The following is a 68,879-nucleotide window of genomic DNA, read 5'->3' as shown; positions in this document are numbered from 1 at the left end:
CCTGTGTTATAAGTAGTAACCTGTTCTTAACATGGGTGTGTATTATCTTTTATTCAAGTCTAAAGTTAACATAACTTTCAGAGTTTGTTTCCCCAAGATGCTTTTCTTTCCTGTTGCTTTGGCCTCTGCCTATAATCTTCCTCAAATGTTTGGTGATCCTTGTCTCATATTTAGGAGTGCAGCATTTTTAAAGCAGCTTGGATGTTGTGAATTTGTGGGGCTGAGGGATGGGTATTTGTCAACCATGGGGTTCACTACTGGGTGATCGGGCTGTGTCATTTTATTGAGGAACCTCTTGATACATTCTTTTTTTCCTTCCTTGAGCTGATCAGGTTCATCAGGGAAGTCTTTTTCTACTCTGCTGCCTGGAGGGTAAAATACCTGGCTGCCAGTGTTCTGAGATCCCAGTGAGGGGAGAAACCTGAGGGATCTGAACAAGTAAACTACTTGAACTCCTTTATTTTCATCATTGTATGCCTATTGAGTCCGAAGACCACCCTCTTAACCTGCTTCAGACAAGTTTCTGCCAGGATGGAAGAGTTCAGCTGTCCAGCAGTACAGAGGGCATCTGGAGGTTTAACTGCTTGTCAAACAGACTTTCAACCAATCCTCTTTAGTCCCTTTTACCTCTGTTTTACAGAGATACCTGGGCTGCCGTTTGCTAATAAGCCTTTGGGGGTTCTGTGGTACAATCTGAAATATCCTCACTGCTGACAGAATATTAAGTTTTCTTGTCTCCTTAGTCAATTGCCATTTATTAAGGTTTGCAGCTTCCAAAATTTTGTAGTTTCTTCTCCCGTTTTCTTTTTTTTTGGCTGCATGGCTTGTGGGATCTTAGTTCCCAGTCCAGGGATTGAACCTGCGCCCATGGCAATGAAAGCGCAGAGTCTAAAACCACTGGACCGCCAGGGAATTCCCTCTCCCATTTTCTTTGACCTTATATATTTTTTATGTTGCCCCCCCCCTTTTTTTAAGTAATGGGTTTTAGTAGGATTTCAGAAGACCAGAAGTGGTATTATTTACTTTTAGCACCCTTTTTGTGTGTGGTAATGACAGATTTGGGGAGACAAAATGTTAGTTGTTCAGTACCCTTCTAAAATTGGGCCAGCAAAGTAGTAGTTTACAAGTAGTTTGCTAGTTTATTATAGAACAAATCTCATTTACCTGTTGGACAGTGTGAGGAAGCTTTGATTTCACTTCTCATCAGTTTTGTAGACCCTGTTAGAGCTACCAACCCCCGTTTCTAGGTCTGTTGGCCTAAGTCAAATTTTGTTACCTTTTGGTTTACTAGATGTTTGCTACCAGGTAGAGTTAGTTAATCTCTCTTCCTGGGGTTCTGGGTTTCCTCTTACTCCTTTTTTAACCTTCAAATATGTATTGTAAGGTTGCAGGTCTTATTACCACATTACTCTTTCCACATTGGGGTGGCAATTACTTCACTATTCTTTGTTGTATACAAGTTAGAATATAGTGTGTGGACACCTGTCCAGGTGCCATTCATGCTGAGATAGTTTTGAAAGGTAGTCTCAATAACATTAGGATCTGATTATTAGGTCTTTGTATTCTATACTTTTATGTGCTTTGTTTTACTGCTTGGGAAAGTTCTTTGAAGTTGTCTTGTGCTTCAAAAGTACTTTATGGCCTTGAGGTATTGGGAATTTTAAAACAAGGACTGATCCCACTGTCCATCACAGTATTTGTGTTGGTCCTGAAATGTATAATGAGTTTATTTGGTTTGGAGTCAGCTTAACCTGAAATGTAAAAATCTAGATCCATGCATAATGGATGCACATCTCAATAAAGTAAATTTCTTTGGATGCAGTTCACTTAATAGTGCAATTTATCAGTGTACTAATACTTAAGGATGACCCCAGACTTCATGAAGACTGTTACTACCTACTTTTGAAAAGTTGAGAAGAATGCATACTTTTTCCTTTCTTCACTACTGGCTATAATTAGGAGTCTAGTCTGAAATTTTGCATGTGTAACATGGTTCTAGCAAGATCCAGTTGTGTAAATTGGTGGGTTGGGCTGTATATTGCTGTCAATTGCCTATAATCTGGAAAGTTGGGGGAGTGTTGATTATAATCTCGTTGGTATTTCAAAGAGACCTGCAGGCTATTTATATCAGAATCAGTATTGTTTGGAGGTGTTCCCTGGGATTCTGTATTTCACACACACCAAGTGATCTTCCTGCACTGAAGTTGTAAGGACTGTTGTTTTAAGGTGGTTAGAGTTAAGCTTGCTGTGTTTCATAAGGATTTTTTGTCTTTCTGTTTTTACTTTTATCTCGTGTAAAGACAAATAAAGGTGCATGTTTCATAAAACTTTTACCACTCAAGCATTTTAATCACGGACCCTAAGTCTAGCTTGAAAAAAACCATAGAGACTTAGCATTCTAATGAGTGTACGAGAGGACAGGGAGCCGTAGTGTGCCATGCTGGGGAGAGGAGGTGGTGAGGGTAGGTGGTTGGGATTAAACTCTTTAGAGGCAGTACATTCCCCTGTCGCCTGCATATTGCCCCCTTTGGTTTGTCACTGACTTCATTCATTCCATTATTATTAATTGGTAATCAGCAACTCTGTTTGAAACTGACTTTTTCTGTTGTCTTGAGTTGGGCTAGTTATATATTGCCCTGTTGTCCATAAGCATCTTTTAGATTCTCATGCAGGAGATAATTCCAACAGCTTCCCTTTATAAGTGACTATAGTATAGTAGCTTTGGGTAAGACTGCAGGATCCAAGGGAATATGTAATTTAGGAAGACAGAGCAGAATGCTCTGCTAAATGTTTATTTTCTCCAGTAAGCTCTGTAGAGGTGGATGATTTGGGGGGACAGAAGGGTGCTTAAAGGGCATGGAAAAAGGACTTGACAAAATTATTTTACTACTTAAAAAGGGTGAGATACTTTGTAGGAATGAAATCCTAAGTAAGAGCAAGGTGTTCCTTGTTTCAGCAGTCCAAATCAGTTATTTTAGTTGTCATGGGAGGAATTCTTTAAAGTCTTCAGAGAAAGTACAGATAGGTCCTCATTTATTAAACATTGATATTAGGGTTATCGGATTCTATTTTGAGAAACTTACCTAAGTTGCTCGGTGTTGGGAGAGAGTTTATTTCAAGGTTAGTTGATACACATTTTATTTGTGTAGGCTATATTCTGTTTGTATTTTAGAATTTGAAAGCAAGGTTACTTTCCTGCCTTTTTGAAATTTTTCTTGAAAATATTGGAAGACACTTAACAGTTGTATTATGCCAGTACCTAAATGTGACATTTAACATGTCATGGAAAGCTATGCTTTGAATAAATACTTGAGAAGAGGAATTATATAATTGCCCCTTTGTTGTATGGATGGCCTTGGGTTACACAGGGCTTTATCACATTTTTAGAGAACATTTGCCAATCTCAGACTGATGAAGTGGAACCCTTTTAAAAGAAATTGGAAGATGGCTATATAATTATTGCAGTGTAGTTAAAGAGATTGGCTAAGGCAATAAAGAAAATTTCGAAATACTCAGAAATTTGTTGTAAATTGCTTCTACAATAATTGATAAAGCATGCTACAACTAATTATATGTATTAAGACTTATCAGCATGTCTTTTTTTAGAACCTGGTTGACTTGATTCTAAACCAACATAATGTTCTCTGTACCATTTGACATTTTCAAGACATATTCTCCCTAAGCAGATTTTGTTGGAACCAAGTGTTTCCAGTTCTAGAAGCCTACTTCTAGAATCTTCATGTGAAGTTTATAGTGGGCTTTAATGGGGTTTTGATTTGCACTAAACTTTCTTTTCTGAAAGATTATGTTTAAATTATAATGTAGTGCTTTTGTCTTAAAATTAAACTCTTTTAACAGCAGTCATGCATTTTTTGCACTGTCTTTTTTTTTTTTTTTTTTTTAAGGTTTCCCCTCTTGGAAGAATTTCCTGAAATAATGTAGGTCTTGTTTTCTTATTTGGGAAGGTAAGGCAACTACTGTCATGTTTAAAATGACAATGTTAAATGACGGCATTCTTTTTAAAGTTAGTGATGCATAATTGGTTAAACAGTATTACAGGTTGAGATTTTGATGGAAGAAAAAAGCAATTTCCAGTTTTCTCCAGAATATTCATGAGAAAGGATACCAAGAGTAGGAATATTTTATATGGGGATGTTCAGTCTTTATCCTCTACTGGGCTTGCTGTCAAATTGTGAAACCACTAAAAGGGCTGGGAATGCATTTACTCTCTATGCAGACAAATTTTTCAAAAAATGGCAAATCGAATTAGATGTGTACAATAGCAATAATGTTAACCAAGGTACCCATATTCAACGTAAATACAGAAAAAACCTAACAGTATCATTTCATTATTACATTTCCTGCGTTCCTTTGAGAACTCTTTAAGGAATGTGGGTCACTCAGTGCTGGCCTGCCAAGAGAGAGGGTTCCATCATGGTGGGTCATGGTGTGGTGCTGAGCAGGGGCTTCCCCTCAAATCACCTGTTTTCCTGTAACCAGCTTGTGATTTGTCTAAAAATCAGGCCGGAATTAAATAATGAATTTTGTTCTAGCTTCTGCGAAGACTGTAATGAGATAACGAATTTTCAAAACAAGTTAAAATAATTCTTGCAGATTTATTAGAATGTGTGGGACATTCTATTTTGTAGATATTTTAAAAATTCTTGTTTAGTATGTTGAATGGAATAGATACTTCAAGTGAATGGTTCAGAGGTCCCACTCTGTCATTTGCCCTGTGATGTTGGGCAAATAAAATTGAACTCCAACAAGCGTCAGTTTTTCCAACTGTAAAATTAGATGTTCTTTAGGGATGGACATTAAATGATAGGTATGTGAAAAGTGCTTTGATGTTAGTCGTTCTCAGCTTCATACACTGAATGGGGTTTAAACCCATACACTTTGAGGCGCCATCCCAACCTTAAGCAGAACCTTCAGGTTTGGAGCCCAGACAGCCTACACTGGCCTATTAGGATCCGCAGGTGATTCTGATGCTGAGCGTTGAAAACCAAAGCTTCGTATTTATTGCTGTGATCATGTTTAAGAGCTATGGAAATCATGCATATGAAAAAGTATCAAATGTTAATGTCTCTCTGTATGTGCTAGGCAGTCCAAATACAAAAAAGGCTTGAGGGGAGTAGACACATAGTTGTCTACCATGATGGGGATGAGTGCCCTTTTTGAAGCTTGCCTGGGCACCTGCAGGGACTCCCTACTTTTGTTTCTGTCACTCTTCTGGGCTTCCCTGCTGTGAGTCTTCAGATTTCATGTGGAAGCTCTGTGATTTTGGTGAGTAATTTGGGAAAAGGAGATAAGCAGAAGAGAGGAGTCACAGTAGACTAAGGTCTAGATCACAGACCTAGATCACATAGCTGTGATCCCCTTTATAGACACAGGAGATAAGGTCCAGTAAGCAGTTTTGTGGGGAAAGGAAGAAGAATATATACGAGTTTTAGGATTTAATATTTGAGGTGTTTGCACGTTATCCAAGTGGATGTCTCCAGTAGAGAAAATGGTTTGGAATTCAGAAGGAAGGTTATTGCTGGAGAAGGCAATGCCATGGGAGTGAATAAAAGCACCCTGGAGAGTGCGGAAAATGAAGAGAACCGAAGGCTGAGCCCTGCTGCAGTCCATCTGAGTGAATGAATGAATGCACGACTGAACTCCCAAGGTCTAGTCCACTTTCTCCACCCACACAGCAAGCAGTGTCTTCATTTGTTCATCTTTTTTCCTCTTACTATGTTAGCCCAGTGGACTCTGGCAAGTGACCTAACTTGTGCTTCAGTTTTCTTATCTGTAAAATGGAAATAATAATAGTACCCATCTCAGGGTTGTTGTGAGAATTAAATAAAAATAAAGTACTTCAACAGCTACTGGCATATCAGTGCTCAGTAACAACATTAACTGGATTGCCTTTACCAATTGAGATAAATTTGATTTCTAATAAGGTCCAATTCCCATCCCACTTATAAGTGCAAATCTTCCTCAGTGACTGGAGCCAGTGTTGATCATTATCTTTCTTGTATTTTTTCCCTGCCACACAATGCATCACTTAGTAGATGTTATTTTAACGTGTTTATGATCTTTGTTGGTCTTACCTCCTCAACTGGAATGTAAGCTTCCCGTAGGATCGGAACCATTTCTTATACTTCTACATACAGCCATTAATTTCTCAAATGTCTGTTATCTCTATCAATGTGGTAACTTAGAATAAATCCTAATGATTTAGGACTGTTTTGGTGCAGAGGAGCAACTCAACAATATTTGAATGCATAAATGAAAAATCTAAGATTGTCTTAATATCTGTTTCTTTCTACTCAGGTACATTCTGCTAGGTGTTGCACAAATAGCAGGGAAACACTTTACTAAATGAGTGCTTTGCTTACTTCTTCCTAGCAGCTTTCAACAGTTCATAAAAATAGAAGTCATCTGGAAAACTCTTACACTCTGTTTAAGACTGCCTAGGAAAACAGGTATTACATGGGACTTGCTGCCTGGAACCAGGGTGATAGCCTGTGCTTTAAACGCGCTGCAAGTGGAGGGAGGTTGCAAAGGCATTTTTTTTATTTTTTAGGCTTCTGGGTCTTGGCATCCTAAAATGTAAAATTGGGGGTGGTGTGGTGGCTAGATTAGGTGTTAAATTTGATGTCTTCTAGCAATAAATATGCTAGTATTCACTGGCAATCAGGATACAAATACATTGTTTTGTACATAATTATAAATTACAGAAATTTTATAGGGCTACAAAAGTAATGGCAGCAAAATGCATGACAATATCCTCACAGTATTCCTTCAGATTCCTATTTCTACCCCCCCCCCCCCCCACCAAAACAACCTACTAACATGGTCCAAAGCAAAATAGTACTGATGTGTGTTGTCTGGCCCACAATTAATTTAAGGGGTCAGTTAATATACTCTGAGTTAAACGTGGGTTTCGTGGCTATATACCTCAGTCAGTACTTGAATCAGTAAAATCTCAGCTTTCTAGCTGTGTGATCTTGAACATGCCATTTAACTTTGCTCTTTTCTCATATGCAAAATAAAGATAATAATGTGAACTAACATTAACATAGCACTTATGTGCCAGCCAGTTTTATGTGCTTTACATTATACTAACAATAGTTTTTACCTCTTCATGTCATTGTAAAATTTAATGAGACACCTCTCCCCCAAAGCACTTAGTACATATGTCAGACTATATTTCTTTTCCTGGGTATAAATTACAGAAACTCCAAAAGTTTTTAACTTTTAAAATGCTTTAAAAAATATTTTGTGAATAGAAAGGTGATATTGTGCTGGAGGAATTGGGACCTACTTAAAATGCTGATATTTGATCATTATCAGAATTAAAATGAGTTCTCTAGTAGTCAGGAACCCCTGTTCTAATCTTTTTATTCTTCCCCATGGATCACTATGATTTTTATGATTTTTAAAACGTACTTTAGACCTCAACATCCCAGTTAGGAAATAGAATTCATAAAACCTTGTAACCAACTGCGAAGTGAAGTTGAATGTTTTGGGTTTTAGAAATCTTAGTGATTCAAGGTTATTGGATGAAGTGTATCAGTTAAAAAGAGAATAAAGCTGTTAGGGTGGTAAAATAGAAGACATGACCTGTGATTTATTAGAGAAACGATAGTTTCCTAATTTTTTAATCTTTACCCAAAGAAATGCCTAGTATAAAACACAATGGTTTGAATTTTCATTTCACATGAAAGAATATGTAGAAGAGGTGAATGTGTATCTGGACTGTACTCATGTAAGAATTCTTCTAAGGGAATTTTAAGGTCATTTCTGAGTAAGGAGTAAGATAATGGGGATTTAATGCCATAAATGCAGTCATCTTTCCTATTAAGTAATAGTTAACACTTAAATAGCATTTTCTATGTGGTAGACAACAACTCTGCGATATTATTATTATTAGCTCCATTTTAAAGATGAGGAGACAGGGTCAAAGGTTAACCAACTTGTCCAAAGTCATCTATATGGTATGTGGCAGAGTGGAGAGTTGAAGCTTGGCAGTCTGATTTCAGGGTATGTGCTTGTAATATTAACAAGAAAAGAGTAGTGGAGCAGTGGTAAAAAAAAAAAACAAATGGGATTACAGAAATGGGAGAGGTACAAAGACGAGTCAAGGAACACTAAAGGGACAAGGAAATACTTCCAACCCCCTTTTCCTCCATTCCTCCTACCACTAGAGAAGGCTTTTGTAGTTGTAGAACTCTAATTACATATAACAATTTATTGGTACCTGCTGGGGATGGGGAGAAGGGTCAAGTTGGTATTACATTTGTACTTAAAAGAATGATGATGATTGAAAGGAGAATGGCCATGGTGATGACTATAATCTTTTTGAAGTGTTTCCACCATATCCTCCCAAGAATCTTTCTTGTTTTTTGGGATTCTTTGGCCTGAAATGAAAATAAACACAAATTTAATGTTTTCTTTCCATTTCTGGATTAATGTGCACACTACAATACTTATTAGAACGATTTAGAAGAACAGATTTAATTTGGGTTTGACCAATCACAAAAAGTCTCAATAAGTCTGAGCAGCTGTTATAAAATGATGCACCAAGATTCTTTATTGTGTTCAGCTATACTTCTATTGGCTTTATTAATTTTGTGACCTTGAATAAGTTACTAACTCTCTGAACTTGTTTCCTCATCTTAACATCATGATTTTACTTAAATTCCACTATCCCCTACAACCCTATTTAAAATTGCTACCCCATCTCCATTCCAGAAGCCCTCTTCTTCTTCAATACATTATTTTTCTCCAAAGTACTTATCTCTTATCTAACAATATGTACATTTTACTTCTTGTTTGTTGAGAACGTAAGTTCTATGAAGGCAGGGACTTTTTGTCTGTTTCATTCACTGCTATATTCCCAACAGCGAACAACATAGAGCAGGTGTTCAATTATAATAGTATTTGTTGAAAAAATGAATGACTAAATCTATTAAATGAGGATAGTAGTATCTGCCACATAGTAGCCCAGATTGTGAGGATTAACTGAGGTAGTGAATATAGTATATCAAGACTGGATATAAGAATAAATTATGCCATTATTATAATTAATATTTTGATGAATAATGAGATGGACTTCGTTAAGTACGATATAAAAAGTTTCATATCTTAATTAACCTAAACAAAATAGCTCACTTTTATTAAATTTTATTAAGATTATTGAAAGAATCCAAGGAGCAGTGGAGAGAAATGAAACACGGTCACACAATCCTTCCCCCCCATCCCCTGAAGTAAGCTTTATTGTTTTCATTTGGTCTACTCCTTTTTATTTTTAAAATATATGTAACTGCTTTTCCTATAGCGTGATACAAATAAATTGCTTGATGCTTACATGGATTTCTGCTATCTGCCACCTGGATGAGTAAAATTCTAACATATTTCAGTTATCTTTCTTCGTGCAACAGATCTGCTTTTTTACTCTCAGTATATATGGTGATTTTCCAAGAACAAAATTAAGGTATGTACATGATTACAGTGCATGCTATAAATGGCATGAGTCCTGGTATGCCACTCAGATGGTCTCATGACTAGTGTATGACAAGTTATGGGAGCCCCAGGTTTATATATCCAAGATGCTGGTGGTTATTCTCAAGGATCTGGCGTATGGAAGCTACTGACTATATATACTTTCCAAGATGTTATAATTTATTGAATGCTTAAAGTGCAGGTACTATAGGACATGCATTATATGTATTTTTGCATGATAGTATGCAATACTTATAATAACCCTAGGTGAATATTCCTGTTTTATAGTGTTGAAGAAAATGAGGCTCAGAATGGTTTAAGTTGCTTGCCTCAGAGTAAGTGGTGGAGCTGGAATTCAAATCTAGAATTGCATGACTATACTGCCTCGTGTAGAAACAGTGAGTTAAGGTATAAATGGACTTTATATCTTTCTCTTAGACTATTTATTCTCTTTTATTAATGTAGCGTGTATATATAGTTTGAAAAGTCAGAATTCTATAAGGCTTATGAGTAAAAACTGCATTTTCCTGCCCTGCTCGTCTTCAACCTGATCCTATTTTTCAGAGGTAATCACTTTCAGCTCTTTTTCGTGTGTTTTGTTAATTGCTGTATCTCTATTTCCTGGAACAGTGGTTCTCTCCTGGGGATAATTTTGCCCTCCAGAGGACGTTTGGCGATATCAGGAGACATTTTTGACTGTCATGACTGTAGGGGTGCTACTGGGCATCTAATGGATAGAAGCCAGGAATGCTGTTGAATATCCTACAATGCATAGGATAGTCCAGAGTGTGCCACGGCTGAGAAACCCTGACCTAAAACAGTGTCTGACATGTAGTGGGTGCTCAGTAAATACTTGTTGAATGCACCTCATTTAGCTGTTTATTTTTTCCTGCTGTTTGTTTTCCTCTGTATTGCTAGAAACCATATATTTTTTTTTTTAATTTTTTTTTTTTTTTTTTTCCTTGCGGCACGCAGGCCTCTCACTGTTGTGGCCTCTCCCGTCGCGGAGCACAGGCTCCGGACGCGCAGGCCCAGCGGCCATGGCCCACGGACCCAGCCGCTCCGCGGCATTTGGGATCTTCCCGGACCGGGGCACGAACCCGCGTCCCCTGCATCGGCAGGCGGACTCCCAACCACTGCGCCACCAGGGAAGCCCCATATATATATATTTTTTTTTCTTGATTTTTCCTGTTTCCAACTATAGAAAAGGGGATATAACTCCTACCATACCTCCAAACCTCCCTTCCCCAAACACATACCTTTCCTATTCTTTTTGTTTAATTAAAGCTTTGTAACTATTCCCTGAGACGTGGAGCATATTTGACTACATTGACTTTAGTGTATAGCTTTTTGGTTTCTCTAGAGCTAATAATAGGTAGATAGTTAAAATGTTTTCATTTATTAGTTTTTAATCTACCAACCAGTAATTCATTCCCAAACTCTCCAAAGGAGCTGGAAAGTATCCTTCCTTTGATGGCTCCTCTGTTGGATCCTTCTGCTTTATCTTGAAGTTCCTCACAGAGCCTTTTGATCTACTCCAGTGTGGTTTGGTTGGGGTCTAGGTTTGCTATACCTATAGCTTTAATCTTCAGATCTTTCTGCACCAGTATCCTGGGAATGCCCTTCTCTTGTGCTGGGCCTTTTGTTTTTTCAGTCTCATTTCGTTCCCTTTCTTGATTTATTTCCTTCTGTTGGTGAAAAATTTCTGCTGAAAACTTCTTAGGAAGGGTGAGTGGGAGATATGTTTCTGAGAATTTACATGCCTAGAAATGTCTTGATTCTACCCTTGGTAATTTGGGTATAGAAGTCTAATGTGGAAATCATTTTCCTTCAGAATTTTAAAAGCATTCCTTCATTTTTGTTTAGCACCCATATATTGCTTTTGCAAAATCTGTTATTCTAATTGCCAAGTCCTTGTTTCTTCTCTCTCTCTAAAAACCTTCAGAATCTTCTCTTCCTTTTTAAGGTTCTATACTTTCGAGATTACATGCCCTGCTATGATCCTCTTTTGTTGTTCATTGAATCTGTAAATTCATGTTATTTAGTTCTAGGATTTTTTCTTGTATTAATCTGATTTTCTCCCCTCTGATTCCTTCATTTTCTTTTTCTGAAAATCCTGTTATTCATATGTTGGATCTCTTACACTGATTCTCTGTCTTTTCTCTCTCTTTTTGCTCTGCTCTCTGAGAGAATATCTCAACTTTATATTACAATCATTCTATTTAATTAAAAAATTTTACTGTTGTTTTAACTTCCAAAAGATCTTTTTGTTCTATGAATAAGCTTTTACATAGCTTTCCATTCTTGTTTTAGGGTTGTACAATATTGTCTTCTATTATTTCTCCAAAGACATTAGAGAGGTTTTTTTTTTTTTTAATAAATTTATTTATTTATTTTTGGCTGCATTGGGTCTTTGTTGCCGTCTGCGGGCTTTCTCTAGTTGTGGTGGGTGGGAGCTACTCTTTGTTGCGGTGGCTTCTCTTGTTGCGGAGCATGGGCTCTAGGTACACGGGCTCAGTAGTTGTGGCTTGCAGGCTCTAGAGCTCAGGCTCAGTAGTTGTGGCGCATGGGCTTAGTTGCTCCGCGGCATGTGGGATCTTCCCGGACCAGCAGCTTTTACTGCTCTAATGAGGCTCGAACTTGTGTCCCCTGCATTGGCAGGCAGATTCTTAACCACTGCGTCACCAGGGAAGCCCTGTTTGCTTTTTTTAAGTGAAGTATAATTTACAATATTGTGTTAGTTTCAGGTGTACAGCACAGTGATTCAGATATACATACATATGTATATGTGTGTATATATATATGTATATGTGTGTGTGTGTGTGTGTATATATATATATATATATATATACACACACACACACACACATATATATTCCTTTTCATATTCGTTTCCCTTATAGGTTATTACAAAATATTGAGTATAGTTCCCTGTGCTATACAGTAGGTCCTTATTGGTTATCTATTTTATACACAGTAGTGTGTTCATGTTAATCCCAAACTTCTAATTTATCCTTCCCCCCGGAGAGACTTTTTTTTTAAATGAAGCTTTCTTTTGCTTCTGCGTTATCTGTTTTGTCTGAGTTCCTTTTTTCTGTTTACTTTGATTTTTTTTTTATTATAGAGATTTTTCTCAAATATCTTATGATCTAAAATGATGATTGGAAACTCCATATGAGTGAGTGAGGGCTATCATTTGGTAGGCTTCACTATAGGATAATCTGGTATGAACCTGACTATTTCATTGGGGGAATGCCTCAATATCTGTAGGTCAGTATCTGTAGGTCTTTTTTCCTTGGCCTCGTGAGTTTTCTTAGGGAGGACTTCTCTAATCTCCTGCCTGGGTGAAGCTGACTGGGAGAGAGGTTGGGGAATGGTCACCCTATTCAGGATGCAGATTTTTACTTAGTCCACCTAATTTTAATATGATGGTCACTCAGGCCTTAACTGCACCTGGTAAATGAGTTTAGAATCTCTTAGGTCTTTTGTCTTTAGATAATACAATTTATTATCCTTTGTCAGGGGTAAGGAGAGGAAACTGTGGCTGTAAAAAGTCGGGAAGGGGCTCTACAGGTAAAATGTTCCTTTTAAACACATTATACCCAATCTCTTCTTTCTAGACCCATACTGCTTTTAGAAGTACCGTGTGTCTCCTTTTAGAAGTATGATGTGTGTCCAATTTCTGATCCTTTCCAAGGTTCTATGGCCTGGATCATTTGGCATCTTAATATCTTCTGCTATAAGCTTGTTTTTCGAACTTTTACTGCTCTAATGAGGCTATTAAGTACTCAGACCCCATTTTCCTAGCTTCCAAAATTTTGAAATTTCTTTTCTCTTGTTCTTTTTCTAAAATATCCTAGTGGTTTATACATTAAAATCTCTAATTGTTGTTTTTACCTATCATTTTATTGGAGTTTTGAGAGGATACCAAAATAAATGTATATGTTTAATCTGCAAGTTAAAATCCATGACCCATATTTATCTGTAGGCAGACTGACAGAAAGCTTATTGGCCTACTTTTTGTTAAAAAGCCAAATCTGCTGTTTAAGAATAGTTGGGTCTTTTACAAAAAGATCAAGAGGGAGAAAATTAATTTAGTTAGGCAAAAATAGAGGGTTTAGTGAGAATGATTATGTGATATCTGTGTGAAAATAATCTGAGAACAATTGTAAAATATTTCAGTTAAATTTCATCTTTATTTTTTTTTCCTTTATTTTATTTTATTTTTTTGGCTGCACTGCGCATGGCATGTGGGATCTTAGTTTCTGGACCAGGAATCAAACTGGCAGCCCCTGCAGTGGAAGTGGGGAGTCTTAACCACTGAACCACCAGGGAAGTCCCAAATTTAATCTTTTATTGAGCTGCTTCTACTCAACTGGCTTCAAAGAAGAAGTCATTTTTTCCCATGTAATCATGAAAATACAATATATACATAAAAGTGGGATTTGTTTGGAAGGAAAGGCAGTAAAGTGAAAAAAAATCTCAATTTTTTTGCTATAACTTTCTGGGATTTAGATGTTGCCTCTTTTCTGATAAGAAAAAAACATGATATAATCTAATAAAGTAATAGATCCAGTGATATAGTGGATTATGTAACCCTATAACCCTGCCACTATTACTACTCAGAAATGCTAGATAAAATATAAGAAGCAAACTTTTAAATGCATAACTGATATTGGAAGAAAGTAAGAGTAAGGCCAAGTGCAGGAACCTAGGAAAGCAGTGAGAAGTTGCACTGATGGTGCAGCTCCTCTGGATTTGGGAAGGTGATGATGTTGGCCTCTGCCATGCAGGCAGGGCTTAGGATTTAGTGCTCACAGCGGGCTAACCCTTGGGCTCACGTGAGGAAAGCAATGAAACTACTCAATTTCCATCCTTCCTGTTAACTAGGCTCAGAGCTTTGGAGTCTTCCTTGACTCTCTCTCACCTCATGGCCAATCTGTCAGCAACTCAAATTCGCTCCACCTTCAAAATATATCCAGAATCCAACCACTTCTCATCACCTATATTGCAGTCAATATTCATTTAGTGTTACCCACCTTTACCACTATCTATATAGTTCCTTTAGAATTTCCTTTAGTGATAAACTTCCAGATGTGATAAAGACAGCCAGCTATCCACTGAAGACTTTGAGTTCCCCTTCCATAATGTAGAGTTGTTGCTGGCAAGAGACTGTCCAATCACAGATCACATTTCTCAGGTCCTTCACCCCACCCCTTGCTGTGTCCTCTCTCTACCCCATGTACCTATGCAAAGCTAAAAGACTAATTCCTACCAATAGATTGTGAGTAGAAATGATGGGTGTCACTTTTGGGCTGAACTGGCTCAAAGCAAATGTGCTTCTTCCACTCCCTGTTTAACCAGCTGCCACCTGAAATTGAAAGATTCTGAGGGGCCATAGGCAATGACAGAGTCACAAAATGGATAAAACTTGGGTTTCTGGACTACCCTTTGGAAGTCTGCTCACTGAAAGCCTGCCTTATACTGTTATACAACCGAGAAATTAACCTCTGTTGAGTTAAAACACTGAAAACTTGAGGTATGTTGGTATAGCTAATGTTTCTCTAATAGTGAAATTGTAGTAGGATGAGATGTTGTTATTATCAATACAGAACTCTAAAACATGTAGCACTGGCTTAGCCATCAGGTGGTAGGCACAGAAGAAACTGTTATTAGAGTCTGGAAAGATAAAGACCAATGCTCTTCAGGGTAAAATATTTGCTAAAACTATTGCCTGTGATAATTTGGAAGGCAGGCAAAATACTACTGAGTCTGTCCTTTTAGAAGAAAAGGTTGGAAAATAGAAAGGTAGGGTGAGTTCTTGTTACTGGCTACATTTAGCAAGGCAGCAACTGGCTGGTTTGCAAGAAGAAATGAAAAGGAATAGAGAGACTGCAGAAATGTGGAACATTGGAAGATTGGATAAGCTGATGGTTTTGGGGCCCAAATAATAAGACATTAGATTAAAAAGGCCTTTTAATGACAGATGCCCATTAAGATTCTACCCTTCCTCAATTACAACCCCCCCCAAACCTATTAAAAATGGACAAATGACTTGAAATGCAAGTCAAAGTAAGATACCACTTCACACCGGTAGGATGGCTATAATAAAAAAAAAAAAAAAGGAAAAATAACAAGTATTGAAGAGGATGTGGAGAAATTGGAACCCTCTTACATTACTGGTGGGAAGGTAAAATGGTTCAACCACTGTGGAAAATAGTTTGGAAATTCCTCAAAAAGTTAAAATAGAATTACCATATAATCCAGCAATTCCATTCCTATGTACATACATAAAAGAATTGAAAACAACTATTCAAACAAAAACTTGTACACAAATGTTCATAGCAGCATTATTCACAGTAGCCAAAAGGCAGAAACAACACAGATGTCCATCATTTGATGAATGGATAAACAAGTTGTAAATCTATACAATGGAATATTATTCAGCCAAAAAGGAATTAAGTACTGATACATGCTACAACATGGATGACCCTCGAAAACATCATGCTAAGTGAAAGAAGCCAGACACAAAAGATAACAGATTGTATAATTCCATTTATATGAAATACTCAGAATTGGTAAATCCACAGAGACGGAAAGTAGGTTATCGGTTGTTAGGGGCTGGGGAGTAATTGCTTAATGGACATGAAGTTTATTTTTGGGGTGATAAAATGTTTTGGAACTAGATGGAGGTGGTGGGTACACAACATCGTGAATGTACCAATTGCCACTGAATTGTATACTTTAAAATGTTAATTTTTTTGTTATGTGAATTTTACTTCAATTACAAAAAGATTGTGCCCTGCATTAGAGATCAGATTAAGGGTATAAGCTTCCTATCCAACCAAGCCTAATGGCCTCAAGGTAGTTGCCTTTAACTTGAGAGGGAGGCATGAACAAGGAAGCAAAGAAAATACATATTGGAAAGGATAAAAAAAATCCAGTCATTTTTCATATATGATGGCATTTCTATGTAGAAAATGCAAATAAGTCCACAAACAAACAATATTACCATAACAGAGTTCAGCAAGACTTGGGATACAAAATCAGTATGCAAAAATTGACTGCGTTCCTATTAACCAAAAATTTTTTGAAAATGTAGTTTAAAAAATATCATATACAATAGCAACAAAAACAGTAAGATATCAAGAAATAAATCTCAGAAAAGTTGTACAAGACCCTTAGGGGAAAAATTATAAAACTCTACCGAAAGATTTTGAAAGAGACTTAGAAAAATGAAGAGACATAGCATGTTCAGAGAAGGGAAAACAGTATTTTAAAGGTGTCAGTTCTCCCCATATTAATGTAATTCCAACTAATATCCCAACAATTTGTGTGTGTGTGTGTGTGTGTGTAACTTGAGATGTAGAATCTAAAATTCCCCAAAAGAGAAAGAAGCAAGCCTTGCCAACGTAATTTCCAAAAAAGAGAAAGTAGACGAGAAACTTGCCCTATAAGATATTAAGACTTCTCATAAAACCACAGTAACTAAAATGGTGTAGTACTGGCCCAAGGAAATAGAAATAGATCAGAAGAATATAATACATACGAATCAAAAGAACGAAAATTGTTTACATATGAAAACATTATATGTGGCAAGGTTGGCATTACAAACCAAATGGGAAAGTCTGAGCTATTTAATAAATGGTCGTTTGGGCAACTGGTTATTTATACAGAAAGTAATAGAATTTGATTCCTACCTCATATTTTATGCAAAAATAAAACTCCAGATGTTTTAAAGATTCATGTTTAAGAAGCAGAAATAAAAACTTTTAGGAGACAATATAAGAGTATCTTTATAACCTGGTGAAAGGAAGGCGTTCTTAAGACACAGAAAGCATAAAGGACAGGACTGATACATTTGCCTACATGAAAGTTAAAGACATTTGTCCTGATAAATGGATAAAGAAGAAGTGGTACATATATACAATGGAATACTACTCAGCCATAAAAAAATGAAATAATGCCATCTGCAGCAACATGGATGCAGCTAGAGATTATCATACTAAGTAAGTCAGAAAGAGGAAGACAAATACCATATGATATCATTATATATGGAATCTAAAATATGACACAAATGAACCTGTCTATGAAACAGACTCACGGGCATAGAGAAAAGACCGGTGGTTGCCAAGGGGGAGGGGGTGGGGAAGGGATGGATTGGAGGATGGGGTTAGCAGATGTAAGCTTTTATATATAGAATGGATAAACAACAAGGTCCTACTGTACAGCACAGAGAACTATATTCAATATCCTATGATAAACCATAATGGAAAAGAATATAAAAAAAGAATGTATATATAGTTATATATGTATAACTGAATCACTTTGCTGTATAGCAGAAATTAACACAACAGTGTAAATCAACTACAATTAAGAAAAACAGTAAAGAGAAAAGACTTCTGTCCTAAAAAAGACACTATACACAAAGTTAAAATCAATCCACATACTGGGAGAACATATTTACACTTTCTACAACTAAGTATTAGGATGAAGAATTATATACTCATTCATTATTCTAATAGTTATAAAATTAGTATTTTATATATATACTAAATTATTAAAAATATAAGCACCCCATTAGCAAAATGGGCAAAGGATATCAACAGGCCACTCACAGAAGAAACGCTAATGGTTAATAAACAAAAATTGCTCTCTGTCATCCCAAATTAGGGAAATGCAAATCAAGACAATAGTTACTTTCTTTCCCCTACCAGATTGTTAAAAGTTATAATCTAATAATCTCAGGTTTTGGAAAGACAGTGTGGAGCGACGGGGCCTCTCATACAGCGCCAATGGGAGTATAAACTGGCACGACACTTTGGAAAGCAATTTTGAAACATTTGGCTAATTCAAAGGTGCACATATTTTAAGATCCAGCAATTCCATTTCTACGTATATATTATAGAACAGTGGGTCAAAAATGGGATCTAGCATCCCAGGGGGTTGTAAAAGATGACCCACTGGAGAGCAGGAAAATAATATTAGAACCATATCTATTTGTTCATTTTAATCTAAAAAACAAGAAGGAAATGAAAATATTTAAAATTTAACAAATGGATAGGCACTGACATTTTCCCTAGGTATGATGTAAAATGGTAAATCATGAAAGTTAAGATGTTTTGAGGGTAGAGGGGAAATTCCACAGTGATGCAGAGTTGGCCATTGCGGACCCCTTTGTCCACTCTCTTGTAGTGTATTGCAATACCTACAATTTATATGGGTAAGTGAATTATGGGTAATACATGGGTAATATTATTTAGTTTTAACTAAGCTAAAGTAGACATGTGGCTTAATTATACTAACAAGGCAAAGATAAACAACAAGAAAATGACAAAGAGGATATATCGCTGCTTCTAGTTTGAACACTACCTGCCATATTTAGAGACTTAAAAAATAGTCACTTGTAATCAAATCTGACTTTTAATCACACTATCATTAAAATACATTATTAAAATTTTTCTTAGACAGTTTTAATTTTCTTAAGAAAAATTATTTAATATTTTATTTCATCTTTGTCTCATTCTTTTAATTTCTATTAGTATGTTTTAATATATAACATTATCGAAGAATATATATAATTTATATATATTTAAATGCATTCTCAAGAATATTTTATGAATAAGTATGCATGATCAAAAAACTCTATAGACCATTGTCTTAGAAACATTTTGTAAATGTGTACTAAAAGACATGTACAAGGGTGTTCAGTGCAGTGTTGTTCATAATAAAGAAGTTGGAATCTATGTTAATATTTATTAAAAGGGGAAAGGATAAGTATTTCTGTATTTCTTAAAATAGTAATGATACGCTGTCAGAAGCTAAATTGATAAATTAGAGCTAAGTGTATCAAAATGAATACATTTCAAAAACATAATGTTGAACTAAAAACTCAGGTTGCAGAAGGATAGGTTCATTATAATGTCATAAATACAAAGTTTAAAAATGCAAACCAATACTACAGATACATATATAGCTACACATATATAGCAGAGGAATCAAAACATGCATACAAATGATTCAAATCAAATTCACGATAGCGGTTCTTCTGGTGAAGGAGTGGAATGGGCTTGGGAAAGGTACACAGGGGACTTTAATTATATGTATAATTTTATTTCTTTAAGAAACAAAGGCCCAAACCAAATGTGGCAAAATATTAAGTCCAGATAAAGCTGGCTGATGATTACAAGGGTATTAGATATATTATTCTCAAAACTTTTTCATAGGGACTTCCCTGGTGGTCCAGTGGTTAAGAATCCGTCTTGCAATGCCCAGGACGCTGGTTCAATCCCTGGTCTGGGAACTAAGATCCCACATGCCCCAGGGCAACTAAGCCCGCACCACAGTTACTGAGCCTGCTTGCTCTGGAGCCCGTGCGCCTGTGCACCGCAGCAAAGAGCCTGCATGCCGCAACAAAAGATCCCGTGTGCACAACTAAGACCCAAGGCAGCTAATAAATAAATAAATATTAAAAAAAAACCTTTTTCATATACTTGAAATAAATGTTGAATGAGGTAAGGAATTTTCTGACTAATTTCAAAATGCGTTGTAAAAATGTAGATACTATCAGTTATCCACTGTTTGGCTGTTATGCTTTATCCGTCTATTATGACACTTAACACATACTTTATATTGCAGTTAGGTTTATACAAATATGTCTCCTGCAGTAGATTAAACTGTGGCAAGTATCTTATTCCATTCTTTTATCCCTGAAGATGACAAGCATAATATCCTGTATATAACAGGCCCCCAAAGAATGTTTATTAATGAACAATGAATGAATCTAAATGGCTTGGACAGTTTTATCTGAACTCTTGTGTTATAACTCTCATAAAGACAACAACTGCAATGCTAGACAATGATTTACTTTATTAATTCTTCTCTGTAGATTATACAAACTGATGTGACATCTTTTTCCTGCTATAAAAACAATGTAGAGGATTGCTTTGTTTAAGTAAGTAGTGTTTGTTTTAACTAACATTGAGTGCTTGTTTGCTGGGGTTGTGGCTATCATATTCATCCTTATTATTCTTAGTGCCTATTATAGAGCCTGGTAGACAGTAGATCTTCAAAAGGTATTTGTTTAATTGATCAATAAATACAAGGTGCAGGGATGGCATAGATGAGAGAGGCATAAACTCAGTCTGGGCAATGGATGAGGAGATGATTCTTGAGTTGGGTTTTGATGGACGAGTAGAAGTTTTCCAGGGGAAGGAAAAAGAGGGAACAGTATGCATAAAGGTGTGAAATAATGCAACAGGTATTTTGGAGAACTACAAATAGTCTGATATTTTTTGAGATTTATAAACTACAAGACATGACCTCTGGGTGATATGACTGGCAATATAATCAGAAGAAAGCTCATTAAGTTAGGGACGTTGGACTCTACCCTGCTTGGACAAAGGGGCACCACTAGAGGGTTTCAAAAAGGCTATAGATAACGCTCATACTTGCATTTTAAAAGAATACTCTAGTGTCGGTATGGAGGATGACTGGAGCAGAGTAGAACCAAAAATAGGGAGAACAATTAAATCTGGGAATTACCATAGTCAGACAAGAGATAATTGATCTTGGAGTGAGACAGTGAGTGGCATTGGGATGGGCAGAAGGTGTGTTTAAAAGAGATTTAGCTATCTGTGGAATACTATTTAGCAATGATAAGGAATAACATATTAACACACAACAACATGAATATAAAAAACATTATATTAAGTAAAAGAAGTCAAACACAAAAGACTGTATTGTATGATTCTATTCATATGACATTGTAGAAAAGACAACACTATAGTGACAGAAAGCAGATTAGTGGTTGGTTGGGGTCAGGGTTGGGGAAGAGTAAACTACAAAGGAGGGCAGATTTTAGGATGGAAGAGCTAGTCCACAACTTGATTGTGGTCACACAATTGTACACGATTACCACAATTTGTCAAACTCCACACTTAAACCGGATGAATAATACCTTGGTAAATTGTTTTGAAAGGTGAAAAAAATGAGGCTTAGAACAAAAAAGATTTAGGAGGTTGAATCAATAGAACTTGATGAGTAAAAAGTAGTGTGTATACTTTGCTTTATATGGTGGCTGTGTTTGTAGAAAAGATCTGTAAAAATAAAATTTAAAATGCTCAAAGCGGGGTAATTCCCTGGCAGTCCAGTGGTTAGGACTCCGAGCTTCCACTTCAGGAGGCACAGGTTTGATCCCTGGTTGGGGGACTAAGATCCCACAAGTCGCGAGATGTGGCCAAAAAAAATGCTCAAAAGGAACTTGTGAACACTTGGTGATTGTTTTAAAACTATTTTCTAATAGAGAATTTCAGACACATACAAAAGTTGACAGGATGGTATAATGAACCCCTGTATACTTAGCAACCAGATTTAACCATTGTCAAGTTATGGCCAATTTTGTTTAATTTATACACCATTCTACTCCCCCACTCAAACTATTTTGAAGCAAATCTCAGATGTTACAAAATTTCATCCGTAAATATTTTAGTATGTATCGCTAATAAGTAATGACTCTTTTAAAAACATAACCACAATGCCATTATCACACCTAAAAATTAGTTATATTCCTTAACCTCATCTAATATCCAGCTAGAGTTCAAATATCTATTTGTCTCATGAAGTTGTAAATTTTCACTTTTATAGTTTGTTTGAATGAAAATCCAAATAAGGATCACACATTGCAATTGATATACCTTCTAAGTCCTTTTATTGGTAAGTTTCCCTCTCCTTTTTTTCCCTTGCAATTTATTTGTTGACTAACCTGTGTGTTTCTTAATGTAAGAAACCCTTCTGTTACACAAATAACCACTTTCTACTTTAATGGGCTTTAAAATTTGGATTGTTTTATAATTATTCTTTTAATATTTTAGTTGCACTTCAATAATTTTTGATAAAGCCATCATTTGGTGACATAGGATTATCTCACCAAGTGTCCCAGTATGTTTTTGCTTTTGGCAGTTTGTCTCAAGGGCAATGATCCTATGACTTAGAGCACTGTTTGGGTATTAAGACAGCCATGTAACACTCACAGTTGTTTGCAGATCATCTGTTCTATCAGTGAAGATATTCAATCTTTCTTCTCTTTCCAAAATTTTATCGATATTTTGGGTCATAACATATTTTACATCAGTTACTTGACTCTTCAGTGTGGATATCGAACTGTCCTCTTGATTTTTATTGTATTTCATCTATATAGAAGTGAAATATAATATACAATTTATTTTCTATAAATGAAATCTATTGTAATATATTGTACAAATTAGAACAAAGGTGTCAAAGGCTCATCTCACTTGTATTTCAGCATAAGGAATCAACTAAGCCTTAAACTGTCCTACCTGAATCATGCAGAAAAAATGGGGGGTGGCAGGAGAGGGTATATATCAATGTATTCAATCAGCAGTGGATTTTTAAAGAATTTGAATAGACTTTTTAAAAGAGCAGTTTTAGGTTCATGGTAAAATTGAGTGGAAATTACAGAGTTCCTGCATGCTCCTTACCCCCCATACACGCACGGCCGCCCTCACTATCAACATCCTGTGCTTGAGTGGTCCGTTTGTCACAATGGATGACCCTATGTTGATGCATCATTATCATCCAAAGTCCATAGTTTCCATTAGGGTTCACTGCTAATATTGTACATTCAGTGGATTTTGACAAACGTCTAATGACATGTTTTTGTCATTACAGTATCATACAGAACAGTTTCACTGCCCTTAAAATCCTCTGTGCTCCACCTATTCATACTTCCTTTTTCCCTTAGCCCTCGCAAAAACTGGTCTTTTTACTGTCTCCGTAGTTTTGTCTTTTCCAGAATACCATATAGTTAGAGTCATACAGTATGCAGTGTTTTCAGATTGGCTCCTTTCACTTAGCAATATGCATTTAAGTTTCCTCCATGTCTGTTCATGGTTTAATAGCTCATTTCTTTTTAGTGCTCAATAATAGTCCATTGTTTGGATGTACTGTAGTTTATTTATCCATTCACCTATGGAAAGACATCTTGATTGCTGCCATGTCCTTGCAATTATGGATAAAGCTTTTATAATATCCACATACAGGTTTTTGTGTGGATATAATTTTCAACTCCTTTGGGTAAATACCGAGGAGCACTATTGCTGGATCATATGGTAAGAGTATGTTAGTTTTGTAAGTAACTGCCAAATTGTCTTCCAAAGTGACTATACCATTTTGCATTCCCATCAGCAGTGAATCAGAGTTGCCATTGCTCCACATCCTTGTCAGCATTTGGTGTTGTCAGTGTTTTTGAATTTTGGCCATTCTAATAGGTGTGTTAGGGGTATTTCATTGTTGCTATAATTTGCAATTCCCTAATGACATACGATGTTGAGCCTTTTCATATGCTTATTTGCCATCTGTATATCTTCTTTGGTGAGGTATCTATTCAAATATTTGGCCCATTTAAAAAATTGGGTTGTTTGTTTTCTTATCGTTGAGTTTTAAGAGTACTTTGTATATTTTGGGTTATAGTCCTTATCAGATTTGCCTTTTGCAAGTATTTTCTCCCAGTCTGCGGCTTGTCTTCTCATTCTCATGACAGCTTCTTGATCCAGTTTGACAATCTCTTTTAATTGGTGTATTTAGACCATTAACTTTTTAATTTTATTATAATTAATTAATTAATTAATTAATTTATTTTTGGCTGAGTTGGGTCTTCGTTGCTGCGTGCGGGCTTCCTCTAGTTGCGGTGAGCAGGGGCTACTCTTCCTTGTGGTGCGCGGGCTTCTCATTGTGGTGGCTTCTCTTTATTGCAGAGCACAGGCTCTAGGTGTGCGGACTTCAGTAGCTGCAACGCGTGGGCTCAGTAGTTGTGGCTCGTGGGCTCTAGAGCACAGGCTCAGTAGTTGTGGCACATGGCCTTAGTTGCTCCACGGCATGTGGGATCCTCCTGGACCAGGGCTTGAACCCATGCCCCCTGCATTGGCAGGCAGATTCTTAGCCAGTGCACCACCAGGGAAGTCCTAGGCCATTAACTTTTAAAGTGATTATTGATATAGCTAGATTAATATCTACCATATTTGTTACCATTTTCTATTCATTGCTCTTGTTCTTTGTTGCTATTTTTGTCTTCAACTCTATCCATATTAAAAATGACCTCTACATCTGGAGAAAACTGTAATTTGAAAAGATACATGCACCCCAATGTTTACTGCAGCACTATTTACAACAGCCAAGACACAGGAGCAACCTAAATGTCCATCGACAGAGGAATGGATAAAGAAGGTGTGGTATATATATATACAATGGAATATTACTCAGCCATAAAAAAGAATGAAATAATGCCATTTACAGCAATATGGATAGATCTAGAGATTATCATACTAAGTGAAGTAAGCCAGACAAAGACAAATATCATATGATATTTCTTATATGTGCAATCTAAAAAAAAAAAAGACACAAATGAACTCATTTGCAAAACAGAAAGAGACTCACAGACATAGAAAACAAACTTATGGTTACCAAGGGGGACAGTGTGGGGAGGGATAAATTAAGAGTTTGGGATTAACATGTATACACTACTACTTGTAAAATAGATAATCAACAAAGACCTACTGTATAGCACAGGGAACTACAGTCAACTATATTTAATGATACTCAGAGTACTCAATACTTTGTAATAACCTGTAAGGGAAAAGAATCTGAAAGAGAATATATATATATAACTGAATCACTGTGCTGTACACCTGAAACTAACATGGCATTGTAAATCAACTATACTTCAATAAAAAATGATCTCTAAGATATAGTGTTATATTTAAAAAGTAAGCTGCAGCTGCAGAAGAGTATTAAATAATAACTTATCAAGCACTTAGTATGTGGCAGGCACTGTTTTAAGCACTTCACACGTATAGTTCATTTAATTCCCAAACCATTATATAAAGTACTACTCTTTTCATCTTTTATTTTCTAAATAAGAAAACTCAGACTGAGAAAGTTAATATATTGCCCAATGTTACACAGCTAGAGGCAAAACAAGGATTCAGACTAAGAAGCTCTAGAGATTAAGCCTTTACCCATTGTACTAATGATCCCAGTTGTGTGAATATAAATAAATAAATAAATAAATAAATATATAAAAATAAATAAATAAATAAATAAATATATATATATATAAATTCTGGAAGCTTACACACCAAACTGTTAAGAGTGTTCACCTCAGGGGGGTTTGATTGAGATTGTAGGAGATATTTATATTTCACTTTTTATACTTTTGTATTATCCCACTTTATTAATGAGCATTATTTTTAAATATAAAAATGATATTAAAATCCCCTGCTCTTTGGCAAGTGATCAAATCCACCTTAAACAGAACTCTGATCTAGGTCACTGGACCATGCAACTTACAATTAATGTTCTGTGAGGAGCTCACTGGTTGGAATGTAGAAAAGAGGGAATTCCTAGTTGAAATGTGTCTCCCCAAAAAGATTCTTTTAAGTCCTAATTCTGGATACTTGTGAATGTGACCTTATTTGGAAATAAGGTTTTGGTGTCTTGTGTTAAGAAATGTTTAGTGGATGCTTCTATGGCTCATGGGTTAAAATTTTTTATTAAGACATAATCAAGTTAAGATATAGCACAGGGAACTCTACTCAGTGCTCCGTGGTGACCTAAATGGGAAGGAAATCCAAATAAGTGGATATATATATATATGTATATGTATAACTGATTCACTTTGCTGTACAGCAGAAACTAACACAACACTGTAAAGCAACTACACTCCAATAAAAATTAATTTAAAAAAGACATAATTAAGTTAAGATAAATGGTGAATCTTTGATTTTTCTTTTTATTCCTTTTCTCTTTTTCTCTCCTTTTAAAAAATGCTTAATCTTTTAAGATTAAGAGACTCATCTAAGTTTTGTTAAGATAATGTATTCATAGTCCATTCAATGGCATTTGGTACATTTATATGTATAAATATATTTAAAACTCTCTCAAAACTACTTTTTTTTTTTGCTGTGTGCATTTTTCTAATCATAGTATAAAAAAGTCAACACCTTTTATAAAATTTTCTACAGATTTGAAGCTCACCAGGTTAGTTTATACATGTTAAACAAATTTCTTTGATGTCAGATGTGTTAACTGCTTAAAATGTGCATATTTTCGCAGGGTTTTCAGGGAGCTATGTTAATTATATATTTTAGCTGTGTTGAATATTGCAGAATTCTCCATAAGAGAATATACAAATTTAATATATCTATCCTTAGTTACTTCTTCAGGCATTGTGGTGGACTCACCCTGTGGGGACCCCCACTGAGTCACATCTTTATAAAATTCCCTCCCCTTCAGTGTGATCTGCCCCTAACCAATGGAAGCAAAGGTGATGGAGGTCACTCCTGTGATTACATCATATTATATAATATTTAGCAGACTGGAGTGAGAGATTCCTCTGCTGGCCTTGAAAAAGCAAGCAGCTGTGCTGAGGATGCCCTCGTGGCAAAGAACTGCTATCAGTCTTTAGGACCGAGGGTGTCCTCCAGCCAACAGCCAGCAAAAAGCTGCATCCCTCGCACAGCTCTTAGGAAATAAATTCTGCAACAATCTGAATGAGGCTGGAAGCAGATTCTTCCCCAGAGCTTCCAGATGAGAACATAGTCTGGCTGACACACTCACTGAAGCCTTGTGAGACCCTGAGCAGAAAACCCAGTTAAACCATGCCTTGCTTCCTGACTCATAAAAACTGTGAGATAATAAAATGTGTGTTGTTTTAGGCTGCTGATTTGTGGTAATTTGTTACCATACAAATTATTTATTTATTTATTTATTTATTTTTGGCTGTGCTGGGTCTTCGTTTCTGTGCGAGGGCTTTCTCTAGTTGCAGCAAGCGTGGGCCACTCTTCATCGCGGTGCGCGGGCTTCTCACTATCGCGGCCTCTCTTGTTGCAGAGCACAGGCTCCAGACGCGCAGGCTCAGTAGTTGTGGCTCACGGGCCTAGTTGCTCCGCGGCATGTGGGCTCTTCCCAGAGCAGGGCTCGAACCCGTGTCCCCTGCATTGGCAGGCAGATTCTCAACCACTGCGCCACCAGGGAAGCCCACCATACAAATTTGTTACCATAAATAGAAAACTAATGCAGGTATACTTAAAATATTTTATTATGGAAAAGTTCAAACATATACAGAAGCAGAGTGAATTGTTTAGTGTACCCATCACCTACTTTCAGCAGTTATCAACACATGGCCAATCTTATTTCATCTGTACTACTACTGATTACTCCTTCCCCAAATGTATTATTTTAAAGCAAATCCTAGACAGTCTATTATTTTAATCTGTAAATGCTTCAATCTGTATCTCTAAAAGATATGGCCTTGTTTTTCTTAAAAAACAAAACCACAACACCATGATCACATCTAAAAAAATTCCTTAGTATCATCAAATATTTGGTTTGTCCCTTATACACTGACGATGGGAATGTAAATTGGTACAACCACTGTGGAAAACAGTACGGAGCTTCCTCAAAAAAATAAAAATAGAACTACCATATGACCCAGCAATTCTACTCCCTGGTATATATCCGAAAAAAACCCAAAAACACTAATTTGAAAAGATACATGCACCCCAATGTTCATAGCAGCATTATTTACAATAGCCAAGATACGGAAGCCACCTAAGTGTCCATCAACAGATGAATGGATTAAGAAGATGTGGTAAAAACAAAAAAACAAAACAAAAAAACAAAACAAAAAGAAGATGTGGTATACATATATACAATGGAATACTACTAAGCTGTAAAAAACAATGAAATATTGCCATTTGCAGCAGCATGGATGGACTTGGAGGGCATTATGCTAAGTGAAATAAGTCAGACAGAGAAAGACAAATCCTGTATGATATCACTTACATGTGGAATTTAATAAATACAACAAACTAAGGCATATAACAAAAAAGAAGCAGACTGACAGATATAGAGAACAAACTAGTGGTTACCAGTGGGGTCAGGAAAGGGGAGGGGGGTGAGGTAGGTGTAGGGGATTAAGAGGTACAAACTATTAGGAAAAAAATAAGCTACAAGGGGGCTTCCCTGGTGGCGCAGTGGTTGAGAGTCCGCCTGCCGATGCAGGGGACGCGGGTTCGTGCCCCGGTCCGGGAAGATCCCACATGCCGCGGAGCGGCTGGGCCCGTGAGCCATGGCCGCTGAGCCTGCGTGTCCGGAGCCTGTGCTCCGCAACGGGAGAGGCCACAGCAGTGAGAGGCCCGCGTACAGCAAAAAAAAAAAAAAAAAAAAAAAAATCTACAAGGATATATTGTAAAACATACAGAATATAGCCAATATTTTATAATAACTATAAGTTATAACTATAAAAATTGTGAATCACTATATTGTACACCTGTAACTTATATTGTACAGCAACTGTACTTCAATAAAAGAAAAAAAAACTTTATTATGGTAAAACATACATATCATAAAATGTACAATTTTAACCATTTTTAGCTGTATAGTTCAGTGGCATTAAGTATGTTCACATTAAGTATATCACCACCATCTATCTCCAGAACCTTTTTATTTTCCCAAACTGAAACTCTGTACCCATTAAACAATAACTTCTCCTCCTCCCTTCCTCCCAGGCTCTGGCAACCACCTTGCTACTTTCTGTCTCTATAAATCTGACCACTCTATGTACCTCATATAAGTGGAATCACACAGTATTTGTCCTCTTGTGACTGTCTTATTTCACTTAAAAGGGACTACTCTTTTAAAAAAAATTTATTGAAGTATAGTTGATTTACAATGTTAATTTCTGCTGAGGGACTACTTTAAAAATATTTAATTTAATATTTGTGTAAAATATTTACACAGTGATTATGATTATTATAATTTTTAAAATTGTGTAAAGTATTTACATGGTTCCAAGTTGAATTTGCAAGACAAGTTTCATTCAGAGAGGTCTAGTTTCTATTCCTGTCCCCATCCATACACAGGCAACCACCGAAATGTTTTTGGTTTATCCTTCCTTTGTCCCCCCATCCCCCCCTTTTTTTGCTATAAGCAAACATATTTGTATTTATTCCCTCTTTCTTAAATGGTTGCATACAAGGATGGTAAGTAAATAACAGTATACCATATATATTTTCTCTGTCTTGCTTTATTCAATATTTATCAATATTTCATGGATATCATTCCTTATCATTATATAGAGATAGAAGTTCTTAGTTCTCATTCACCTTAACAGCTCTTAACTCATAATTCCTAACTGATTTGTCAGATGTAATACTGACAATGTTTAGGACCACACTTGGAGGTTACATACCATATACTTTCCTAATACTTGTTGAAAATCTGTAGCAACTGCATTTGATGGAGAAAAATGTTCTTGTGACATCAAAGGATTTCTCAGAAAAGTCTCACTAACCTGGGGAAATTAATGGAAATATTTAAATTATATAGATAATTTCAACTGGAGAATTACATAGTAAGTGTTTATTTGAAGCAAAGTCTGGCAGAAACTTTCAATAAAAGAAACCAGAACAGTTCTAGAATTTTGGTGGCAGGGTATCTTTTCTATTTTAAAGATGCAGTATTAATGAAAAGTGTGCTCATATCTCATATCTCGTATCGTGAGATTGCAGGTGCTACCTTGATTCTTTGGTATTGGTATTTCTGAAGACTTGAGGGGACTTGCAGATGTTCACCTCTGGCAGACAAGGAAGGATAGGAGTCACTGATATTCTCTAAGTAAGTTCTTTTCATTTTCCCCTCCTGCTCTTACCCTCAAAATCCATTCAATGATAACAAAACAATCCCAACTAAATGTCATGAGACTATCTTCCAAACCCTACAGGGTTGTTATATGATATTTCAAAGCTTTAAGAAGGAATTCTGACAATTGTTTGTACTTAACGTTGTATCACCCAAAAAGCAGTGGTAAAAATCATGCAGTCTGGTTTTGGAAAGTTGGAAAAGTTGGATGTTTTTCCATAATGGCAGAGAGGGAAAAAAAATTAGAGTATAGTCAGTTAAATGGCTAACAGTGCTTATCATGTAGATGCTAACAATTGTCTAGGCATAAATGTAGAGTGAATTACAATATTAGGCCTTATAATCCTTGATTCTATATATGGTTACAGTTTGAGTTGTGTTAAAACAAGTTGGTACACTAAACAAATGAAATATATGCATAATGTGACTGGAGAATAACTATTAATAACTATAGTACAGCTGACCGATTTTTCCATTAATATTTTTTGTTAAAATATTTTTCCTAAATTATATATTTGTGAATAAAATTGAAGATTAGTATTATTAACTTTTTAAAATAAGAAAAAAACATACTATTTGGATCATAAAATTACCAGAATAATGGTTTAGCCCTAGTCTGTCTCTGAGACTGCCTTTCACAGTCTTATTCTAGTTGGAAGTTAGACACTGGGTGATAGTCAGCAGTAGATGATATCTATTGAGAAGGTTAACTAGCCTTTAAGAAATTTATAAAATCTCATGTATCTGTATATGTACATACACATAAGTACTCTATCATATTTCATATTTGTTGGCAACTTTCAGGTAAAACGTTCTCTAAAAGTAGTATATCTTGATTTAAAAAAATTTTTTTTCATTTAACTCATAATTGATCCATATTTTCTGCCAAAAGTGTCTTATCTATAATTATTTGAAAATTAAATACATATGCTATTGAGAAGGTATATTAAATATTAGTAAAGCTTAATTTTTCTTATTTTTAAAGAACAAAATAAATATGAGAGATTCCAAAGGTGATCTGGGTTAATCATCTTTGTAGATCTTGCTTAAGAGTTAGGGGAATTGTAGAAGCAGAACACAGATGAGGGATGAAGGTAAGAAATCTCTGAAGGTCACTAATGGCTCTGCTATATAGACAGATCTGCTTTTGGTTAGGGACATTATTACCAATAAACTATAAAACAGACCTCATAATTTCAATAACTGAAAAAGTCAAAGCAGTAAAAGAAATTACTTACATTTTTAAGAAATGCAGATGGTGTTACAGTATCTAAGGCATTGTCTGAGGCACATAGGTAAGTGATTCCGTCAATAAAGAGAGTATGGTAGACAAAGCTTTGAAAAGAATACATTCAGTTACATGATAATATTAAATTAAGTACTGATACAGAGAATTTAATTTCGTTTTCAAGCTCTCATTAGTAGTATAAAAACTATGTAGATAACTTTTTATAATCAGAATAATTAGAAATCTTTCATACCTTTGAAAAATTAAACTATGTTAAATAAAAACTCTCTAAAATGTGAATATGCATTTAAAATTGCATCAATAAAAATAAATTACAATAGAGAAAATTCTAATAATCTAATCATATATATTTCACATGCCTTTGATGGAAGTCACTCTCATTCCAAGACTGAATCTAGATTCTGATCAAAGAGAAAATGCTATGTTCACTGATTTTTACTATCCTTATATTTTTAGGTAGACATATTTAATTTTGGCACTTCTTGGCTTTCTATTATGATAGATTAGAATTTGAAAGTTGTAAATTCCCAAGACCAAATATTCTAGAGAACAGGATGAGTCTGGGAGGGGGAATTAAACTCCCCTATAGTAATCCAGTGTAGCTTTTCCTGACCACTCCAACTTCTAGACCTTTTGTGCCTTCTCAGACTCACTTATTAGGAGGCTAGAAGACTATTGGAAAGTGCTTCCATCTTTACTACCCAACAATCCAGAAAATTTAGGAATATGGCAACCAAAATAGTTGCTTGGTGCCTAGGCTTTAATCTAGTCATTTTTGAGCACTCTATATCCAAATGGTTAACAGGCAACAGGCCTGTTCAAATGCTAAACTGGATAGATATGAGAATGAGGCATCTCAAAAATAGGTAGAAAAGATAATCCCAGGGGCAGAAAACTTAAGATATGTGCCCCTTCAATATAAATCCTTGATATCATATCATGAATACAATATGCTACAAATATTTTTAATGATGATATTAATTGACATGCATAATATCCACTAGGAAAATATTTTTATTTTTAAATAGGGAGGACTCTTCACAGGAAAAGAGTTGCTAATTCTGTCATCTCTCCAAAAGTTATATATGTGATCTAAATTGATACTGGATGTGATTTTAAATTTATGCTTAGTGTGTTATTGGTAACAGTCAGAAACCATCCTTAAATATTAAAAATCTTGAATACCTGATGACTAGGATATATTGTTAACTGACAAATGCAAGATGGAGAAAAGTGTGTATGATGTACTGCAATTTATGTATCAGTCTCATTTCCTAACATAAGGGAAGTACAAATATATGTATGTGTCTCTTATAGAAAAAAAAAAAGGAAAATGATAAACTAAGAACTTATTCGAAATGGTTACCTACATAGAGGGAGAGAGAGTAGTGTGAAGAAAGCAATGAAAATTAGACTTTGTGAAGGAAACTCATTTTGTAGATTTGACTTTGGAGCCATATAAATGTTTTACATAATTATAAAATGTTATTAAATCAAACTTTAAAGAGTGCAATCCTTAAAAATAAAAAACAAAATAATAAAAAAAAGAACTTAACTTTATATCAAGTCACCCAAGCAAGAGATGGTGGCAGAGGTTGTCAGATTCTGAATATGTTTGGAAGGTAAAGACAACAGGATTTGCTGATGGGCTGGGTTTGGAAGTAAAAGAGACCAAAGTCAAGGATCCCGAAGGTTTTAGGCCTGAGGAACTGGAAAGGTGGTATGTGGAAGACTGCAGGAGGCGTGGCTTTGGACAGAAGTTTGAGATGCCCATCAGACATCCAACAGATATGTGGAATGAGCAGCTGGATATACAAGTCTGGAGTTCAGGGAAGAGGTCCTCAAAAGATTCAAACTAGAATGTTCAATATAGGTAAGCCAAGAGTAGAGGAGGAAAGAATCTCTTTTTGATAACATTCCAGCTAACAAATGAAAACAAAACTAGAATATCACCATTATGCAACCCCCAATAAATTAATGGCTCTAGGGTGTAGGCAATGAATATCAATGGCTACTAGCATGCCAAAAGGAGATATAAGCAGGTATTATATACCGTCTGATGAAGAAACACCTGCAGTCTTGCCAAAGGGATTAGGCCACTGGATCCAGCTGCTTGGACCATGGTGAACTGCATTTTGAATATGCAATCAGCAAAACCAGACTGAGCGAAACTCTATAGGTTCTTCAACAATAAATTGTAAGGAAAGAAAAGGGGTGGAGGGGGAATATGTGGATTAGAGAGACTTAAAAGACACCAAATTTAAAAATGGGCAGAACTGGGCTCTTGTGCCTGAGGATGCTTATTTAGGTGCTGAGGCAATGAAGAAACAGGGTAAGTGACTGCTACAGAATTTGGAATGGTGGTTGATTTGGGGGGGAGGGAGGAAACTGTGAATGGGGCAGGATACATGGTAGCGAGTTTTGGGGATACCTGGCAGTGTTCTATTTTTTGGCTTAGATGGTAGTTGCAGTTGGTTGGGGGAGGTCCTTTGAGAAACTTCATAAAACTATACATTTGCTTGATGTGGCTTTTGTATTTTGTTTTATTTTACAATATAAAGGTTAAAACACACCTCCTCTTAAAAGGACAATGATGAGTCTAAAAATAATAGATCTCTCTTATTCCCCACCTGTTTTACCAGCAAAATATTTACTTGGGACATTACATAGTTTAATCCATACCATGTGATGTGCCAAGTAAAGCAGAGTGATGTTATTAAAGATATTTTCAAGTGGAAGTTTCCTTTTTTATTAATGAAGTATTTTGGGAATAACTAAAAAGGTATGGAGAATAAGATAACAGGAACACTTGTAGACCTACCATTCAGTCAAAATGTTACAGATACAATTAATGTCCCCTGTATACCCTTCCTCAATTTCTCCTCCCTTCTCTTTTGCAGAGATAACCACTATCTTGAATTTAATGTTCATCATTCTCATTCATGATTTTATACTTTTACATATAGAAGTTCTCCTTTCTGAGAGTTCAGTCAAGAGTCTGTATAAGAAATATTTTTCCCCATGTCATTATCACTGTAATTATCAGCTGGTAATGATTAAAAAATAGACCTTTATTAGAATATACCTTACCTTCCCATTTGAATTATGGTCTTTGGTTCAGCTCTAAGAAGCACTAGTTTGAGCACTGTTGCCGCTGCTTCCTAAAAATAAATTGTCAGCATTTACTTTGTAGAAGATTGTAGTGTCTTTTATTACTCATCTGCTTAATTTACCAATGTTCTGTTTAGTTTATTAAGGAACAACTGTTTACTAGGAGAACTAATGGGTGGTTATTCATAATGCATGGTAAGAGGCAAGTTATCATGAAATGTTCATATGAATATGAAGGAAAATATTAAAATTACATATACATATACTTTGTGTATATACATATAAGTGTGCAAATATAAGTTGCACTAATTAGTCCTTTTCACAGCACATTATTAATATGGCTGGGAAGATATTTGACTATCTAATCAAATATCTTTTCAGTGACTTCTACGAAGCTATACATAAAATGTTAATGGATTAAAAGTATTCAGCTTTTAGTCTTTGAATAACCTATGCAGTCTTCTTTTTTTTAGATTAAGATAAAATTTTTACTCGTTATTATTCACTGACATCTTTCTATTAAACAAATAATTGCTAAGATCCCTTCTACTTATTTCTTTTTTTTTGTTTGTTTGGCTGCATTGGGTCTTCGTTGCTGCGCGTGGGCTTTCTCTAGTTGCGGCGAGTGGGAGGTAACTCTTCGTTGTGGTGCGTGGGCTTCTTGTTGCGGTGGCTTCTCTTGTTGCAGAGCATGGGCTCTAGGCATGCAGCCTTCAGTAGTTGCAGCACGTAGGCTTAGTAGTTGCAGCACGCGGGCCCTACAGTGCACGGGCTTCAGCAGTTGCGGCGCGTAGGCTCCAGGCACATGGGCTCAGTAGTTGTGGTTTGCAGGCTCTAGAGCACAGGCTCAGCAGTTGTGGCGCATGGGCTTAGTTGCTCCGCGGCATGTGGGATCTTCCCGGACCAGGGATTGAACCCGTGTCCCCTGCATTGGCAGGAGAAGTCTTAACCACTGCACCACCAGGGAAGTCCCTACTTGTTTCTTATAAGGCTCATTCTTTGGGAGAAAATTTGCAAGGTATTATGATTATCCATAATACCTTAAATACAGTTAATTATATGGAATCCCACTAATTGACTTTAGAAGTGTGAAAGGAACCTGAAAGTTACCTAAGAAGACTTGAATAGCCACACTCCTGATTAACTTTTCATTTTCAAAAAATGACACTTGAAATAAAAACTTTTTGGGAGAGAAAAGCTTGTTATTAATGGTAGAGAGTAAAACTTGAAATTCTTGGTATTACCAGAAAAATCCAGTCAATATTCTCTAGGAAACGATTTCCTAAGAAACATTAAGGGAATTAAGAGAAAACATAATCTTTCAGTTACTCTATTCTCATCACTGGAACATATTCCCCTACCCTTCCCAAAGTGTCCCTTTTAGAGTATATAAACTATGAAATCACAGAAACATGTGAAACAAAGCAAATGGCAACATGAGGCAGTAAAATAATTGACACACTGGACTGTAGTGCCATTTCTGGAGTTGAAGTGCTGCACAACCTAAGAAAATGAGTTGTCTGGGTCTGTTTCCTTGTGTGAAGAATGAAAGGATTGGGTAAGATGATCTCTGCAGTCCTGTCCAGTTCCATTTGATTTCATGATTAAGCTTTGGTAGATACTAATATTTTCTAATGAGTATAAAATATTTGTGACATTAATATTTAGCACTGAAGGAAGATATGATAGAACTGTGCCTTAAAGCTCCTTCTCCCTGGTCAGCCTTCCACACAGCAGTCATTCCAGACCTTTAATCCTGTCCCCCAACTGCATACTGCTCCACCACCTTCCACTTTCTTACTTCCTTGCATGCTTCATAAAGAGAGGCCAATGGGCTTATAAACTCCTTCAACCTTCTGACTCTCTCCCTTCATAATTAATGAAGTAGTTATTGAGAACATACTATGTCCAGGCATTGTCCACTGTAAGGACAGAGTTGAAGACAGTCCCTGTCCTGAAGGAGTCCGATGGCAGAGACAGATAAGTAAAAGAAGATTCCAGTTCAACCTGGCAAGTAGTTGGTAAAGGGATGTAAATTAGCCTGGGCATAGAGAAGGCTTCAAGGAGGAATTGAGAAACATCTCAGAGCACAGAAGAGGTGACACTGCTAAAAAATGAAGACAAGTGGGTTCTGGGGAGAGGGAACAGGAGATTGGTGAGACTGGAGAGCAGCATGAAGTTCAGGATGGCTGGAGCACAGGGACAGCTGGGGAAGAGAAGGAGGTAATCATGGAAAAGCCCTACCAGGGAGGGCTGTGAATGCCAGGCTAAGGACTATGAACTTTACAATGCAAGTAATCAGGTGCCATCCAATGATTTTAAGCAGGGGAGTGACAGGATCATATTTGCTTTTAGGAACAATCCTCTGAGCAGCAGTGTGGAGGCTGGTTTTGAGAGGGACAAGGCTAAGGTCTGGGAGATGAGTTAGGAGGCATCTTCAATAACCCTGGTGAGAAGTAACAAGGGCCTTGATGAAGATGTGGTTCAGAAACAAGGAGATGGATTCAAGATGTACTCAGGAGATGGAACTGATAAAACTTGGTGGCAAAGAACACATTTGAGGGTGCAGAAGAGGGAAAAATGAAAGATGACTCCCAGTTTCCAGCATGAATGGCTTAGTAGAGCTATGCGGCAAGATTAGAAATACACGAGGAGGAATCCGCTAGGAAAGAATTAATTTAGTGCTGGACATGATATGCTTGAACTTCTTCTATTAGGCAATCTACTCATGGAAGGAGATTACCTTGAAAGCAGATTTGGCAGTGATCAAAATAAAGGTGTCCATTTGTGTGAACAAATGTGTCAAGTTAAAAGAGGACTAAAGTTAGAACCCTGAAGAACATGGCATTCAAGGGACTGGCACAGAGGAGAGCCTCAGAAGGAGACTAAATTCCATGTCTATATCCATACCTCCTCCTTTCCCCAAGACAGCATTCCTCTAAACCAAGGCTCACATCTCTACTGCCACATTGGATCCATCCCTTTGTGCTCCTTCAGGTCTTGCTCTAACCAATAATCACTGCCCCTTATATCTTCAACCTCTTTTCCTCTCCATTAGCCTATATTCAGGTGAAGGTTTTCCCTGTATTAAAAAATGAGGCCCTTTCCTGGACCATACTTCTTCTAGCTTTCACCTTCTCTCATTCCCCTTCTAAATTCTTGAAAGAACAGTCTAACTTCACTCTCTCTACTTCCTGGTCTCCGTTCACTTGGCCTAAAGCCATCTGGCTTCTTCTGCCTCTACCTCTACCACTATCAGTAGGATCACTTAACATTTCCTAATTGTCAGTCCAATGAACACCTCTTGGATCTTGTTCAACTTCTCTGTGTCATGAGACATTCTTGTAATTTTCTTCTCTCAGCTTTCAGAATACCACTGCTCTCATTTGGTGACCAGCCTCTCTATTCTATTCTTAACAGTGTTCTGCCTTTTGGTACTCCTTTCTTCTCACTTGGGCACTCTTACCCACTTCTACCATCTTTAACTGTTAGCCCTGACCCTCTGACTGCTACCTATTGGAACTTTTAATGACTTAAATATTTTGGGAATAAGATGGAGGAATAAACACACAAACAGATTGGCTATTTCCAATGGGCAACAAAATTCAACCTGTCCCAAATTGTACTTTCCGCCCTTGCATTTCCTCTGACTTCTTCCCCCAGAATCCTGCCTCCATCTGTAGTTTCCATCTTGTTTAATGCCACCTAAGAAAAAAATTTGACAAATCTTCACATTGTACACCTTAAACTTACAAAATGTTATATGCCAATTGTATCTCAATAAAGCTGGGGAAAAAAGATTAAAAAAAACAAAAAGAATCATCCTAGGCATGGCCCTGTTCCCTATCCTACATATCCAGCCAGTCATTAACTCCTAAGGATTAGTTTGCAAAGTCTCTTTAGGATCTGCCCACTCCTCTCCTTCACTGTCATTGCCTTAGCTCAGGACTTTAGATCTCCTAGATAAACTATAACACCACCATCCAAACTGGTTCTCTTCCCTCCAATCCCCCTTCTGTATTGTAACCAGACCAAAATTTCCAGTAAATGGATCAGATCTTGCTATTCCTCCATTTATAAATCTTTAACCGCCCCCTGGTTTCCCTTGGATAAGAGAACAAACTGAATATAGGACCTTGTATCAACTATTCTCTGTCCACTTTTCTGACCTCAGCTTTAGCTCCTATATACTGCGATCCTGTGCTCTAGCCACACTGAGGTTCTTGCGGTTCCCCCAAACACGCCATTCTGTTCCCTCTGCATGGAGTCCCCATTCCCTTTTCCTGTGGCAGGCTAGTGCTCACTCTTGTAATACTTTTAAGCCAAGCACCTCCTCTGTGGTTGGCAAGCAGTCACCCATCCTAAGTGCTACAGGAGCAATCTCCGTCTCCCGCCATTGAAATACTTTTTACATTGGAGGAGAACGAATGCAGCCCTTGGGTATAAAAGGACAATGTGCTCATCAAGGGACAGCTCCAGGCGCCGTCTTCTCTTCCTTGTTGCATCCCCTACACCTTTACCCCGGGATTTTGCAACTAAAACACGTTCAATAAATGTGTGTTGAACTCCAGGCCATTTCTCCGCGGGGGAGATAAAATCTTTAAAGGTCCCCGGAATTAAACGTGACTGCAAATCTCAAGTATGTCGCGTGCAGCACCAACCCTAACCCCTGGGCGCCGCACTTGCGGCTCGGCCGGCCGGGAGCGCTAGTGGCTCACGCCGGGGATTCACCATCTCGCAGGCTAGGCCGTACGCGGGGGCGGGGCCTCAAGCCTCAACAGCCCGCTCCGGGCAGCCCCTCGGCGCTCCATCCTGAGGGGCGGGTCCAGTGGGCGCCACCCTCGAAAAGTGGAGCCTGCGAAGGCCGAGGTGACGACCCAGGGGTACCTGATAAGAGCCGCCGGTTAGGGTCAGCTCCGCTAGGACCGCTCGGCCATTTGCAATGCAGCTGTAGGCGATCGTCATAGTGGGCGAACTAGTGAAGTACAAGTTCCCGCCGGACCTAACCGCCCGCGACAGTCTCGGGACACTGACTGGGGCGTGGCTCCTGGAGGGGCGGTGTCTGCGCAGGCGCGAGGAGCGATTGATTGGCAGGGAGGGAGGCGGGGCCCTCCGTTACCTGGGCTGAAACTGTGACGAGATCGGGCAAAGTCTCTGGAAAAACTGGCTTTGGTTAAGTTAAGTCTTTCTTCGTAGTCATCCTTAAAATCATTTAGGAGCCAGTTACTTCACAGTGTTTACTTACGTAGGATTCATTCTCAATCTAGGACATGTAAAATAATAGACCTTGATTTAAAATGAGATTCATTCATGAATTCAACAAGTACTGGCTGAACTCCAACTGTGCGCTCCCTACGTGCTTGGACTAACAGGTATGCAAAAAGATAGGTTCCAGACCCTGACTTTTAGGAGTTCATGTTCTAGTAGTGGTCACAGAGGCACATGTAGACAAGTGCCAATCTCAAGTGACAGGTGTGCACTATGATTGAAAGATAAACTAATCGCACAAGTTGGAGCGGAGGCTGCTAATTCTCCCTGGGAGAGGGAGCAAAGCTTTCAAAGTCACTGTCCAATGGAGAGGGTGGGTTGGAATTCTCTTAAATGGGGACGAAAGGTAGGACAGTCTAAGCAGAGGGAACAGCTCTGTGAAGGCTTGGAAGAAGGCAGGTGGGTTCAGGGAATGGATGTGAGTGTGTGGTAGAGGAAGGGTGTGTGGTGGAGTGGGTAGGAGATGAGAAGGGTAGGAGTGGTAGAATGACTTGTTATCCTAGACCTCGAGTTTCTTGACAAGAATTTTTAAAAGTGCTTCAGATAAGCTTAGATATTTTCTTTTCTTTTTTTTAACATCTTTATTGGAGTATAATTGCTTTACAATTGTGTGTTAGTTTCTGCTGTATAACAAAGTGAATCAGCTATACGTATACGTACATCCCCATATCTCCTCCCTCTTGCGTCTCCATCCCACCCTCCCTATCTCACCCCTCTAGGTGGACACAAAGCACTGAGCTGATCTCCCTGTGCATAAGCTTAGATATTTTCATTAGCAAGACATTGTGGTAGAGTTGGAAGAAGTCAGACACACTTGGATCGGAAATACAGGCATTGCCATTTACTCTGTGCCTTTATCGTAACTTAACTCTCTGAGACTCGGTTTGCTAATTTATAAAATAGGGATAGTTCTCAAGTTTAAATTAAGTAATTATGCAAAATACTTAGCATACCATAGATATGTAGTTGCAATCTTTAGTATGATAAATACATTAATGACAATTACTTTCTTGCTTCCAATGGTGTAACTTTAAAGGAAAAACAGTCAATGTCCTTATGGGGTGCCTGGCAGGAGGTGAAGACAGGTAGTTGACTGAGTTTATTTTAACCCAGTACAATCAAATTGTATTTGACAAGCAAGCAGCAAAACTGGTCTGGACTGTAGCGCTTGAGAAAAATGCCTTGTTGAATCATTTTATATAAAGGAAATCTTGAACCAATGTGTCTTATCAACTTAGAGATAATATCTCGTGTTACAGATGGGTTGACTGAATTACAAGCACTGGTCACATTACTTATATGTGGGAAAATGAAATATGTTAATTCTGAGGTAATGCACTGGTATATTCTTGCTTGCTGTAAAAATAAGCTTAGTAAACTTGGCCACATTGTGTTGCTCCTTCTGTTTAGTAAATAGTGGAGCTGAAAGCCACGGGGCAATGAAGTCATGAGCTGTAGTAACAACAACAAGCATCGGATAATTGGAGAGGTGTATATGGGACTGTCCCCCTCTTGGGCTCACCTTGTCATATTGAAACAATCCTGTGAAGCTAGTGTGGTGGGTCAACTTTGCACAGCCCACAAATTCCGGCCTACAGCAACGTAAAACATAATTTATAACACAACTCGACCTTTCTCGTGAGCCTCATGTTACCCGATATCTGAGCTTAATCTAGTCAGTGCGAGGTGTCCTCAGTGAACTCAGAATTTCCCCCTTCCCTTCTTTCTACACAGCAGAGGGGGGGCATCTATGTCTGTGAGGAACTTGGTGGAGGGGAGATCTCCTGAGTCATGATCTTCGTCTCTGTAAGGTGGCATCTGCTGCTAATGTTTGTTTTCTGTCTGTGGTCATCAGTTCACATGCTCTACTTGGAACCTGCAGGCTCCCTCATGCACTCTGGCTCTCTCTCAACCACTTTTGTGGCCCTCTTAGGGGCAAAGGAAACTTTCTGCTGCTCCCTCATGGCATTCTGAGGCTTTGGGAGGTTCAAGAGTCTGTCTCAGGACTCTGGCCAACACAGCATGCTGCCACCCCTCCTGTCATGCTGTCGGGCTGTTGTCATGGGGGAGCAGCTCTCAGACTTTACCTCACCTGGGAAGCAAGCCCTTGGATCCCCAGTTGGCTGAGAGTCTTCTCATCCCACACTCCATCACCCCTCATCTCCGGGGCTCGGTGGCTGGATTGCTTCCTATGGACCCTCTGCCCTCCTCCAGCATGGGGAGACTCCAGCAGGCCCAGGTGGGGAGCTGCCCACCCTTCAGGCATTCTTCGCAATTTGTGGCATTACTGTTGGCTTCTGCTGTCGCAAACCTTTTCTTTCCATGGACTCTCTCTTTAGGGAGTTTCCAAAATGTATTTTGAAAGATTTAGAGCTGAGAATCTTTTCCTTCTCTCCCTGCTCTTCATCCTCTGTACCTCCTCCACCTCCTCCTCCATTTTCTTTGTTTTCTATTTTTTATTATTATTATTTTTTGCGGTATGCGGGCCTCTCACTGCTGTGGCCTCTCCCACTGCGGCTCCGGACGCGCAGGCTCAGCGGCCATGGCTCACGGGCCCAGCCGCTCCACGGCATGTGGGATCCTCCCGGACCGGGGCACGAACCTGTGTCCCCTGCATCGGCAGGCGGACTCTCAACCACTGCGCCACCAGGGAAGCCCTATTTTCTATTTTTATGCAAAAGGAATAATTGAGATTAAAACCCACAGCAGGTAATATAAAACAGCACAGGTATTTCTGTCGTTCCCTTGATAGTTTGGCAAAATCTTGAGGGTGGAGCAGAAAGAGAAGATGGACCCCTGGGAAGGAGAAGGGGGACATTTCACTTTTGTCCATTTATTTTAAAACAAGCTTTTAGACCTCATGACTACTTTCATGGACCAGCAAATCTACCGTCATTGCTTTTTAGAGACTAGCATCTCAGAAGGAAAAGTCACTAATTTTGAATCATCCAATTTCTTAGGTCACTAGAGAGTTTCCGAATATTCCACAAGCTGGGGACTTTCAAGCACTCACTAATTCAAGATGCTTCTTGTAAAGTATTAAGTTCTCCTGTAAAGGACTATTCTTTTACTTATTGTTGTTTTTCAAAAATGGAAATATTTTTATAGTTTTTTTTCTTGTAGTGTTCACTTGTAGTGAACAGTGATCACTGTTGAAATTCAAACAATACAGCAGTAAAAGTCTCCTTACCATCCCATGAAAATAACCATTGCAGTAATCTAATTTATATTTCTTTTCTTTGTTATGCCTTTTATATTTAACATCAATGAATAACATATTTTCTGAACTCTGTTTTTTTTTTTTTTGGCCGTGAGGTGCTGTATGCAGGATCTTAGTTCCCGGCCAGGGATCAAACCTGTGCCTCCTGCAGTGGAAGCAAGGAGTCTTTAACCACTGGACTGCCAGGGAAGTCCCTGTTTTGTTTCGGTTTATTTATTTATTTAATTTATTTATTTTTGGCTGCATTGGGTCTTTGTTGCTGCTCGTGGGCTTTCTCTAGTTGCGGTGAGTAGGGGCTACTCTTCACTGCAGTGCATGGGCTTCTCATTGCGGTGGCTTCTCTTGTTGCAGAGCACGGGCTCTAGGCGCACGGGCTTCAGTAGTTGTGGCTCATGGGCTCAGTGGTTGTGGCTCGCAGGCTCTAGAGCGCAGGCTCAGTAGTTGTGGTGCACGGGCTTAGTTGCTCTGCGGCATGTGGGATCTTCTTGGACCAGGGCTTGAACCCATGTCCCCTGCATTGGCAGGTGGATTCTTAACCACTGAGCCACCAGGGAAGCCCTGTTTTGTTTTTAAAATTAATAATACATTGTTCTTTGACTATTATATATATCTCAAATATTTTCATCTGAAGTTTACCATTTTCTTTTTGGTGTCTATTCTTTTCCAGACATTTTTGTTTCTTACCTCGTCAAACATGTCAGTATTTTTTTATTATTTATTATCTTGGACCTTAGTGGCATGTTGTGCAAGGCTTCCTTTTCTATCTCTATACAAAAATATTGCCTTATTTTTTTTTCTGTTTCTTTTGCTTGTTTTATTGTTTAAATCTTTAATCCACCTGGAATTCATTTTTTTGTCTCTTGAAAGGTAGGAATTTGTGTTTTCCCAAATGTACAGACAGTTGTTTTGTACCACTTACTGACTACTTTCTCCACTAGTTTTTTTTTGTCTTATTTTGTCTTTTTTAAATTTATTTGGAGGCACCGGGTCTTAGCTGCAGCACGCGGGATCTTTAGTTGTGGCATGCATGCAGGATCTAGTTCCCTGATGAGGGATCTAACTTGGGCCCCCTGCTTTGGGAACTTGGAGTCTTTACCACTGGACCACCAGGGAAGTCCCTCCTCATTAGGTTGAAATGCCACTTTTTTACCACAGACTAAACTCCCACATGTACATTGTTAATTAGATTTTAGAGTTGATGTATAGGTCTATTTCTGTGCTGATATCACAGTGATTCAATAACGGATTCAATAAAGCAAATTTATTTTTTAAATTTAACAAATCGGAGAGAATTAATATATTTGCAATATTGAGTCTTTTCAGCCAGGAACATCGGTTGACTTTCTATTTGTTCTATATTATATCTTCCTATAAAAGCTCTGTAAGTTTCTTCATAAAGGCTTGACAAATTTTTAAATGTTTATCCTGGGGTACTTTGGGTGCTCTTGTTAGTGGAATTTGCTTTCCATTATGTTTTCAAACTAGCTGTTTCTGGCGTGTGGAAAATCTGTTGGCTGCATTTAATTTATTTGCATGTAGCTCCTGCTCCATTATATTGTAAACTCCTTAAGGCGAGGGCCCTCCGTAATGCTTTGCTCAATATGAACATGACGTAGGATACTATTGTTGACCGTCATATTAGGCTTTTCCATTATACTCAGTGACCAAGTGGAGGGGAACCTCAGGTAGCAGTGATATTTGTGAAAACTGGATCATGATCGAGACAGTGGGGAGAGATTGAAGGGACCTTGGAGTCAAGCAGACCTGGACTTGAATGCTGACTTTGCCACGTTCTGGTTGTGTAATCTTGGCATCTCCGAACCTCAGTTTCTTCCTTAGGCTCATCTCTGAACCTAATTCACACAATGAGCTAACATGTAAAGAATTTTGTGACTGGCCGCCAGCAGATGTTCCATGATGGACGGTTGTTATGATCATTATGAGTCCATATTGTCATGTAACCAAATCTATCCAATAAGAGGCACATTTAAGAAGGCATGGTCTGGTATATTGAACTGATTCTTATTTATTTACCTACCTATTTATTTATTTATTTATTTTTAAATTTTTTGGGGGGGATTTTTTTTTTTGTTGTTCAAACAGAAAGTCACAAAAATTATAATCATCCTCATCAGTTCACTCAGTCCCATGTAATTAATTTTTTTTCATCCTGATCGTTTGTTAGCACTTTTATGAGTTTATCAGTTTTCCATTAGAGTTCTGAAAATGCTTATTCATTCAGTTCAGCAGTATAGTCAGTTACCAGAAACCTGTACTTGTTGAGTCTTTTCCATCAATTCCTTGAAGATGAAACCCTTTTATAGGAACATATTTGCAGAAGCATCAGAGTACACCCAGAACTGTCTGTCAATGACAAAAGACTTTAAAATGACCACGGTTAAAGATTTGATGAAAGTTCATAATAATGCAATTGACAAGGAAATTTAGTTATTTCTGAGATATACATTTTAAAGTAATAACTAGAATTATGACTTATAACATTATACCAGAACATATAAGATTTTTAGAAATTTCATGTAATGTCTGAAACATTTATATTAACATATTTCCATACAAATAACCCAAAGAAAGTTTAGTATTAGTTGTTTTTTTTTGTTTGTTTTTCTATGCTGCAGGTTCTTATTAGTCATCAATTTTATACACATCAGTGTATACATGTCAATCCCAATTGCCCAATTCAGCACACCACCATCCCCACCCCACCGCAGTTTTCCCCCCTTGGTGTCCATACGTCTGTTCTCTGCATCTGTGTCTCAACTTCTGCTCTGCAAACCGGCTCATCTGTACCATTTTTCTAGGTTCCACATACATGCGTTAATATACGGTGTTTGTTTTTCTCTTTCTGACTTACTTTACTCTGTATGATAGTCTCTAGATCTGTCCATGTCTCAACAAATGACTCAATTTCGTCCCTTTTTATGGCTGAGTAATATTCCATTGTATATATGTACCACATCTTCTTTATCCATTCGTCTGTCAATGGGCATTTAGGTTGCTTCCATGACCTGGCTATTGTAAATAGTGCTGCAATGAACATTGGGGTGCATGTGTCTTTTTGAATTATGGTTTTCTCTGAGTATATGCCCAGTAGTGGGATTTCTGGATCATATGGTAAATCTATTTTTAGTTTTTTAAGGAATCTCCATACTGTTCTCCATAGAGGCTGTATCAATTTACATTTCCACCAACAGTGCAAGAGGGTTCCCTTTTCTCCACACCCTCTCCAGCATTTGTTGTTTGTAGATTTTCTGATGATGCCTATTCTAACTGGTGTGAGGTGATACCTCATTGTAGTTTTGATTTGCATTTCTCTAATAATTAGTGATGTTGAGCAGCTTTTCATGTGCCTCTTGGCCATCTGTATATCTTCTTTGGAGAAATGTCTATTTAGGTCTTCTGCCCATTTTTGGATTGGGTTTTTTGTTTCTTTAATATTGAGCTGCATGAGCTGTTTATATATTTTGGAGATTAATCCTTTGTCCATTCATTCGTTTGCAAATATTTTCTCCCATTCTGAGAGTTGTCTTTTCATCTTGTTTATGGTTGCCTTTGCTGTGCAAAAGCTTTGAAGTTTCATTAGGTCCCATTTTGTTATTTCTGTTTTTATTTCCATTACTCTAGGAGATGGATCAAAAAAGATCTTGCTGTGATTTATGTCAAAGAGGGTTCTTCCTATGTTTTCCTCTAAGAGTTTTATAGTGTCCAGTCTTAAGTTTAGGTCTCGAATCCATTTTGAGTTTATTTTTGTATATGGTGTTAGGGAGTGTTCTAATTTCATTCTTTTACATGTACCTGTCCAGTTTCCCCAGCACCACTTACTGAAGAGACTGTCTTTTCTCCATTGAATATCTTTTTTATTTTTTTAATACAATTATCCATTTTATTTATAGGCATTTACTTATTAAGGAAAGATACTAAAGAGCACTAGACCAACTGTGAAATCACTTAGAGAGTTCTATGAGAGCAGAAACCATATGGACTATTTCCATTTCATCCTACCACCACTATACCTCAGGACCTGTGACTTAAAGATTTTTTTTTTGCACACAGAGGTTATTCTAAACATAGTGATTGTAGACTGCAACGAGTCTGTAACTCTAGAATCTTACTCCATGAATACATTGTGGCTTTTTATTCTTAAGATATATTTCCAAGATGAAATGGCCTAAATTGCTTATATATTATAATTAAACCCAACAATCACTTTGCATTGAGAAAGCTAAGTAATTTTCTATTAAGCAGTAAATAGGCTTAAAATGACCTTTGGGATTGGAAGGGCTCAAACTGATAAAATGGAAAGTTACAGCCTATCTTAGTTTCCCATAATCTCTTAGTGTTATTCAAAAGCAATGCTTAAGTATACATAGTAAGGGAAATAAACAATTATAGAGAAAGAAGAGAAAAAATGAGGGTGGTTAAAAATTAGCCTACATTAAAAAAATTTTAATATCCTGCATTTCATGCATCTGTAATGAAACCACAATTTTGTAGGTGTTTCACTCTTTTAAGATGAAAAGGTTTTTAATATGTATTTGAACAAGGAATGATATCTATATCCATATATCTATATTTATATATAGATATATATGCTGGTTTTTAAATGGGAAGATAAGCTATATTGACATAATGAAGAATGTGCCACTTTGGGCAAAACAGAAGGACTGAATAGAAAAAGCATTTAAATTTAAATCAGTAAACTACACTTCTGGTTCTAACACAAACTGTGTAATCCTAAACAGATCAACCTAACTCTTTGTAGGTCCTTTTCTTCTCTTGTGTTTCCCACTTAGAGAAGTTCCTTTAGCATTTGTTGTAGAGCTGGTTTGGTGGTGCTGAATTCTCTTAGGTTTTGCTTGTCTGTAAAGCTTTTGATTTCTCCATCAAATCTGAATGAGAGCCTTGCCAGGTAGAGTAATCTTGGTTGTAGGTTCTTCCCTTTCATCACTTTAAGTATATCATCCCTTCTGGCTTGTAGAGTTTCTGCTGAGAAATCAGCTTTTAACCTCATGGGAGTTCCCTTGTATGTTGTTTGTTGTTTTTCCCTTGCTGCTTTCAATAATTTTTCTGTCTTTAATTTTTGCCAATTTGATTACTATGTGTCTTGGCATTTTTCTCCTTGGGTTTATCCTGTATGGGACTCTCTGTGCTTCCTGGACTTGGGTGGCTATTTCCTTTCCCATGTTAGGGAAGTTTTCGACTATAATCTCTTCAAATATTTTCTTGGGTCCTTTCTCTCTCTCTTCTCCTTCTGGGACCCCTATAATGCGAATGTTGTTGCATTTAATGTTGTCCCAGAGGTCTCTTAGGCTGTCTTCATTTCTTTTCATTCTTTTTTCTTTAGTCTGCTCCACAGCCGTGAATTCCACCATTCTGTCTTCCAGGTCACATATCCATTCTTTTGCAGCAGTTATTCTGGTATTGATTCCTTCTAGTGTATTTTTCATTTCAGTTATTGTATTGTTGGTCTCTGTTTGTTCTTTAATTCTTCTAGGTGTTTTTTCTTTAATTCTTCTAGGTCTTTGTTAAACATTTCTTGCACCTTCTTGATCTTTGCCTCCATTCTTTTTCTGAGGTCCTGGATCATCTTCACTATCATTATTCTGAATTCTTTTTCTGGAAGGTTGCCTATCTCCACTTCATTTAGTTGGTTTTCTGGGGTTTTATCTTGTTCCTTCATCTGGTACATAGCCCTCTGCCTTTTCATCTTGTCTATCTTTCTGTGAAAGTGGTTTTTGTTCCACAGGGTGCAGGATTATAGTTCTTCTTGCTTCTGCTCTCTTCCCTCTGGTGGACGAGGCTTTCTAAGAGGCTTGATGGGAGGGACTGGTGGTGGGTAGAGCTGGGTGTTCCTCTGGTGGGCAGAGCTCAGTTAAACTTTAATCCGCTTGACTGTTGATGGGTGGGGCTGGGTTCCCTCCCTGTTGGTTGTTTGGCCTGAGGCAACCCAACACTGGAGCCTACCTGGGCTCTTTGGGGGGGCTAATGACAGAGTCTGGGAGGACTCACGCCAAGGTGTACTTCCCAGATCTTCTGCTGCCAGTGTCCTTGCCTCCATGGTGAGCCACAGCCACCCCCCTCCTCTGCAGGAGACCTTCCAACACTAGCAGGTAGGTCTGGTTCAGTCTCCTCTGGGGTCGCTGCTCCTTCCCCTGGGTCCCAATGCGCACACTACTTTGTGTGTGCCCTCCAAGAGTGGAGTCTCTGTTTCCCCCAGTCCCGTCGAAGTCCTGCAATCAATTCCAACTAGGCTTTAAGGTCTGATTCTCTAGGAATTCCTCCTCCCATTGCCGGACCCCCAGGTTGGGAAGCCTGACGTGGGGCTCAGAACCTTCACTCCAGTGGGTGGACTTCTGTGGTGTAAGTGTTCTCCAGTCTGTGAGTCACCCACCCAGCAGTTATGGGATTTGATTTTACTGTGATTGCGCCTCTCCTACCGTCTCATTGTGGCTTCTCCTTGGTCTTTGGGTGTGGGGTATCTTTTTTGGTGAGTTCCAGTGTCTTCCTGTCGATGATTGTCCAGCAGCTAGTTGTGATTCTGGTGTTCTCGCAAGAGGGAGTGAGAGCACATCCTTCTACTCCGCCATCTTGGTTCCTTCTCTCCCGAATTGATTCTTTATAGATTCAGTGAACATATTGGAATCATCATTCAAGGCACATGTTACAGAAAATTTCTAAAATTCTTCCTTTTGAGAAATGTGCTGTATGTTGGTCTCCCTTCTCTAACTTGTAAGTTTCCTGAGAGTAGAGGCCAAGTATTATTAATTTTTAAATCTTTAGTGCCTTGCAATTGTGGACACAATATAGGTGGGCTGCATTTCATAGTATGAAGTATAATAATTTATTTTATAGTTCCCTTTTTATCATCCCCCCCCAGCTTTTTGTTGTTGCTGATACAAAAGAAGTTGAACTCTCGTCTTTGCTAGGAAGTGTAGCTAAGTTTAAGAGAGGATATGCAGATGGCAAAGATGTCTGTAGGCCACCCAAATGTAACTTTTATGGGGCAGTTGGTTTTAAATCTAACTGCTGGTCAGGGCCAGCAGAGGGCGCACAGAGCACAGCTTTGAAGGAGAAAGCTGACTACAGCTGTGCTGGGGAAGAATTAAAAAAAGGCCACTCAGGGCATTTGCAGAAGAAGGAAATGAGAGCTAGGAAGAAGGCCGTTCCTCGTTTTCATTCTCATCTGCTATTGTAACTCATTCAGGTCCAGACAGGTCTGTTCTCCTCTTTTCTTTGGCCCTTGCTCAGCAGGTTTTCACAACCCTTCCCTTTCTTCTACTTAATTACACAGGCAGACCCGCAAGTGCCGTCAGGTTCTCCAGGCTGGTTTCTCTTTTAGTCAGGTCGGTTACTTAGCTCAGATTTGGGGGATGGACATTGGTGAGGGTTCCAGAAAAACACTGACGAACCCAGAAGCCTCACTTCACCATCCCCACTGAATAAAGCCATTTGGGGGTACTTACAGGGTAGAAATGAGGGCTGGAGTTGGGTTCTTCTCTGCATGAGGAACTGAAGAGGCAAATGAGAGCACACAGGAAAGGTTATGGGGAGTGGGGACAAAATGCTTTATTGTCTCGCATAAGAAGGTCTGTGGCGGGTACAGAGCCACCCGTGACATGCTCCAACCACATACAAACTAACATAGGCCAGCGTTTCTCAACTTTTTCTGTGGAATGCTAGGATATTAATAGGTGTTATGTGGGAATAAAATCTGTGATCAAATAAGTGTGTGGAAACTCTGGGTTAAAAAAACTGAACCGGTTCCTCTACTGTGGGAGTCCTTAGATCCTTTGGTAGGCTAATTAATATGGTTTGTGAATCTCTGACAGAAAGGGATGTGATGTGAGATTTCCCAAACTTATGTGGACTGAACCTTTTTAACAAACAATATCTATGGGATGAGTATTCTATGAATTACCCTTGGAAAGTGCAGAAATAGACTTGTCTAGTGTTTAGGAAATTAGGCAGTTACTCCATGAAATACTTTAACAAGTAGCCATGAAGCTCTTTAAAAAGGACAGTGTTTTCTTCAAAAGACTCTTGTGGCTTCCCATTCCTATTGAGGGAGGTGTGCAGGGATGAGTGGAGTGCTGAAGGAAGGAATATCAGAATTTCAAGTGGGTTTTTTGAAATTTCTCATGTCCCTTACTACCCTTCCTCCTCAGATATTCTGATATCGTCCTCACTACCTCATTCCCATATTTGAGGATCTCTTGAATTGTGTGCCATTGCTGGCACTGGGAGCGATTGCATCCCTCAAGTGCATTGGAAGAGAGAAAACGGTTGTGAACTGTTGTCCTACAGGCGGAGTCCAAAATTCTCTGCCTGTTGTTTAAGGTTTTCTGTTGGCTTCTTAAACCCCAGTATCTCCCTAAGTTTAACCTTCTTCTCCTTCCCACATTATTTACCACTATAGTCTACTCACTGATCTGACATCATATTATGCTGATTCTGGGCTGGAAGCTCTTGGACATATAATCTTTCCCCACATTCTCCTAATTCCTCTTCCATCCTTCAAAATCCAGCTTAAGTGTTACTTCCTTCAGAGGGCTCCAGTTATCTACCAGCCTACACCACTTATGTTTTACAATATTGGTTTCAGCCATTAATTGCAGATAGCTAATTTTTTGTTAACAAATCTGTTGGATTTAAAAAAGTTTATAAAGTGACTGTTTGGATGTAGAGCACATTCCTCTGCAGAAATATTGTAACTGAGTCAAGGTGTATTTGAAATAGAAAGAGTAGAAGACAATCTCTAGTGATTAAACAAAACAGGGAATTAATAAGATTGAATTAGCTTACTCTCATTTATCTTAGTGCTGTTGTAAGGAAGAGCAGGTTTAATTAAAGGGCGATGAAGAGGTGTTGGAAATTAGTGGGTATTCTGCATGGGCCTCATGGGACAATTTCACAGAAGACTTAGACTCTTTGTTATGTCTTCATTACTTCACAACTCCTAACTCTTCATTCCCATGATGCTGGGGTCTGGCTACTAGTGCTTTTATATTTAGCTGTGGTTTGGATCACTTTTGGCTTAAAAAAGGTTATGGGAGAATGTCAGCAAAAATGGCAGAAAAAAGGACCTCCAAAGAGTTTCTCCTCCTTAAGAGCAATGAAAAAACTGTCAAAAATATTCAGAATCACCTTTTTTAGAACTCTAGAAATTAACCAAAGGCTTGTAGTAACCCAGGAATTGTTTACTCAAGAAAAATGGCTGAATCGTGGTATGAACAGTGAGCTCTGTGGCATTTTAACTTGCCATAGTCCACCCCTCACCCACTTTCCAGCTATGTAATAGCCTTAAAAATTAACAGCCCACATTTCTGGGCAGCTTGGCAGCCACCAGAGAGGGCAAAATGTATATGGGACTTATTCAAAGCCTCATTCTTATAGAATTGTTATTATCTGGTTTGTCTGGTGGTTCCCTGGGAGACTTCACTTACGAGGCTAGCTCAGGGCTCACTCAATGCTAAAAATCTTCTCCTCCCACAGGGGGCATTGTCAAGAACAATTAAAGGCAAAGAATTTAACTTTGCAGGTGCCTAAGATGGATAGCAGTTGGGGGAAATGGTAGACTAGCATTATGGTGAATGCACTGTTCATAGGGGCTTTGAAAAGCTCTGAAATATTCTTGGTAATTTAGAAGACCATGTACATGGAAGAGCTGTGAGCATGCTTAGAAAAGACCTGAGAAGGCCCTAAGCTCTCGTTCCTAATTGACCACACGGTTCTATGCAAGCAGGAAGTGAAGGCTAAGGTGGAGTCATAAACTGAGTTTTAAAGGCATGCTCCAGTATCGACACAGAGACACTCATAGCAAAATCTGGGAGACTGATTGGTTCCAGGCGTTTAAGGAAATTTCTGTCTAATCATTAGCTCACTAATGAGTTAACCAAGTAGAGACACTAACATGGCAAAGAATGTAGACTTTACAGAATTAGTTCAGGAAAGTCACTAAACAAATAGCAACAACTGTAACAAGTGGTAGCAACAACAAACGGTGTAGGTAGTGTGAGCAAAATAAGCCTCAATAAATTTAAAAGTATTGAAAAAATTACAAAATATATTCTCTAATCACAATTCAATAAAATTAGAAACCAATTACAGAAGAAATTTTGCAAAACTCAAAATATGTGAAAATTAAATAACATACTCCTAAAATAACCAATGGGTCAAAGAAGAAATCACCAGAGATATTCCCTCATACTTTGACATGAATGAAAATGAAAACACAACATGCCAAAATATAGGATGGAGCTGAAACAGTCTTTAGAGGGAAATTTATAGAAATAAAGATCCTAAATACAAATTCTATAAACAAATAAATACAGAAGGCATGTTCTCATGGTGATAGCAGAGGAGCAAGAACAAATAAACTCAATCAAGCTCTTTCCAAGGCTCTGCTTGTGTTACATCTACTAATATCCTGTTGGCCAAAATAAATTACATGCCTGAGCCAGAGTGAAGGAGAGGGGCACAACGCACTCCCCACAGTGGAAGGGCCCTGGTGCTCTTCACTGTATTATGCTTCTCTGTAATGTTGCTTGTTTCCATGTCCCTGCTTTTGAAGTAGGCATAGAATTATAAAAATGCAAGATAAAAGCAGTGAAAACCATGTTGCTTTCATTCTTCAAGATCTGTGGTTGTGAATTACTACTTAGTATGAGTTCAAATGTTAGAAAACTCCTTTAATCATGTATTCTAATCATTGGTGTCCATGGAGGAAAATATTTAACCTGTTGTTACACATTCTCTGATCAGCAGTGTCGGTTCTGTTCAGATGTCATCGTTTAAATGGGACTGGAAAATGATTCATTAATATGGCTAATTTTGAGATTGTCCATCTTAAAGTAGTGAGTTCTACTGGGGTTCTATTTATTAGCCCGGAATTAATAACCCTTCACTAACCTGTGAAGTTGGAGGATGGATTTGGAAAAAGGCTGAATATTGTATCATATAAACTGATTTTTGTATTGTCCACTTGGTGGTAGAGTTGATTTTAGAAAGCAGCGCGAAGAGTAATGAGCCAAGTAAAAGAGAAATAGAATCTCATGAATTTCTAGCCATGAGAAAAATGGAGCATACACTTTTAGTAGGTATTCTTCTAGGCAGCATCATTACTTTTATTAAAGTATAAAAGATAATGTAATCCAGGGTAGGTATGTTCATATAATAGTTTTCTTGTTTTGTTTTGTTTTGTTTTTTTTTGCTAAGGAGGTATGATAATTCCATTTCCCAACACATCAGATGAAGCAACTTGCTTACTGGTTAGAGTTCAGTGCTCAGAAATATAGATTTCAGAGACTGTCAATTTGGGTAATCCTAAACATCATTTAATCTTTATTATTATTTTTTTAATTTAGAAAATCCTTGTGTAAAGTAACACTCCTCATACAATATGGTCTAAGTCCTTCTTCCTTAAAGCATGGTTTCCATGCTTTAAGCAACACTTGGCAACACTGGCATCACTTGGGAACTTGTTAAAAATGCAGAATCTTGGCCCTCACCCCAGATCTGCTGAATTAGACTGCAATTTAACAAAATCCTTAGGTTTTTTGCATGCACTGTGAGTTGCACCATTCTCCATTGGTAAAATGCAAGCAGTGGATGATGAGGTACGAAAGGACGAGAAGTAGGGCAGGTATCAGGACTGGAATCATTTAACAGATATTCACAGATTTATCCTGAACCTTTAGCTGCTTATTTGAAACTATCCTGTAATGCCCATGCTCTGGCACTGGAGATTGTATACATGAAGGCATCCTGAGTTCTTTTAGATTGTAAAAGAAAGAAAATAGAGTTATGTCAGTCATTCACACACTTGTCAATCAATCACTAAAATACAAGAGATTCTGGAGACTGGTGTTCTATTCTGGTCCAGCCGGTAACTGATGGTACGACATTTGGCAGGACAGTAATCTCTTAGTCTTTAGCTTCTTTATCTGAAGAATGGTTTGGTTTTAGGTGCAGTTAGGGTTGAGATTCAGCTGGTAAACCCGGGTAGCCCTGTACCCATCTTTATGGCGGCATCGGTTTAGAGTGGCTGGTGCTGATGCCCCATTGGTTGTTACATAATCTGACTACTGTCAGCTGATGATTTCAGGGGAACTAAGTGCCAGGGACTGTTAGGAACTAGTATTATCACTGTAGGTTCCAGAATATTTGCATGTCATAGACTCAGACACATGCAAATACAGACCCGAGGGGTAAGAAAGCTGAACCAAGTGGTGCAGGGAGTAGAAAGTACATGGGCTTTCATGTCAAAGAGTCTTGGGTTTGTATCCTAGCTCTGCTGCATACTAGCTGTATGGGTCTAAAGTATATTACCTAAACTCACTTGGTATCAGTTTTGCTTTTTAGCTGAAAAATGGGATTAACATAATACTACATAGCTCAAAGTGGAATTAATAAGATAATTTATGTAGAGAATCTGGCAAACAGTGGATGCTCTATCAATGTTAGTTTCCCTTCACTTATGTATCCATACTCAGACTAACTTATATATAGATCTTTTCGTCTGGAAACCTCTATAATGTGATATACTGAATGATCAGAGACACTATGTGTCTTAATAATTTTAAAAAAAGATAGCTAACTTTTTTTTTAGTCGCACCACGTGGCATGTGGGATCTTACTTCCCTGACCAGGGATCGAAACTGCATCCCCTGCATTGGAAGCTCAGAGTCTTAACTACTGGACTGCCAGGGAAGTCCCAAGATAGCTAACTTTTAAGGTAATTCTGATAATTCTAATTAGGGAGGGGGATGTTATACATCCATCTAGGGCTCTTGCTGAAATCAAAGATGACTTTTCATCTTTAGGCCAGTGATCTTTAAACATTTTTGCTTGTACTATGCCCTCCCTAGGAATTTTGAAAACAAGTAAACAAACAAAAAACAAACAAAAACTGCCATGTACTCCACATACATTTTTAAGGTGACATCTAAAATTTTTCATCATAAACTTAAATAGTTGCAAAGTCTGTAATTTCTGGTGTACTATAAATATTACCATTAAAAACAAAACTATTGTTTATCTTAGATTTAGAATAAAGTTTGTAAAATGTGTGCTGGGAAATTTCAATCTGCAAGGTGGACCACTCTGTATTTTTACAATTCTTATTAGTGATAAACAGCCTGGTGAGGAGTTGCTTTCACTAGTGTCTCATTCAGTGCCCTGGGTGCTTATTTATAAGCTTCATTTCAAGGAAGAGAAGGTGAAAAGTTACATGTTTATTTCTGACCGTTCAACACTGCATCTTTGAATAAAAGCAGGGATTGGCAGACTTTTTCTTAAAGGGCCAGATAGTAAATAGTCATACGGTCTCTGTCACAAGTATTCAACTCCCCCTTGTAGTGGAAGAGCAACCATACACAGTACAGGAGTGGACAGGGCTGTGTTCCAATAAAATTACTTACCCTATTAGTTGTCACTCCCTATTCCCCGCCCCCCACCCCATTCCTAGGAAACTACATATTTACTTTCTATCTCTGTAGATTTGCCTAGGCTGGACTTTTGGAAGCTTATTTAAGAGCTCGTTATGGTGGGTTTTTTGTTTTTTTACAGTTTTATTTATTTATTTATTTGGCTGTGCCGGGTCTTAGTTGTGGCATGCGGGATCTTTTTCTTAGTTGCGGCATGCGGGCTCTTAATTGCGGCTTGTGGGATCTAGTTCCCTGACCAGGGATCCAACCTGGGCCCCCTGCATTGGGAGCGCGGAGTCTTAACCACTGGACCACCAGGGAAGTCCCCGTTATGGTGATTCTGTATGAACCTAATTCTCTGTATTAAATTCCTTTCTGCTTAACATGCCTTGAGCGGTTTCTGTTTCAAAGAGGAGCTTGTTTATTAATGTGTGATAATGGGTGTCAAATTGCTATGATATTTAGATTCAATTGTATACAATATTTACAGCATACCAAGAACTATATCTTTTGAAAGTATTTCTATTTATGATGAAAAAAATGTAGATGTTTCACTTAAAACACTATTCAAGATAAATAGCCTTCAAAACTCTTATAGGTGAGATGCAAGCAAAGGAGTCTGGCGTCCTGCTTTAGGCTGGGCATCATTATCTCTAGAATGTCCTTTGAAACTAAGGACCATGTTTTTTGGCTTCAATCTTTAAAAAAGTTTACTAACTTCTACAAATCATTTTTGTTTGATTCCTTCCATGACAAAGCAAAATGTATTTATTATTTAAAACTTTCAAAACACTACAGATGTGATGGTCCTACCTAGAACCACACTTTTAGAGGTAACTATACTTGCCAGATTTTTATCCTGAGATCTTTCTCTGACGCAGGAGCTATAGGAGAAACTTACTGGGTTCGTTAGATGACCTCTTGAGCTGCCTCCTAGCATCTGAGATTGAAATACAAATTTGGTGCCTTTCTCTGGGCTCTGAATTCCTAGCATAGTGCCCTACCTCTGGTACTTAATGAATCTTTGTTGATGTTGACCTCTATTTTAAATGATTCAAAACCTCTAAAACGGGCTTCCCTGGTGGCGCAGTGGTAGAGAGTCTGCCTGCTGATGCAGGGGACACGGGTTTGTGCCCCAGTCCGGGAAGATCCCGCATGCCGCGGAGCGGCTGGGCCCGTGAGCCATGGCCGCTGAGCCTGCGCGTCCGGAGCCTGTGCTCCGCAACGGGAGAGGCCACAACACTGAGAGGCCCGCGTACCGAAAAAAACAAAAACAAAAACAAAAAACCTCTAAAAGGAGCTAAAAAGTAGATCATCTAAGATGTGAGTCTGAAGTGCACATCTTTCTGTGTAGTAAAGATCCTGTGCAAAGATAGTGCTTTGTTTTTTCTTTCTTTTTTTTCTTTGTAATTAAAGATGACATTTTTTAAAAAAGTGGATAACTATCACACAGAAATAACACATGTCTTTTGTTATTTAAGTCAAGTATTACCTTCTTGATCTTCCCAAAATGAAGTGATGCCTCATGCTATATCATTTCAGTAGAGATAATACTGATAATACTTGACATTTATAATTGCTTTATATTTAACAAGTACTTTGAGATGTATCTTATTTGAGCCTAGTGGCACAGACTTAGTAAGGATTATACCCATCTTAGAGATGGGTGCTAAGAGAGGTTCATTGACTTTCTCAAGGTCATGTAGTTAATTGTAGAGCTTGAACTAAAACATTTTGACTTTAGTGTTCTTTTCCCCACCTACACATTAAACATTGCCCAGAAATTGCCTTTGTTAAATGATAATTTGGGTAAGATGACTTTGGGGGGCAATTATAGGATGGCTAGCATATGCTTCTGCAAACTTTGCTTATTCTTGCACAACTTTCCCATCTTGGAAGCTGAGCGGCAGTTTAGCACCATTAATATAAATCGGTACATTAGGTGTGGCCTGATGAGGGTGCTCTTATTCAATGCATGGTTTGAAACCTGATGTTAAATTTCACTTATAAGTTCACATATGGCTTAAATAAATGAGTGTGAGTGTGAGTATGTTTATCTTGGACCAAATAGTTCAGTTTCACTTTTTTTTTTTTTTTTTATCTATACAAAGAACTGGAATCTTGTCTTTTCCCCTTACTTTGAATATAACACAGTGTAGATTTAAAACAATAAGGAACATTCCAAAGATTGGATTGATTTAACTCTGACTCCTGAGGGAGAGTGTGGAGTGGGGAAAAGAGGCTGGATCGGTTCAGCACTGAGAAGATGGTCAGCAACTGGTGAGACATTTTTAAGGAGCCCTTTGACCCTCTTCCCTCAACTCAGACCTAGCAGTGCCCACATCACATAACTAGGGTTCCCTATGTATGTGCAGGCCCTCAGTGTTTGGATTAGCTTGCCTAAATTTTTGGCTAACACCAAAAGTTAAAAAATTTACATTTGTGTTTTTTGATTTACTGATGGAAAAATTAACCTGAGCTCAGCTTTTGTTTCTGAGCTGCCCATTTATGGACAGACTTGGGTAATACCTTCCTGACTGGGCTGATTCCCTTCCCCACCTGTCACCATCACAAACACATGCACACACTCAGGTCTTTCTTGAGCAGGTGCTGTCCCATCCACCTAGGCCTGGGAGTCCCTAGACAGTATAGGAACGTCACGTGACCTTCAGCCCAATAATCACTCTCCCTGGCTAGTCTGTGGATAGTTCCTTAATTTACTGAAATCCATTATACCACGGTACATTGAATTTCTTAAATAGTGTCAAACAGCAGTGACTTTGCCACTTCCTAGCCTGGAAACTCTGGGCAAGTGACTGAACCTCTTCAGAGTGGGGCTAATAATAGTACCTACCTTCAAGTGTAGTTGTGGGGATTTAAAGATTCTGTAGGAAAACCAACTAGCAAATACTCAGTATTATTAACCATCCTTGGTTGTAGGTCCCAACCTTAGGGAGTAGGGTTTTTTTTTGGGGGAGGTGGGTACAGGACTAATAATAATTTTAGGAACAATAAGTTGCAATAGGGACCAAAGAATAATTTCTATAAACCCACAAGCAGAAATTAATAATAGGACCTTAAGGGGGAAAGAGATTCAGGTTCCACAAAGGAAATTAATGGTCATTTTGGGAGATAGCATCCTGAGTCTGAGTGGCAGTAAAGGAGGCTCAGGTTAGAATTGGAGGTCCCAGTGAGTCCCTCCCTAGGCAGTCTACCAGGAAGGATGACTCAGTGTTAAGCATCTCCAGGTCGAGGGCTGGAGCAGCTCAAGTGCAGCTCAGTGCATGCATTATACCCAGGAAGACAGAGGTAGGAAAAGTGTACAGATGGGCACCTGAAATGATGAAATCCAACAGCGTTTCATTGCACATCTACCCTTTTTTCCCTCAGTGTTTTACTCTTTCAAAATTTATTTCTATACAGTTGAAATAATGTATGTGTCTAGGAGTTTTTAATCAAGAAAGTGTTTGTTTGAAGATCTCAAGTATTTTTGGTTTGGCGTACTTTTTATATGGCAATAGATTATTGAATTCTTAGAGCATTTGAAGTGGTATGTTTGATATGATATGATTTTTTTAATGCTGAGGAAGAGGACTCTCCCTATATGGATAAAACCTTCTGGTGATATTCTCTTTCTTATCATCATTTAAATTCGTGTTTTAAACTTATCCTCATCTTCCTTCTCTGTTTTCAGCTTCCTAAATGCTGCAGAAAATGGATAAAATAGAATGGATGTGAACAAGACTTCCCTGAGAGAGGAGCCTCTATTAGAGAGATAGGAGGCCTAGTGGACTCAAGAAAAGATACCAAATAGTAGTGTGTATTTCTGTGTGTGTTTGGGAGATGGGCTGAGGATAGTTAGGTAAAGGGAAGAATGTGATCAACTTGGAAGAATTAAACCTCAACCATCTATCTATTTAATTAATTAGTTTATTTTTTGGCTGGGCCGCATGGCTTGCGGGATCTTAGTTCCCAGACCAGGGACTGAACCTGTGCCCCCTGCGGTGAAAGCACAGAGTCCTAACCACTGGACCACCAGGGGATTCCCTATCTATTTTATTTTATTTTTTTAAATAAAATTTATTTATTTATTTATTTTTGGCTGCATTGGGTCTTCGTTGCTGCATATGGGCTTTCTCTAATTGCGGAGAGTGGGGGCTCCTCTTCATAGTGGTGCATGGGCTTCTCACTGCGGTGTCTTCTCTTGTGGAGCATGGGCTCTAGGTGCGCAGGTTTCAGTAGTTGTGGCATGCAGGCTCAGTAGTTGTGGGGCACAGGCTTAGTTGCTCCACAGCATGTGGGATCTTCCCGGACCAGGGCTTGAACCCGCATCCCCTGCATTGGCAGGCGGATTCTTAACCACTGTGCCACCAGGGAAGCCCTCCCTACCTATTTTAAATGACATTCTTGATTCCAAAATCTTAATGAAGTAGAGTGTAAAATCACTGATTGGAGGTGTGGCAGTCAGGCTAGGCTAACTAGCTGAAAATCTCAGTGGAACAGAAAAAACTGAAAATCTCAGTGGCTTAACACAACAAAGGTTTATTTCTCTTTTTTGTCATCGTCTGATGTAGATTGGGTGGCTCCCCTGCTTGACTCTCCTCCAAGTGGTGACTCAGGGATTCAAGTTCCTTTTATCTTGCAATTCTGCTGTCTTATAGTACTTTGTTTCCAGCTGCATGGACAAGAGAGAGAGAGGGTATGGATGAGGTACACCCTTCTTGGATTAGAAGTGACACATCAGGGGGCTTCCCTGGTGGCGCAATGGTTAAGAATCTGCCTGCCAATGCAGGGGACACGGGTTCGAGCCCTGGTCCAGGAAGATCCCACATGCCATGGAGCAACTAAGCCTGTGTGCCACAACTACTGAGCCTGTGTACTACAACTGCTGAAGCCTGTGTGCCTAGAGCCCGTGCTCTGCAACAAGACAAGCCACCGCAATGAGAAGCCTGCACACTGTAATGAAGAGTAGCCCCCACTTGCCACAACTAGAGAAATCCCGCGCACAGCAATGAAGGCCCAATGCAGCAAAAAAGAAATAAAATAAATAAATTTATATAAAAATAAGTGACACATCACTTTAACTCACATTCTGTTGTTAAGAATTAGTGACATGATACCAGTAGGCTTCATGGGAGCTGGGAAATGGTGAGGAGCACATGGAGTTTTGGGGGGCATTAGCAATCTTGCCATAGACATATTGCCTCCATTATGTTATTCTGTGTCCTTTATCTTCTCATGATAAATTTCTAATACAATTAGTATCAGGAAAAATTTTCCTTTTCTAAAGAGTGTGCTTTACCTCCTAGAGTAATGAAAAAGAAACCAAAAATGAACAAATGGGACCTAATTAAACTTAAAAGCTTCTGCAAAGGAAAGAAGCAAAGGAAACAGTAAACAAAATGAAAAGACAACCCACAGAATGGGAGACAATATTTGCAAATGAAGTGACCGACAAGGAATTAATCTCCAAAATATACAAACAGTTAATGCAGCTCTATGTCAAACAAACAAACAAACAAACAAACAAAACCAAAACAACCCAATCAGAAAATGGGCAGAAGATCTAAGTAGACATTGCTCCAAATAAAACATACAGATGGCCAAAAAGCACATGAAAAGATGCTCAACATCACTAATTATCAGAGAAATGCAAATTAAAACTACAATGAGGTATCACCTCACACCAGTCAGAATGGACATCATCAAAAAGTCTGCAAACAATAAATGCTGGAGAAAGTGTAGAGAAAAGGGAACCTTCCTACACTGTTGGTGGGAATGTAAATTGGTACAGCCACTCTGGAGGACAGTATGGAGGTTCCTTAAAAAACTAAAATAGAAATACCGTATGATCCAGCAATTCCACTCCTGGGCATAAATCCGGAGAAAACCATAATCTGAAAGGATACATGCACCCCAGTGTTCATTGCAGCACTGTTTACAATAGCCAAGATATTGAAGCAACCTAAATGTCCATCAACAGAGGAATGGATAAAGAAGATGTGGTACATATATACAATAGAATATTATTCAGCCGTAAAAAAGAACAAAATAATGCCATTTGCAGCAACATGGGTGGACCTGGAGATGATCATACTAAGTGAAGTAAGTCAGACAGAGAAAGACAAATATCATATGATATCACTTATATGTGGAATCTAAAAAAATGGTACAAATGAACTTATTTACAAAACAGAAATAGAGTCACAGATGTAGAAAACAAACTTGCGGTTACCAGGGGAAAGAGAGCAGAGGGATAAATTGGGAGATTGGAATTGACATATACACACTACTATATATAAAATAGTTAACAAATAAAGACCTATTGTATAGCACAGGGAACTCTTCTCAATACTCTGTAATGACCTATATGGCAAAAGAATCTAAAAAAGAGTGCATATATGTATATGTATAACTGATTCACTTTGCTGTACAGCAGAAACTAACACAGCATTGTAAATCAACAGTACTCCAATAAATATTTTTTAAAAATAGTGTGCTTTTGGGCTTCCCTGGTGGCGCAGTGGTTGAGAGTCCGCCTGCCGATGCAGGGGACGCGGGTTCGTGCCCTGGTCCGGGAAGATCCCACGTGCCGCGGAGCGGCTGGGCCCGTGAGCCATGGCCGCTGAGCCTGCGCATCCGGAGCCTGTGCTCCGCAACGGGAGAGGCCACAACAGTGAGAGGCCCGCGTACAGCAAAAAAAAAAAAAAATCTTGTTAAAAATGGTGTGCTTTTTCTTTTTCTTTTTTTTTTTTTTTTGTAGTTAGGAACTTTAAATTTAATGCTAATGTCTACCTGATCTCAGATTTTTGGTAGCATCCTCTATCCTATTCCTCTACTGGGTTTCTGAAATCATTTTAGGATGGTTTAAGCAATAAGGGCTTTATTATCTGACATGACAAGCCTGGCATTTCAAGGACTGGTTAATTCAATGTTACAGCAATGTCATAGAGGATCATGTATGCTTTATTTTTCTCAGTGTTTGGCAGTGTCTCCCCTCCTTGTCATGAATAGCTTAGTAGTTCTAGATGTCACATGTCATGGTAGACCTTGGTCAGGCATGTGCCTTGTGTTGCAGGAGACAAATGATGCTCACAGACTGGCCATCATGACTTGATTGCAATATAGTGCCACTAGGCATGCATCATGCCTAGTCATTATATAATATTGTATTATATAACCGGTGGAAAATGTTGCAAAATGATGCTGGGGGCAGGGCAAAAAAATTGTATCCAGAGTTGGATGTTAGATCCAGGCAAATGGCTTGTTGGGAAAAGTTTTTGCAATCATATAAAGAAATCGTGTTGGCGTATTAGGTGACCTGTTTGGTGGGGGGTAGTAGTGATAGAAGTGGTGAGAAGCAGCTGGATTCTGGATATAGTTAGAAGGATTTGCTTATGAATTGGATGTGAGGAGTGAGAGAGACAGAGATGTTGAGAATGGCTCTAAGTTTTTGGTCTCAACAATGGGAGGAATGGAGTTGCTATTTATTGAGATGTGGAATATGGAGGAGCTTGGTAGTGTTTCATAAAATAAAATGTGTCAGGTTGTTAACACAGACTGGAGGTAAGACATGGCAAGGAGTCTGGACTGGGGCTGAGATAGAGAGCTGAGATGGAGAGCTGGAATCAGAGTATTGCCCCAGGACCCAGACAGGTAGAAAAGGTACCTGGCATGGGCAAGGACTCTGGTATGCTGGAGGCCCCTCCCCTTGTCCCAAGCCATGATCCCCTCCAGGCATGATTGGCTACAAGTGTTCCTTTTACAAAGAGCTCTGATACCCATTTTCCCACTCAACCCTCAGGAGAGCCCTGCAATGTGGCAATTGCTCTTATGCCCGTGAGCAAAGACTTGAAAACAATCTCAGAAAAGTTGTTATTCATGCATTCATTTAAAAAACATTTATTATGTGCTGGCTGTATGTCAGGAAATAAACCCCAGTTCTCCTGGTTCAAGGCCAGTGTTCTTTCCATATATCTACTTCAATATGCTGATTCCTGTTTCACTCTCCACCTAAATTTGCCTCTGAATTATTCCCCATTCTGTTGTGACTTTGAAATGTCTACAAATTCATTAGTACTCCTCTTTTTAAGAAGGGGGGCTTCAGCTCCCTCCCCATGAATTTGGACTGGTTTACTTCTAATGAATTAGAATAAAGCAGAGTGATAGTGTGTGATTTCAGAGGCCATGCCATAAAAGGGACTGTAATCCCACATGCTGCAGCTAAGGATCCCACACTCAGACTTCCCTGGTGGTGCAGTGGTTAAGAATCCCCCTGCCAATGCAGGGGACATGGGTTCCATCCCTAGTTCGGGAAGATCCCACATGCCGCGGAGCAACTAAGCCCATGAGCCACAACTACTGAGCCTGTGTGCTGCAACTATGCAAGCTCACTCACCTAGAGCCCGTGTTCCACACCAAGAGAAGCCACTGAAATGAGAAGCCCACGCACTGCAGCGAAGAGTAGCCCCTGCTCGCTCCAACTAGAGGAAGCCAGTTCGCAGGAACAAAGACCCAACACAGCCAAGGTAAAAAAATTTAAAAAAATTTTCAAATTGAGATATAATTGACATATTAATATAACATTGTATAAGCTTAAGGTACACAATGTGTTGGTTTGACACATTAAAAAAATAAAAATAAAATAAAGATCCCACACGCGGCCACAAAGATCCTGTGTGCCACAACTAAAACCCGGCGCAGCCAAATAAATAAATATTTAAAAAAAAAGAAAAAAAAAAGAAACTGATTTTTAAAAAAAGGGGGGACTGCAACCTCCTGCTTGTTCTCTTGTTCTCTCTCTTAAATCACCTGCTTTGGGGAAGCCAGCTGCCCTACTGTGAGCAGAATGATGAAGAGGTCCATAGAGGGAAGAATTGAGGCCTCTGGCCAAGAGACGTGTCAGTGACCTTGCGATCAGATCCTTTAGCCCAAGCCCACATCTTGACTGCAACCTCATGAGAGACCCTGAGCTAGAACCACTTCAATAAGCTATGCTTGCATTTCTAACCCTCAGAAACTGAGACAATAAATACTTGCTCTTTTAAAAAAAAAGTTAGGTTTTAAAAAAGTACTGAAAAATGAAGGAAAAAAAGACAATCCACAATCTCATGAAAAAGGATAATATCTATTCCAACAGTATAGAAAGAAAAAATTAAAACTCTTTTTCCCTTCCCTGATCTCTACCTTCCCCCCCCCAGTTTTATTTAGATATAATTGACATATCCAAGGTATGCAACAAAACGATTTGATATATGTATCTATTGTGAAATGATTGCCACAATAAGTTTGGTTAGCATTAGTCACCCTGATCTTTAGTTCTTCATCCCAAGGTGACCAGGTTACTCTTCCACAAAATTTTCATGCATATGCAATTTTCATCTTAAAATCCTTTTAAGATGTTCATTAAAAAATCGTATTACACACTTGAAAAACTTAGTATACCTTGAAGATGCCTTCCTATCAGTACATACACATCTATCTTATTCTTTTCTTTTTTTTTATAAATTTATTTATTTATGGCTGCCTTGGGTCTTTGTTGCTGTGTGCGGGCTTTCTCTAGTTGCGGTGAGCGGGGGCTACTCTTCATTGCAGTGCGCAGGCTTCTCATTTCAGTGGCTTCTCTTGTTGCAGAGCATGGGCTCTAGGCGCCGGGCTTCAGTAGTTGTAGCTCTGGGGCTTAGTTGCCCCACGGCATGTGGGATCTTCCCGGACCAGGGATCGAACCCGTGTCCCCTGCAGTGGCAGGTGGATTCTTAACCACTGTGCCACCAGGGAATCCCTCTATCTTATTCTATTTAATGGATTTTTCATTATTTGAATGTATCCTATTTCTTTAAATCAGTCTCCATATACGGATATTCAGAATATTTCCACTTTTTATTCCATTACAAGAATGTTGTGGTGAACATTTTCATACTTTTGTGGGTACCCTCAGGTAAATTCCTAGTGGTGGAATTCTGACATCAAAGGGTATTGCATTTAAAGTTGATACTATTCACCTGCTTCACAATATTTATCTGCAGTTTACACTGACAAAGTATGAGAATGCTAATTCCCCACAAACCTGTGAATATCATTGATAGTAAGCATCTTTTATTAATTTTTTGCCATTTAGTTTTCTTCTTTCGAGAATTACAAGTGCCTAGTAGAGTGCTTGTCTTATATTACATAACATAATACTAGAAACATACAGCATTTTCTGAGCTTTCTTGTACTTTACATATATATTTTAATACTTACAAAGACCCTATGAAGTAGATACTATTATCATCTGCCCATGGTTGGTGGGAAAACTGAATCATAGAAAGATTAAATAAACTGCTCAAGGTCACACAACTAGAAAAGGTGGAGCCATGATGCGAATGATACTGAAACTAAAAATAAAAGTGAATAGTTATTGAATGAATGAATGAATGACATGTTTGCTTTCTTTGCTCATTTTTCTACTGTGTTTTCTATTTTATTGGTAGGAGCTTTTTTTATGTATTATGAATATTAACTTCTTTCCTATTCTATGTGTTAGAAATATCCCCCTAGTCTATTACTTGTCTTTAACTTATTTATCTGCCACATTTCTTGTTCATATTAGAAAAGCCCAAAGCAGTATTTAAAAAATATGACCCAAGATATTGTTGCTAAAATTTGTACTGGCCATTTGAAAAAAGCAGTGATAATAATTTAGGCGTACAGAGGAACTATGATGTGGGTAATACAAGGTCTCACGAAGTTCATCTAAATATGAAAAGTAACCTCAAGGGAATTAGTTTCTTTGTTCACATTGAGGTCCTTTAAAATTACAATTCCCCTTTAGGCATATTTATAATTGAAAAAGAAGGAGTTGGGGGTTTTCATATGTATTAGATTGGCATTTGGGGAAATGAATTTTTACTTCATCTTCAACAACTGAATCCCAATCAGTTAAGTGGCTCTGGGCTAAGGGAACTATAACAACTTCCTTTGCTCATTTTGTTTCCACTTTTTAAAATGCCCTTTTTGGCCCTATGAAACCCTCCCATCCTGCCAACCGAGTCACATGTCACTTCCCTTGAGGCCTCTAACCCTCCTCCAATCCCCTGAAGCATTTTACACAGAGGCTTTGGCAGACATCTTTCTTGCTGTCAGAGCCCCAAATTTGTTCAGGTGTTTACTTTCCCTCCTGCGACCTCAGGGGTATAGTCATGCTCTAGCTTCAGAGGTTGAATCAGAATTTGTCAAAGCCTAAGCCAGTGTTCTCCAACTTTAGCATGATCACCTTCACCTGGGGGGCTTCTTAGAACACTGATCGCTGAGCTACACCCCCAGTATCTGTTTCAGTAGGTCTGGGGTGGGGCATTCCTAACAAGTTTTGAGGTGATACGTATGCTGACGGTCCAAGGACCATGCTTTGAGAATCACTGATCTAAGCCAGTCATGATGATCCAGCATCCTTTGCCCATGATTGGTTTAGTCATACTATTCTTGATCTTCTCTGTTGTGTCATGCAGATTATCACACCTGGAAAGTGACACAAAAATGATTTCTCAGATGAGAGCTCTCAATATGTACTGTGTAATATATGGTTACCATTTTATATGATTTCTGTTTTTGTTTCTGAAGATTGTGCACATAACACAGAGCCAAGTATTTAAATACATAGGATGCATAAAGATGTGTTTGTAGCTCTGTATTTCAGGTTAACTGGGTTTGTGAGGAAATTTGGTACATGGACTTGGATGTCAGAGTAGCTGTGTTTGAACTATACTTTTTCTGCACTGCACTAACTTACATGAACTTGGGCAAATGACTTAATTTTTTTTAAAAATTAATTAATTAATTTATTTTTGGCTGTGTTGGGTCTTTGTTTCTGTGCGAGGGCTTTCTCTAGTTGCGGCGAGCGTGGACCACTCTTCATCGCGGTGCGCGGGCCTCTCACTGTCGCGGCCTCTCTTGTTGCAGAGCACAGGCTCCAGACACACAGGCTCCGTAGTTGTGGCTCACGGGCCTAGTTGCTCCGCGGCATGTGGGATCTTCCCAGAGCAGGACTCGACCCCGTGTCCCCTGCATTGGCAGGCAGATTCTCAACCACTGCGCCACCAGGAAAGCCCCTATGACTTAATTTTTTGAACTTTGATTTTCTCATCTGTAACCAAATTAGAAAGTTGAAAATTCAAAATAAACCATGATGAAGTCCCCGTTTTTCCCAATGTCCCTCTGCATTTGGTACATACAGTCGATAATGTCTGATAATATTCATGTGACTGCTTCATGCATTATTACTAGCTATTCATCTAAAATCTAATTTATCTGTAGGACAAGAGTTTACTCTGTCTATTTTTGTGAAAACTAACTCTACAAGCCATTAGAACTTTTCAAATACAGATTTTCACTGCACTTGTAA

The 68,879-nt window shown here is 38.3% G+C and overlaps 1 protein-coding gene across 1 annotated transcript; it reads right to left on the bottom strand.

The window, feature by feature from the left end:
• Window positions 1-8,270: 8,270 nt before the first annotated feature.
• Window positions 8,271-39,547, bottom strand: LOC309961005 (uncharacterized protein; the record flags this gene model as incomplete). The annotated part of the gene is made up of 6 exons (XM_082838022.1): window positions 39,458-39,547; window positions 34,550-34,620; window positions 31,449-31,545; window positions 29,762-29,863; window positions 22,524-22,682; window positions 8,271-8,408 (listed from the first exon to the last, which is right to left on the bottom strand). Exons 1-6 carry the CDS (start codon window positions 39,533-39,535, stop codon window positions 8,271-8,273), a joined length of 645 nt encoding a protein of 214 aa, XP_082694148.1. The 5' UTR covers window positions 39,536-39,547.
• Between the last annotated feature and the right edge of the window lie 29,332 nt (window positions 39,548-68,879).

Source organism: Leucopleurus acutus (assembly GCF_964270905.1).
Source record: "Leucopleurus acutus genome assembly, chromosome: 4".
Taxonomy (NCBI): Eukaryota; Metazoa; Chordata; class Mammalia; order Artiodactyla; family Delphinidae; genus Leucopleurus; species Leucopleurus acutus.
This window is presented reverse-complemented; position numbering and strand designations above follow the sequence as displayed.